Below are 72,089 nucleotides of genomic sequence, written 5' to 3'. Positions count from 1 at the left end.
CTTCTGCTTTTTAAAAATGTTTATTTATTTTGAGAGAGAGAGAGCTCGTGAGCTGGGGAGGGGCAAAGAGAGACAGGAAGAGAGAGAATCCCAGGCAGGCTCCCCGGAGCCCAAGGTGGGGCACGAACTCAAGAACCATGAGATCATGACATAAGGCAAAATCAAGAATCAGATGCTTAACCGACTAAGCCACCCAGGTGCCCCTCTTCTAACAGCAGAAAGAAAGTAGGTTGATGGCAGTGGGTTAAGTGGTCATAGAATATATCTCATGTAAAATGACTGCAGATAATTGAAGCTTCATTCTCTTGTTAACTTGGTTATTGGTTTGAAAACTGGTTGTGAAAATGTTATCAAATATCCTAATTGGAGGACTGTCCTATCAGATGCCGAATTCAAAAGTATCTCCAAAAAGTTCTCAACAAAGTGGAGAGCAAAAAATAATCCCTGGAACCAATGAATAAGTTACCATGTGTGGAAATGGGGATTTTGTAGATGTAATTATGCTAAGGACATTGAGATAGAGAGATTATCCTGGATTATCCTGGAAGGCCTGATGTAGTCACAAAGGTCCTTAAAAATGGAAGAAGGCCTCAGAAAAGAGTCAGACGGAAATGTGATTGCGGAAGAAAGTTTGAATAGATGTGGTATGACAAGGACTCAACTTGCTGTTGCTCCTCTAAAGATGAAGAAGAGGGGCCAGGAGGCAAAGAAGGTGGGAAGCTTCTAAAAGCTGGAAAAGTCAAGGAAATGGATTATTCCCTAGAGCTTCCAGAAGGAAGGCAGCCTTGCTGGCACCTTGATTTTATCTCATAAGATCCATTTTTGACTTATGACATATTTTTAAGCCACTAAGTTTGTGGTTATTAGTTACAGCAGCAACGGAAAACCAATGTGTATTAGAGTGTATTAGAATGATCGTATAGATCATTAGTGTGTATTAGAGTGTATTAGAATCAGAGTGTATTAGAATGATCGTATTGGGTTTATATCCAGGCAGCAGGTAAAATCATCTGTAGTTGAAAGTGAATTACAGACTATCAATTTGTTCCAAGGGAAAAAAGAACTCTAAAACTTAGTAGCTTTACATTTTTTTTTTTAATTTTCAGAGAATTAGGAGACTCACACAAGCCAAGTTTTGAAACTAACTTAAATTTAGAAAGTTATGAATTTCTAACAGCATGCAAATATTTTGAAATTTCAACTCAGTGTTTCCTACAAATGTGACTTACTGCTCTGAAGACAGTCATGTTACCAAATCACATATAATTCTACAGACTTACATTTTCTAGCTTTTAAATAAATTAAAGCTGATCAATGAAGTTTCTTTGACAATAAACCACACTCACTTTCTCTCACTGTATATGAAGAATCAGCCTAAAAAGTTCATTCTGCACCTGTTCCATTAAGTTTTATTGACTTTAGAAGCATTTTTTTTCCTTTTAGAGACAGAGAGAATACACGCCCAATGCATGTGGGGTTCTATCCCACAACCCTGGGATCATGACCTGAGACAAAGTCAAGAGTTGGATGCTCAACTGACTGAAACACCCAGGCACCCTAGAAGCATCCTTTAAGATACTTCATGCAAAGGAAAATTACAGCAAGTATCCAGTTGTCTGGTTCATTTGTTCATTTGCACATACATGTTTTTACTTACTGGACTTACATCATTATGGGAGGGTAGATCTTTTCTTTGAAAGTGTTGCCCCCTTGTCATGGAGAAGAGATGTAAACAATTACTAGGAAGCTTGATCCTAAGCACAAAACCGTGGTTCCAATAATTATTAAATTAATAATAATTATTATTACTATTATTCAATAATAATTTCAAATTAGTAGAGAGTACTCATGTTCTGAATGTTATTTTACCCTCTTCTTCTGCTTTTAAGAAATACTTGGCCTTCTTTCAGATTCCCACCATCATAATTCTGATTTTATAACCCACCTGTGTGTTAGGAGTAAGGGACAATATATGTGTACTATTGTGGTACAAAACCAGGAAGTTATAAATTTTTGTCGTAGTCAAGGCTTTCCAGGTGTTCTCAAAGTCAAGCTGAATGCAGACTTTATGTTTTCATGTATTTCTTTATCCTTCTTGTGCTTTCAAGTTGTTCATATACTTACAGGGTAGTTGACATAGGACAGACAATAATGGTAAGTAAGTGATTAAACTGGAGGATTAATCATGGCATGATTAGGGTATTTTAAGCAGTCAGAGTTGGTCCATTTCAGGCTCAGGTGGTTCCTGCTCTGTGGTCAGTCTTACCTGCACGTATTTCAGAGTGAGCAAACGTATCTGGGTTCACTGGCTGTTCTGAGGCATTAACTTCTGTCAACCACTCAGTCTATCATCATCATGACTGAGAATTGAAAAGCAAAGAGATTGACTCTTCATTTCATAAATTTAGTTTCTGTGCAAGAGTATAAGGGATTGTGCCTACTTGCATTATACCAGCCACTTCATGAATAAAACAATACAAGATCGAGCACTTCAATTCTTCCAGTCACAAATTCGGTTCATTAAGATGGTGGTTGTACTGCAAATATTTTATGTTGCATCTCTGCAGGGGGAGTTGTCAATCTAGGCTGTAGAAAGGAAAAGTACTGATTCCAGTTATTGTTTCAAACGGTTGTCATCTCTACTAAGTTGGTAATTAGGAAAATTCTAAAACTTTTATTATAATAATATGCATTGATAAATTCCCAGAAATATATTATATGCGTACTTAGTTTTCTATTTCAGCATTGCCCTCAGAGAAAATGGAAGTCTTAAGTGACACATTCGATCATAAAACTTTATTAAAGGTTGGCCAATCAGCCAGCAAATATTTATTTCAAGGCTTCATATTTATCTATGAGCCTTGACAAAAAAAACAAACAAACCATGATCCATGCCATAGTTTTTTTTTTTTCAACTTAAATGAGCTGATAAGATTTCTAGTCAGAGAAGAATCAATTGCTATATTGCCAGAAACTACAATAGGTATAAATTAATGGGAGATATCTTGGTGGGCTGAGAGAAGGTTGTCTCAGCTGAGTCTTGATGGATTTGGATAAAATGTAAAGAAGGGGAAAGCATTTCAGAAGAGAGGGAAGAACAGGAGCAAAAGTAAAATGCAAATGGACCTAGCATAAATAATGACATGAGCATAATGGCGACTTTTGAATAATACGAGATTGTGTTAGGAAGGTATGAGAGAAAAATCTTGACTTTGGTATTACAGATAATCAGGGCTCACTGGATGAGAAGGGCTTATCAATGATTATTTAAAATAGATTATTAAGGAGGAGAAGTGCCAAGGGAGCCTGGGAGGCTCACTCAGTTAAGTGTCTGACTCTTGCTTTCAGCTTGGGTCATGATCTCACTCACATTTGTGAATTCGAGCCCCATGTGGCGCTCCACACTGACAGTGAGGAAATGCTTGGGATTCTCTCTCTCTCTCTCTCTCTCTCCGTCTCTCTGTCCCTCCCTTTCCCTCCCCTGCTCTTTCTCTCTCTCTCAATATAAATAAACATTTTTTTTTAAAAAAGGAGAAGTGCATGATCTTCTGATAGCACATCATGGTACTACCATGTGGCCACTAACATTTTCCATTCCAACATGTGAAGATGACTCTTGCTGTGCAATTTTTGCAAATACTCAAAAAAAAAAAAAAAAGAACCGGAGAGCCCATGAACATACATTTCTTCCATGATTCTGTACCTTAGAGAGACTTGCAAAGAGTGAGAAAGCCAGGGTTCTTTTCTTAATTAAACAATTCTATATCTAAAGCCACAACTTGCACAAACTAACTTTACTGAGGGAGGAGGGAGCTTTGGAGACCCCTTTTACAAATGGAGAGAGGAGCCATGTATTTATTCTCCACCATCCCATGCCGTATAACCCACTTTTGGCATGCGGTATCTCATTTCATCCACATAAACATTTTTAAGTAGGTAGCACTAACTCACACGGAAACACACTATGTATGTCAGATAGAACTTAATGCAGGCAGTAGTTTAGCTAAATGAGAAAAAGGGGAAGGCGGATGCAATTCAGGAAGCAGCTACTATCCGTAAGGCTGGGGAAACGAAGAAGTTAAGAGTAGCAGGATGTAGAAGCCAAAACGATGGCTGCTGAGGTGCTGGAACTTGGACTTCCTGTCTGAGGTCGACACCTCTGAAGGAGGTATCATGAGCCTGGTTCTGTCAGTGCCAATAGGAGCTGAAAACTGGGGCCAAGTGTCACCGCTGGGGGAAGAGTACTTGAGACCCGCAAAGAGAAGAAGGAAGGTCTCTCCCCTCCCCTTCCCCTTCTTTTGGATGACCTAACAAGAAGCCAGCTGGCGATGAAGAGATGTAGCTGGCAAAGCCCCAGCTCCAGCCATTCACAGCAGAGCACAGAGGGCGAACTGGGAGCTGAGTGACATAGCATATTAACCAGCGTAGCATTTTACTCAGAATCTGCACGAGGCTCAGAAAAATTCAGCTGCACTCCTAGCGTCCCAGTCAATACATGGCGCAGCCGTAATTTCAACTCCACCAGTGCCCACGCCTCCCAGGCTCCCTTCCCTGGTAACAAACAGCTTGCCTGCTGTGTGTGGCAGTGTCTCACGAGAATGCTTCCAGAGGTGGCCCCAGGCTCCCGTCAGAGCATCTAGCAGCATCTGGCCGTGCGAGACACCAGCACTGGCCACATACCTTCCTAAGGACACCTTACAACACCTTGCTAGGTAATTAGGTACCACTGGGGGCTGCAAAGCCATTTGAGGTTGTACTTGGATGGAGAATAGTTTAGCACTGACTCTGAGCCTGAACTAGAGACAGAGATTTGCTCACCTCCTCTGGGATCCATCTCCCACATCTGGAGTGGGACCTGTTCATAAAACACTTCACATTCCATACAAAGTGGTCCTAAATACCACATATAAATATGATTTTTGAGAATGATGTCTTACTCACTTGTAAGGAGGTGCTCTGGCCAAATTGCATCTGTAACGCTAGAAGAATAGGCTGGTGTATTTTTATTCTGTCTGTGTGAGTCCCTAAGCGCAGTTAAATGAGCACGCATTTTGCCAATGGTCTTAAAATATAAGAGCAGACAAGTTTTACCTGAGTTGCTTTTTTTTTTTCTTTTTTTGTAAGAAACACAACTTCAGACAACTTGAAACACCCTCACTGGAGAAATGTTAATGAGAGGCCTTGGCATCTAAGAATCATTCTTAAAAATCTCCCACCCTCAAGGATTCTTTTCTTTCTAAGTGCTGTTCTCAAATACAAAATGGAAAATTCATAGTATCTGAAAGGTTAGATTACTTACTTTATCACTCTTATTATGGTAACTCTAAGACAAACAGCAAGTGGTTTAACAATTGCCCATTTATAAATGTGAATGTTTAAAAGAAACACAGAGTTAGGATTTCAAGTCATAGGGAAAATTTTCACAAGCAATAACATTAGTCAAAATGTGTTTGGCTTCACAGTAGGTGGAAATGTGTGTGGTAGAACATTTGAGACAAGAACATGTATTCAAGCCACATACGTTGGACATTTTCAGTCAAAAGCAAAAACACCTATAAATCAGGTTGGATATTTACTGTTTTAATGTCACTAGAAAGTAACTTCTCAGAAGTTACTGGTTGCTGCTGCACAGAATTTTTCTTCACTTTTTTTTTTGTTATTGTTACAGTCAATACCTTGATTTGTTCCAAGGAATAATATTTACTCCAGGAAAATGCTTCTTCTTGTCATTTTTCCTAAACCTCTAAGTACCAAAAGCTCTTTTAGAAGATGTTTTCTTTTGGGATTCTCACTGAGCCACCTACTCATTGGAGGAAAACTACTTCAACACCAAAACCAAATCAAGCCAATTAAGCAACACTGTGGCTGAATGATTGGTCTCACGGTCTGGAAGATCTCGCGGGGCCACGGACTCCCACAGAGGCCTGAATAAAGATACCTTTCTTTTCAATACATCGTTGATCTGACTGATCTGGTCCAAGTGCCCATACTTAAAATTCCATAAACTACTGAGATCCCTACGCAGTTTCTCTTTAATTACCCAGGGAGTACAGTATGGATTTGTTAATTAGTTTTTGCAATGCCCTGCAAGATGCCAACAGGAAACAGACGCTGGATACAAAGTGCTGAAAGTAAGAGTGTTTGCATAAGACGTTTACAAAATCGTTTCATTTCAAGTTGTTGTCTTTATTATTCCTTTTTTTTTTTTCTGCTTTAGCTATGGACAAGTTTCTTCTGCCCGTACAGGCATTTAAAAACGATCACTACTACTTGTATAATGTTAACCCCGCTAGTTTATATTTATCTTGTGTGGTTTGTAGTTGGACCTCATGTAGTAGTTTTATGGAAACAAGTTTAAAATTAATCTTCTTATTCCCGGTACGCAGTCCAAACTGCATTTGGGCAACTGAATGATGCGATGAATGGAATGAAGAGCTTTTTATCTGGATCGTGAAAACTTGAGAAATCATTTTTTTTTTAATGAAAAAAAGGTGAAGAAAATACATTATTGAAATTATAGAGCTGGATGTCTCTCACAGAAAAATCTGTCTCAAAACAATTTGTGACCCCAACATATTATATACCAATAAATACGTTTGAGCCAATTTGCATTTTTGTAGGGCTGGAATAAAAATTGGAACCAGAGAGTATTTAACTAGATACATGCAAAGTAAATGCTTGTATACCTCTATGCTTTCACATGCATACAAATAAACACACGCACGCACACACACACACACACACATACACACCTTAAATAATGTCCAATTAGTTATTTATAAAACAAGCACACCTCAGTTATTGGAGGAATTGACATAGTACTGGCCTCTTTCAGTATTTCAGTGTGTATATGGCGTGCTGAGAAAAAGCTAAACACGTGCACACACACCTCTGGGTTCATGGTTACCTTTTGATCAGAGGATTTGCAAAATATCCAAAGCCTTGAAAGTAACCATGAAGTTTGAGAAACATTTGTACGTTCTGACAAGCTTCCAAGTTTCCTGGTGGGAATACTTTGTGTTCTTTTCCATCCTGCCGGAGGAGAGCAGTGGTTTATGGACAAGCTCCTAGGCAATTAGAATTCCATAATTCAAATTAATAACCTCATAAAACACTGCAGATTATGTGCTTGGTTTTTTAACCTATAACTAAAGTACGATTTTGATAGTGATTTTGAAATTACTTGGAATGCATCCCAGCCTTGCTAAAAATACTTTTTTTTTTAAAAGTTGAAGACATTTGAAGTTAAAAAGATTTCATCTAATAAAGAGGTTTTTTGTTTGTTTTTTTTATTTTACAATTAGATTTTCAGATTAGAAGGACATGGAAAATATTTGATTTCACTGGTTTTGCTTTACTGGGAAGTAGATGTTAAGGTCAAATTTTTCTCACGCTGACCTTTTCCAAGTAGGAAACGGGAAACAGCAGAAGGAAGCAGGAACACGGCTTCATTTTATCATGTTCTCGTTATGCTTCATCACATTGTCTAGTGAAATGAATGAATAAATTAGGTTTTTGGTTTCATGTGCTAGATTATGTGTTTTATACATTTCACTACTTTTAATTTAGTAGGGCAGTCCTTTCCATTAGAACATGGGTCTCATTAAAAGAAATGTTATTATGGAACCATGTGCATTAGGTTTAATTTTCACTCAATTTAAAAAGAATACTTGGGAGAGTATTGCATCGAAGCACAAGAAAATGATTAGTTGGGGTTCCTTTTAAAGAGAGGAGCCAAATGTGTGAGAAGTAGTGCCTCTGGGGCAAATAAAACAATCAAGTAGTCGGAAATGGGGTTGCAGGGCTTCGCATAAATGACCGTACTGCTCTGTTTTCAGACCTCCTGCCTTTCTTAATGACCATTTCTCTTTTTTTCTTGAAGCAACAGTCAAAGAAGGGCTAGGGGTAGAAGGAGGAAGAGGAGGGCTTTGGCCCAACTAGGACAAGACTGCTAGAGGGATGCCTTTAAGGATTTCTTAAATTTTCTCACGGAGAGAAATGTCCAATTTATTACTGAGATGCGGAATCCCATTCCGGTTTGAGCCTTTACCTACCCCAAAGATATTTAAACTTCAGTGAGCATCAGAATCATCTGGAGGGCTAGTCAAACCACAGATTGCTGGTCCCACCCCCAGAGTCTCTGTCAGAGTAGGTCTGGGAGCAGGGATTGAGAATTTGCTTTTTTTTTTTTTTAAACCGTTCCTGGGGCGAATCTGATGCTGCTGGACCCAGGACCACACTTTGAGAACTGCTGATCCTGAACGTGCTTAGGAAGGACCAAATGACTCCATATAGATTCGAGGCGTAGGCACATACAAAGATGACTACATTAGGTTTTCCTCCAAAATGAGTTGGGTATGTAACCATACCTGAGGCCTACGGTTCCAAATGTTTAGCTGCTGCTTCTCAGTTATAGGAAGAAGTTGCTATTTACAATTAAGTCTGCTCCATTTGCCCTAATGCCTCACTCTGAGGAGTTCTTCAGCTTTGCAAATGTGTTTTTCTTTTCTCAGGTGGCATGACGGGGGCGAGGTCTACTGAAAGAAGCAATAAGACAGTCATATATAGATGTTAGTTGTCTGGAAATCTTACTCATATGGTTGGTATTATCAGGATTTTTTTTTCTCTCTGGCAAGTTCCAGAAACTAACACTGGGTACCTTCTTTGAAAAAAGGGACTTTGCTGTTAGGTCATGGAAGTGCTCCCAGGTCTGGATAAGAGGGTGGGAAACCAAGCTTGAAGACAAGCACGCAAACAGCCTGGGTTCTTGATAACAGCAACGACTGGGTGAATGAATTCTAATGTTATCAGTGTTTTCTTATTTGGTTAAATCCCAGTTTCAGAGAGAGAATGTTCCGTTAGCTCAGCTCAACTGAGGTGCCCACCTCTTCACAACAGGGAGATCAGAATACTTTCATTCACAATTCCATTGACCTGTGTGCCCCAGAGGAAGAAGAGTTCTTCAGAGAATGGGGCATTTTTCTAAACAGGAAGACTATGCCCCTGAAGGTCCATACATGTCTACCCTACCATTCGTGAGCTTTCTGCTGAGTGGACCAGTGTTGTCTAAAGGCCAACTTTAAGGGCTGTCGTAGAACCACAAAGTCGAAAGACAATAGAAAATCATCTCAACAGAGATTTTCTTTTAAGAAAGTTAATAACTAAAGCAGTGGCTCTCAACTAGACTCTCCAAAGTAGACATGGGAACCCGTAGGAAATTTTCAGTATTTTTGAAGCTGAACCAAAATTATGTGTTTGCTCTCAGAACTGAAATGTCAAGTTTCTTTATGTGGTTGCAAATATACATCTATTCCCTGTAAAAATACTTCTTTCTCATCATGTTAAGAAACTCTGATATGTAGTTCTAACTGTTCTGATTTAAAATCTAGTAAACAAGTGATTAGGTTTTAAAGTGTGTGGTCTGGTTACTTTTTGAAAACGTGGGATATGAGCCTGTATGTTGGAGGTAGGGCAAGGATAATAGATTGAGAGGTGGGTGGTGACTAATCGTCGTTGTCACTGGTTAAGCCATCTGTTATGGGCTGAATTGGGTCCCCCCCCCCCAATTCATTTGTTGAAGTCCTAACCACCAGTATCTCCCAATGTGACTTTATGTGGAAATAGGGTATTTGAAGAGGTAAAAAGCCAGCCACTGGTGACTGCCCCTGCTTTTGCTAAGTCTGAATTCCACAGGCTGTCACCTCTGTAGGCACCTTGTCCTGGTGGTTACTAACTTAATGTTCATTACTGGCTGCATGTTTTAGTTCTCTCTTCTTTCTCAGGCTCTTCAGGGTTTGATGGCCCCCTTGAAGCTCATTTCTACTTTACTGATCTCAGCCTGCCCCGTTAACCTCAAATTTCTCAAGCTCACCTCCATTTGGATGACCTCTGGGATGAACTAACTGCCTCTCTTGGCACTGGCAGTCTCGAAAATCAAGCCCAGGAGGTGATTACATTATTCTCATATGATATATGAGGAAATAGTTTTATAGACAGGTTAAGTAACTTGGTCATATTCATTCATTTAGTAATCACTGAACTGATTTCCTCCCAAAACAGTAGCCAATGTTTATGCTGTAAGCAAAACTGGGCTACATCCACAATGTTGTTCTTTTATTCATTAACTTTTGACTTCCAACATTCATTTAAAACTAATATTGATTTTTCTAAACATCAACATCTCATTTCAAAACCACTGTTCACAGGGGAGCCCGACTGAGAGAGCATTGGTCACTCCTGTGGCTGGCTTAGTGGAAATACATGGAAAACACACACTTCACAGACGGTTAAAGAATGCCAAATCTTTTCTTGAGAAAAGATTTTCTTCAAAGTAGACCTAAAATAAAAGATTCTCTGCAAAGTGGACCTAAAATAAGAGGGAAATACATCCTGGGTGCTTTGGTTGACTCACTGAAGATAATATCTCTCTCATTTTATCTTAATGATTCTTTCAAATTTTGCATTCTCCTCAATAATACACTTGTGCTTACTTTAGTATAAATTATTTATGTGTTTAAATGCCAATGCTTACACTTAGAGAAATTGTTTTCTATATTTCTTGGCTGATGGATAAGATACTATTGCAGTGAGTTTATGCATTTTAGATACAAAATGAACTGAGTTGAGGAAGGTTCCATGACCCAGAAATATCCCTTGGTATTACAGTAAAAACTATGTGTATGGGTATATGTGTGGGCCTAGATCACAACCCTATTTTTTTTTACTGATGTATATATTATATTATAATGATCACTATTGCCTGTAAATGCCTGTAATGTTGCCAAAAAGACGGTTCAAGATAGTATATGCACAGGGAACTGTTGTTGGAGATTTTACAGGTGGTTGTACATTGAGTCATATGATGGGCCTGAAAACTCTGTGCTCCACTGGGCATTTGCTCTTACTATTCCTGGCATTTACTCATCAAATGACTCTTTACAGTGAAGGATGGTGAATGATGATGTTATTCTTGTCTTTAACAAAGACCTTATAAACACCATTCCTTTCAGGTGAACTGAAATGCTCAAAAACCTCATCATCCCCACAGCAGTTCTCTTATTTCAGCTCTCAATATTCTTTAAAACATTTTTTAATGTTTATTTATTATTGAGAACAGAGAGAGAGAGAGAGAGAGACAGACAGACAGACAGACAGAGCAGGAGCATGGGAGGGGCAAAGAGAGGGGGAGACATAGGATCCGAAGCAGGCTCCAGGCTCTGAGCTGTCAGCACAGAACCCAATGTGGGGCTCGAACTCACAAGCCATGAGATCATGACCTGAGCTGAAGTCAGACACTCAACCAGCTGAGCCACCCAGGTGCCCCTCAATATTCTTTTTAATTGCAGTAATTGTGATCCTGTCATACATGGTGACAACCTTGAAAGTTTCTTCTTGCAACTATTGATTGATATTATTTTGCTTAAAAAAAAAAGTGTCTTCTGGGTAAAACAGTTCTGTGAAATATCCTTTACCACTGAGGATAAAAAAAAGCATTAATTAATCATATCCAAGGTTGACCTTTTGCTGGATGTCTTCATTCCCCATCTCTGTGAGAAAAATAACGACAGAAGCCAGAATTAGATCACCACGGTGCCCTCACTGCACATCTGTGTTTGCGGTTTTCTGGGTTAAGCTAGGGTTTGTGGATGCAGTAAGTTTTCAAAGTCACTTCCTATTGTTTTTTAGAAAAAAGGTATTCAAATCACTGGACTTTTTTTTTTCCTTAAGTAAAAGTTTCCATTTTTACCAGCCCATTGAGCACACAGAGGAAATCAGAGGCATATTGTTTGAGGTGAGTATTCTTGGTAAATGATGCAGTGGCTGCTGGGTCAGTCACAATGAGTGATGTCCTTGATGCAGGTTACCAGTCCCCAAGTTTGATATGGGCACCTTTTTTCAGCTTGGCTGCCTCTTTTTGATCCAAAATAGATTTAGTCATGCCTACAGCATGGGCTCTATCAAATATTCTCGTTACATGAGCTTCATCTTTTAAAGTATTTTTGAAAATGACCTTGAAGTTAACTTTGAAAGATTTTTTATTTGCCTATTTGTATTTTTATTGAATTGCTTCCAGCAAGGTCTTCTATTTTTTTTTTATTTGGAAAAAATTCCTCACGATTATTCTTTAAATTGTACTAAATAGGTTTTAAATGATGCTACAATAGTGATTGTATGAAATAGGTTTTAAATGATGCTACAAAAGTGAACATAACAGACCATTTTGTCTCAAAGTCTTTTAGCAGAAAGTTTCCCAGGTTTTAGGTTTGTCATTCCTCCACAGTAAAAACTCATGTTTTCAGTAAACATCAAAAATATTTCTTTTATTTTGCCAATGCTCACCACTTACAGGGGATGGCAGAGCATCTCCTTAAGGAATATGGTGAAGGCCTCCTCAGAACACAGGAATGGAATGTGGTCCAATCAACCCTTAGATTGTGGTCCAATCAACAGGCGTGTGTAGCTCCAAGGTGCCTCTGTAACTTGGACTGTGTCCAATCAGACTATATGTCACCATATATGGGAGACAAAGAAGTAGAAAGAAATTGCATAAAAGGCTGCACCCCACTGCACTTGGGGCTCAGTTTTTTCGGGTACAAACCCAATGAGCCCATGCCCGCATGACAAATAAAGTTGCTTCCTGGACAGAAAAGTCTTGGTGTCCCGTCTCTCTGTGCGAGAATCCTGCTTCAAGAGGAGTGTTACGATTTTACTCAACGTCATGCTTCTTGTGAATCTCTGGAAAAACATCACTTCTTGGTAAATTTTCCATACCTTCGGATTTTTCTAATGTTTTAAAATCTTGTATAAATAAATTCACAGGTTTCAAAGCTTCTGATTAGAACTCTCTGTTTAAGCCAGGAATCTATACACTCATCCCAAAATGTAAAAATTACTACCTTTAAAAGATAAACCGAGAGAATGGCACTATAATAATAGAAATTAACATTTGTGGTTATTTTGTGATATCGTGACGCTCACTGTGGTGGAAATTACAGCTAAATTTGTGTTCGTGTAAATCTAGCCAGATCATAGATTGAAATATTTAACTTAGTATTTTTTTTTTACTTCCCACTTGCTTGTTTGTGACTTTCCTAGTGAGAGGCATTCTATGTTGCTTCCAGGAGAAGCAAGGGTTTTTGTTTGTTTGCTTGTTTGCTTTTAATAGTGTCATTTCGAATACCTTTTAGTGTTTCCTTTTTTGACATCCAGAGCAAGATTTTGAGAATCAAGAGGGGAGACCTGAAGGTAGCAAGTGTTCAATCCAAGTCAGTGGAATTAGGCAAAGGGAAAGAGCCAAGGAATCACTGTACCTCAGAAGGTCATATGGCCTGGGGCTGATTGGGCGGAAGGGCAGAAGGAGAAGTCAAACGTGGGAAAAGGGCAGCCCACGCAGAACCATGTGGAAAGATTTAGGGTCAGCATCAGGAAATTCACCAATATTCAATTCCAAGAAGTTGATATGGTTGGCTAATTCCTGTAGATGAACCGTGGCCCTTGGAGGAAGTCACTGGTTTCAGCCCGGTGGGGTGTGCACTTGTCATTCGGAGTAGCTAGCATATCAGTAATGAATCTTCCAGCACAGCACAGCTTACCTACTCTGAAACTTTGCCAAGTCCTGATGAATCTGCCCTTGTAGATACATCTCCAACACCCCTGTTTTTCAGCAAAATGTATAAGCGTCCTGAAAATAAGAGTGAGGTCTTTAATAACTAAGGAAACAGAGGTGAATATAAAAGGCAAGTATAGGGGTGCCTGGGTGGCTCAGTCAGTTCAGCATCCGACTTCGGTCCGGGTGATGATCTCATGGTTCGTGGATTCAAGCCCCCCTTCGGGCTCTGTGCTGACAGCTCAGAGCCTGGAACCTGCTTCAGAGTCTGTGTCTCCCTCTCTCTGTCCCTCCCCCACTCGCACTCTGCCTCTCTCTCTCTCTCTCTCTCTCTCAAAAACAAACGTTAAAAAGTTAAAAAAAAAAAGGGAAGTACACAGGAGGAGCTTTAACCTCATGAAATCCATTCTTATAAAGCATTTGACTGAATGTGGTCATGGCAAGAAGGGCTAATGATGGTCTGAGCGTGTATCCTGGAAAGCAAGAGAGCAAAACAGTGGTTTGTAGGTTATAATGCTAATCTATCAAATAAAAGGAAAACCTAAATGGGCTGCCAATGAGAATTCTTTTCAAATTTCATGTTGCATTTTATTTGGATAGACAAGAATTAGCCTTGAGGGCCAGTGACATTAGCAAAGTCTGGTCTTGTCACAGCAGCATTCTAGTTTGTGATGTAAATGGCATGCTGAGTTTCTAATTATCACAAAAATACTAGATTTCCTATTTAGTCCTCGCACACTAAAACGTTCTGTTCTTTGGGCTTTCATAAAAAAGCAAAAGATTAGCTGACATACAATATGCATTCTGCTGATTCTGGTGTATGTATTCAGCTAAACTCTCAAAGACATTAACAAAACAGCAACAAAACCAAAAGAGCCTTTGCCCCAATTTTGCAGTAAAATTAAACATTTTAGGTATATATGCCATACTTTGTGTGTGGCTTGTGTACCCAAGAGTGCAGCACCTGGGGACATGCCCGTCCCAATTTAAGGACCATTTAGTTTTATGTCATCAGCACAACTTATGGAGAATTCCTAAAGGTTAAAGCCATCTTTATAGGTTTCCTGAGAAGAAATACAGGTTTCAGGGAGTTTGGGTTTGTTTGTGTGTTTGTTTTTTAAAAACAAGTCAACTTCTAAAATCATTAAAGTAAATCTCATTTGAAAATGAATCTTATCGGGGTAGTTAATGACTGGGGATGGAAAAATAAATGGACCATATGATTTTTCCAGTTAATTAGTTAAAAGGCAATTTTCTTGTTTCCTAACCCTGGGCATCCTAGCTTTTCTGATGTATTTAGTTCCATAGATATATTAATTCTGCCCATATTTTACTGTTCTATTAAAATGCAGCTCTACCAAAGAGACCCCCTGGTTGCCACTGCCTAGAAGTAACTGTTTCCCTTCTCTATTTCTTTATAGAATGATATTTGGTAGTTTTCACATTACTTTCTAATTCACACTTTACTTATTTATGTGTTTTACCAGAGTCAAAAGGTCTTCTGAGGACAGGGACAATAGATTACCCAATTTTGTATCCTTTAGACGCAGAGGACAGCAAATGTTTTCTGTAAAGGGCCTGCTAGTAAACATTTTAAGGTTTGGGGGCCACATGCGGTCTCTGTCTCAAACTTCATTTCTTTATAAGTTTTCAAAAATGTAAAAAAAACATTCTTAGCTTGTGAGTTGTACAAAAACAAATTGTGGATCAGATCTGGCCCTCGGACTGCAGTTTTTCAACCCCTGCTTCAGAGTATTTAGCGGCATAACAGAATAGTTATATATACTGCTACATACATAGCATTATAATAGAAAAGAAGCAAATGTTTGCAAAGGGAATGAGTGCTGATAATATATAATAATTATTAACTAAGATACTAGGTTATTCCACAACATTCCTATTGTACTCGGCTTGCGTAAAAAGAACAAAACATTTGTAACTCCATTAAGTTTACCAGGTCATATTTCTCCCCAAAACTGCTAAGTCATAAAACAATAGAATTGACATTTTTTTTACTATCCGATTTTAGTTAATTATTATTCTCTCTGGGTGTGTGGGATGACAGGTACTCAAAAGTCCATACTCTGCGTGCATAAGATCCATATTCAACAAACAATTCTTAGAATATGAAATAGATGGGGTGCCTGGATGGCTCAGTCAGTAAAGTGTCCGACCTCGGCTCAGGTCATGATCTCATGGCTTCTGAGTTCGAGCTCCACATTGGGCTCTGTGCTGACAGCTCAGAGCCTGGAGCCTGCTTCAGATGCTGTGTCCCTCTCTTGCTCTGCCACTCCCCCGCTCATGCTCTCTCTCTCTCTCTCTCTCTCTCAAGAATAAATAAAACATTTAAAAAAATTTAAAAGAATGTGAAATAGAGTATTGTAAAGGAACACAGCTTAAATTCTGTGAGTTCTTAAATTATGAATCCATCACTAAATATTTAGTGAGCCATTCCTCCCGCAGGAGGGAAGCAATGTGAGGGCTTCTGTTTAAGATGAGAAAGCCACAAGAGTAAGTCACTCCTACCCTAACAACGAGAGAGAGACAGATCGTCTTAGAAATCATAACTTTTCTTGAACCAGAGGCCTGAGGTCATAACACAGTGAATGAAACTGAATTCCAAGGAGGGACAAGCTCTTCTGAGACAGAGATGGCATCCATGAACTGTTATACCTTTGGAAGAACAGAGAGGGAAGAGGTGGCTGCCATAGAGGTGGTTGAGAAGAGATCAGCTAAAATATTAATGGTTTTTTAAAGGGCAAGCGAGGGATAGTGTATTCTACCCAGGGGACTGTTTTTGCAAAGCCTGTGAGCTAAGAATGGTTTTTTATAGTTTTAAAGGACTGTAAAATAAAAACAAAAGAAGGAGACAGAGATCAGATGTAGTCTAAAAAGCCAAATTATTCACTATGGTACAGAAAAAGTTCACTGACCCTTGGGCAAGAGCAGGGAAAAGGACTCTTCTGTTTAATAATTGTGCGAAACCTTCTAAAAATGAGGGTAGAGCAGGAATAGAGCAAAACTCCGTGACAATACCAGACCCACGCTAAGTACATAACTTGAGGCAACCGCTGAAGGAATTTGAACTTGCAGTGTGCTGGGAGTAATGGTAGCAACAAACAATCCACACTTTGCTTGCCTAGCTCACCTAGCTCCACTACGAACTAGATTGACTCAAGACCTTCACATTAATAGCCTGCCAGAAAAAGAGGCATGGCCATTTCCAGATTTAAAAATTGTTTACCTCAGTAACTTTTTTCTTCCGTATATAATTTGTTTCCATTTTTAAAAACTATAAGATACAAAAAATAGCAAGGAAAAAGAACTCATTTTTAAGCGATAAGGCAGTCCACAGAGTGAGACTCGAAGATGTCCCATGTGTTAGAATGATCAGAAAGTAACAATGAAAAGTAAAGTCAACGTGTGAAAATATCCAGTTCTAAAGATGGAAAACACACGTGAACAGGAAGCTGGAACTGGCAAGGAAACAGACTCCTCCCTCATGATTCCAGAAAGGATGCAGCCCTCTGTCAACACTTTGATGTTAGCCTGCTAAGACTTTTTTTGAACTTCTGAACTCTAGATTGGAGTGTGGTAATTTTACGTTGTGTTAAGCACTAGCCTCTAGTGGTGATTTGTTATAGCAGCAGTAGGAAACTAATATGAATACAGATACAAAGTCTTTAAAAATATTAGCAAATCAAATTCAGTAATATAAGAGAAAGATACTACATCATGACCAAGTATAGTTTATAGCAAGAAGGCCATGAAGAAGGTTCAACTTTTGAAAATCACTCAAATTCATCATACAGGGACTAAAATAGAAAAAAAAAAAAGGACCACATATGATCATCTCAGGAGATGTAGAGTGATAATTAATTTTACGTCTCAGTTTAGCTAAGCCCTGGTACCAAGATACTTGATCAAACATTACCCATTTGTGAAGGTATTTTTAGATGAGATTAACATTTACATCAGTAGTCTTTAAGCACAGCAGATTGCATTCCATAATACAAGTAGGTCTTGTCCAGTCAGTTAAAGGTGTTACAAGAAAAAAGACCAACACCCTCCAACACACACGTACAACAAGGAAGAGGGAATTCTGCCATCATGCTGCCTTTAGAGATGAGCTGCCATATCAAATCTTCCCTTGGTCTCCAACTCTCCTGTCTATCCACAGATTTTGGACTTGTCTGCCTTTACAATAATGTGAGTCAATTCCTTGAAATAAATCATTCTTGTAGGTAGATTATACATAGATGATTTAGATAGATAATAGCAAGGTCTCCATCCAATAAATGGGTACATATAACCATATGTCCTTCCAGTTGGTTCTGTTTCTCTGGAGAATCCTAATACATACAATAAATGCATACAACAGAATCAATCATCCATTCCTACAAATCAGGAATAGAGGGGAACTTCCTTAACCAGTAAAGGCCTTCTTAAAAACAAAAGCAAAAACAACGACAACAACAACAACAACAACAACAAAAACCCAGAACCACTAGCATTACTTAACAGTGAAAGATTTTTGTCTTCACTGTAAAACTGAGAACAAGTTAAAGATATCTACTCTCAACACCTCTGTCCCACTTCACACTGGAGGTCTTAACCAGTGCAATTAGGTGAGAAAAAAACAAATGCCATCATTGTATTGGGAAGGAATAAATAAAGTTGTCTTTTTTTCACAGGTGATATAACTGTCTAGAGAGAAAATCTTCCCAACTCTATATACAATTGTTAGAATTAATAGGAATGTTTAGCAATGTTGCAGGGGTACAAGTGCAATATACACAATTCAAGTGTATTTCTACATGGTAGAAATGAACAATTGGAAATTGGTATTCAATTTATATTTAAAATGACATTAATTTGCCATTATATGTAAAATAGCACCAAAATATGAAATATATATGGACAAATATACAAAAATTGTGTGTGTGAAAAACTATAAAACATTGATGAGAAAAATTAGAGATGACCTAAAAAAATTGGATGATATACCATGATGATTGGATTGTTAAGATGCCAATTTCTTCCTAACTGACTTATAGACTCAATGCAATCCCCATCAATCTATCAGCCTTTTCAGTAGAAATTGACAACCTTTTTCTAAATTTATATGCAAGAAAGGTCTAGCAAAAGAACCATTTTGATTGACTTTTTCAGTGATGACTTATTACTCACAGTAATCAGGACAGTGTGGCATTTGTAGAAGATATTTAGATGGGTGAAATAAACAGCCCAGAAGGAAAGCGACACACACACACATATAGTGAATTTTTATAAAGCTATCAAGGTAATTAAATATAGAAAGGGTAACTTTTCCATTAAGTTCTGCTATAAAAATGAGGCATCCAGGGATGTCTGGGTGGCTCAGTCAGTTAAGTGTCCGACTTTGGTCCGGGTCATGATCTTGTGTTTGTGAGTTCGAGCCCCACATCGGGCTCTGTGCTGACAGCTGGGAGCCTGGAACCAGCTTCAGATTTGGTGTCTCCCTCTCCCTCTCCCTCTCTGCCCCTGCCCCACTCATGCTCTTTTGCTCTCTCAAAAATAAAAAATATATATATTAAAAACAATTTAAAAAAAAATGAGACATCCAAATGCAAAAGGTGAACCTTAACCTATTAGTCACTGAACAAAACTCAACTCAGATTAGATCATAGAACTAATTATAAAAACTGAAATAAAGTTCAAGGCAAAAATTTCTTTTTTTAAAAAAGTTTTTAATGTTTATTTATTTTTGAGAGAGAGAGAGAGAGAGCAGGGGAGGGGCAGAGAAAGAGGGGAACACAGAACCCGAAGCAGGCTCCAGGCTCTGAGCTATTAGCACAGAGCCCAATACGGGACTCGAACTCACAAAGTGCAAAATCATGACCTGAGCTGAAGTCGGACAATTAACCAAGTGAGCCACCCGGGTGCCCCCAAGGCAAAGGTTTCTTAAATGGAATACACACATTATAAACATGAATGAAAAAAATGAGAAATTTTATATGAAATTGATAAGTTCTGCCCTTAACAAGCAGAAACAGTCCACAGATTATGAGAAAGTATTTGCTAGCACAGATCTGATAGAGAATTTCTATTAGAATGTGTAAAATAATTCTTACAACTCAACAATAAGAAACTCAATAAAATATAATAGGTAAAAGATTTGAACAGGTATCTCACCATAAAGGAGATATTAATGGCAAATAAGTAAGTAAAAACATGTTTGACATCTTTAGTCATTAGGAAAATGCAAATTGAAAACTTCAGTAAACACCACTGCACATCTACTTGAGTAGGGCAAAAAAAAAAGGCAAGCCCACATGCTGGTGTGAATGTGGAGCTGTTAGAACTCCTACATTTCTGGGGAGGATGCAAAATGGTAGACGCTTTGGAAAACATTTGGCAATTTTGTATGAATTTAAGCATACATTTACTATACAGCTCAGCAGTCCCACTTCTAAATGTTTACTGAAAAGAAATAAAAACATATGTCCACAAAATGTATACACAAATACACAAATGCCTATAGCAGCTTTGTTTATAATATCCCCAAACCAGCAACACCCGCATGCCCATTAACAGCTACTCAGTAATAAAAAGGAATAAGCTACTGAAATATGCAACAACATGAATGAATCCCAAAGCATTATGCGAGGTAAAAGAAACCAGACCAGAAAATGTTTCATAATTTACAATTCCATTTATATGACATTCTGGAGGAGGCAAAATTGTAGGAACAGAAATCAGATCAAAATGGCCACCATGGGCTGGGAATTGGAGGAGAGTTTTGACCTTAAAAGGCAGGAGGGAATTTTTTGTGATGATGGAAATGGTCTATAGCTCAATGATGGTGATGGTTATATAGTGATGGTTATGTGACTGCATATATTTACTAAAAACTCTTCAAAATGCAGATCGAAAAAGGATAAATTTCCCTGTATGTAAGCTGGATTTAAATAAACTAGACTTTTCTGAAGGGGAAAAAAGCAGGTTGGGGAGAGTTGAAGGATTAGTGTGAGGAGTAGAGGCAATTAGTTTGGATATTTAGAAAAGGACATTGTGGTGGGAGGTTTTGTATCACAAACGGGTGAAGTTAAATGTTATATTATTGGCAATAAGGAACCATTACACATTCTTTAAACAAGATGATATGGCTTCAGAGAAATGTAGCTCTGAATGGAATTTGGGGGGATGACTTGTTTGTCATCATTTTCCATATTAAAAGAAACTGTAACATACATAAAATGGTTAAGGCGTTCAAGGTCTTTGAATTTATGAATTCTACTTTTCTCTGTTTCCTAATACATTGATTTTCCTTCATTTTTATTAAATTATTGTATTTCCTTTTCTAAGTTGTATTTGGTTGTTCAACTCCTAACTTCTTTGGTTTAATTTATTTTGATTCTTTCTTGTGTATCTATAGTTATAAAATTTTCTCTAAGCACTACTTTAATTGTATCTCATTATTCTGGCATGTTTTCATTGTTTCTCATTTCTAGGTATTCCTCAATGTAAACTTTTAAGTTTTCCTTTTTGAATCAATAGTGATTTAACAAAATTGTGAAATAACAAGATTGTTGAATTTCTTCTTCTTTCATACCTGGTTTTTATTACTCTTAGTCTTTTTAACATGGTTTGATAAAACCCAACCTTAAAACTAGACATTAACTTTTTAGAATTCAGTGGAATTTATTTATCATCTACTAAATGGTCATTTTTGGTTTTGGTATCATGGAGTGTGAGGCCTAGAAAAGAAGTTTTATTCCTGTTTTCAGGGGACAGATTTTGATACATTTAAAACAAAATGTTTATTTATTTTGAGTGAGAGAGCATGCGAGTGGGGTAGAGGCACAGAGAGAGAGGGTGAGAGAGAATCCCAAGCAGGCTCCACATTGCTAGCCTAGAGCCTGATGCGGGACTCCATCTCACAAACCATGAGATCATGACCTGAGCCAAAATTAAGAGTCGGATGCTCAACTGACTAAGCCACGCAGGTGCCCCTTGATGCGTGTCTTCATACGAAAATCTTCATTTCATTAAAAAAAGTGTTTTTAGGTCATCTCTACCTCACAGGGGGCTTGACCTTATAACCTCAATATCAAGAATCGCATGCTTTATGCACTGAGCCAGCCAGGCACCCCTCAAATCTTCATTTTTCTTAATGCAGATGAGAGACAGTGCAATATACATTCTCCCAGACTCCTCACCACATTCACCCACCTCCCAGTTGTTACTTGGCAATTTGTGTTTCTCTACATTTTAAGATTTATAGCGTTGTATTTTCTTTTGCAATTATCGCCAGTATTTGGCCTTAATTCTTTCCTACAAAGGGCTTTATTATTTCTCAGGCCTCCATTTTCATTTATGTCCTAATTGTTTAGAATTTGTGAAGAAAATTTGTAATTAAACATTCATAAATACTGTCTTTCTCAAATCTTGATATGTCTCTTGCCCTTATACCTGAAGAAGAATTTAATTCAGCTGAAGCCTACTGGGTCACACTATTTTTCTTGCAAAGCTTGGTAGATTTTTTTTTCTTAACAATATTCCGTTCTTAAATATTGCCATGGAGAATACTGAAACCACCCCTAATTTTAAAATTCTCCCTTTCTTCCCTTCAGAACCTTTTTAAAAATTTTATTTAATGTCCAGAAGAGTTACTACTATCCTTGAAGTCTGATAACTTTATCTAGGCTGGTATATCAGTACCAGATATATTTTTTTTTTCTGGGAAACAGTGTTATTTTCTTTTTGTTATATCTTACCATATCTTTATATTTCGTTTAGTAATTTGGCTGTCCTCTTTCTATCTCTTTCTAATAACTTTGATTTGTATGCTTTTAATTTCTTTTGCTCAGTGTTCTGAAACTTATTCTTTATGTCTTTGACTTTTATTTTTTAGTATCTATTTATCATGAACACTTCTAATGGTGCAAAGCTAAGAAACCACTAGGGTATTCTTAAGACATGTACACATATGTGTTCATTGCTGCTTTTTAGCATACCCTGTTTTCATTGGACTGGGTTGATGCTGCACGTGCTTGTGTGTGCTTCCTCCTCACAGCTGGTGTTGTGAGGTCATGTGGAGAGTCACTGGGCTTTCGTAAGGTTTTAAGTATGGCGGCCATACCTGTAAATTCTGGAAGGCTAGTAGTTGCATGAGATGGGTCTAATGATCTCTATTATCCTAAGTGACGCAGGCAATGGACTTTCCTCTATGGAAGTGTCATGAAATGAAAGAAAGAATAAAAGTTTGGGGAATGCTCAGGAAATTAAATCAAAGTACAAGAAGGACAAGTAGAAAGTGTTCGGAGGATTACTTATTTGAACTGTTTGTGGCAACACATTATAGGCAGTGGGTACTTAGTAGGCTGAGATGCTTTTAGGTGAAAAGCTAAGACCTGATGCTTAAGACTCAAGATATCACAAAAAGCATTGTAATTAAAAGTGTTGACATTAAACATATTATTAAAACATTTTGTGAATAGATATCACATCAATAATAAGTCAAAAATGTTACAAGATTATGAATTCTTTTTGGAGAATCAATCATTCACTACTTTCTTGGATCTTCAAACCCATGATAATATAACCTTTTTTTTTTTTGAGTGTAGTTGACATGTTATGGTAGGCACAGAAAACATACTTCATTTAATAAAAACCTGCAAAGACTAAATGTATAATTTTGGTAAGACATAAAGTGGTAAAGGGATATTGAAGACACTTTTCTAACATTTATTTATTTATTATAATGATAGCAAGTTTGTTTGGTGGCTAAAATTGTCGATGAACTCATTTCATGAGCAACTCAAATGTTATATATAAATGTTGTCATTGGGAGTCCCTGTTCCTTAACTCTCTTCAATGCTTCCTCTCTACTCTCTCCCTACTAGTCCTTTCCCTATTTATTCCTTATCCTTCCAAATTTCAAACACAGATAATGCATCCCGTTTGCCATTCTAGAAAGTAAGATTGAGATTTCCATGGCCTGAGACTAATAGGGATGCTTGGCTGAGCATCAGATCAAGGATTTCAAATCCAGGGTTTCTGGAAAACCTCCAAATGATTTTCTTGGAAACATCTTTTTTCCTTGAAAATTTTGTATAATCTCTGGTGAATGGAGTGCAAGAACACTATTTTATAATATGGTCACCCCAAATTTGCAGCATCCCCTGAAAACCCCAAATCAAAGTTTTCCTTCTCCCTGCCCCCCATGCTGTACCGAGCAGCCAGGAAAGACAGGCAGGGTAAATAGGAAGTCAGAACCCCTGAGGAGAACAGCAGGTAGGGCAGGCTCATAAAATAGAGGCCGCCCCGCCATATGTGGTCATCTGGCAGCCCCATGAATCAGTCACACAAAGACAAGCATCTTTGATCTACTTGAAAGGCTGGAGATGTGAAATACAAACTTGAGTGACCTTTGAACTTTTCAGCTCCAGCAGTTCGCCCTTGTTCCTTGAATATTTTTTTCTCTCTAAAATTCCATCATACCACTTCAGATGAACCCATGTGATTTTGTGATTTTCCTCTCTCTGTTCTCGGCCATTCGGCAGCATCAGAGGGTATGTTTTCATTTTTGTGAAGATGGGTCTACACACTCCGATTTCAAAAAGGGCACCTGCAAGCTGAGCAGAAGGCTTTTTAACTGGTCTCCTAATTGCTCTCCCTGCTCCTGCCCTTCCACGGATCCCCAACACAGCAGCCAGAGCAACCCCCCAAAATCTCACTCTGAGTATGTCTCTCCTCCACTAAATCTCTCTAATGGCTTTGAAACAAACACCATGGACTCCAAGACTTACACAGACCGCCCACCCCCTTCACCACCTCGCTGACATCACTTTCTGTTTCTCTCCCCTTCAATCGTCTTGATCTGTCTTACCATGCTGTATTATCCCCCCTGGAACTCATATACATGCACACACATACAAATACAAATACATAAATTATAGCTCTATGCTATAGATATTTATACATACATGAAGAAATATATGCTCATTTGCTATCTTGCAAACTGCGATGTTTTCAATGTTCTACGTTAGCAAGATTTTTTTCTGAGTGGTTCGTTGATGAACCATCTACGAGAACAGTGCTGGGCACCTAATATGGTGCTCAATAAAATGCCATGAATGAACCAAAAAAAATGACTACTGTTAGAATATGTGTACTTTACAATTAGCAAATTGTTTTAAATTGGAAGAAGATGCAGGGGGAAAACAGCAGGGAGGGGTTCGAAGACAGAGATGCTCTCTCTGGCATCAATGGACAAAGTCATTCACATGCCTGGCTGTGGGGAAGAGAAAACTAGAGTGTCTGTATACTCTCTGGAGTCTGCTCTTGTGCTATTAGTTGCTACTTTCCTTGAGATGGTTTCCTGACATACCTATTTGTGATTGGGGGTGGTTTCCTCATTCTCATTTGGTTGACCACATTTGAGCTGGAGATTTAAATCCCTTCTCTAGAGGATCTGGATCCTGTCTCCTCACTGGAGACCAGTCAGTGAAATGAACCAACATGTCTGTGAACTCTTCATGTGCTTTGTCCTCATTTTCTTTCTCTTCCTCAGTTAGTACCACCATCAAGACAGCAGTATGTGAACCAGATTTTTTTTCTCAACTTCTCCACGTTGAGACTTTGTTAAAAAAAAAACAAAAAAAAAAAACAGTGCTCAATTTATCTGTATTTTTGTATCACTTTTTTTCCCCCATTTAAGTTTATACTAGACCATTTTTTGAATCTCTTCCAAGCTGAAGCATTCATCCAGAATTCATAATTTTAAAACTTATATTTGGTCAATATGACATATAAAAAATAAACTTTATGATAGACTCTCGATTCTGATTATAACAGACTTAAATGCTCTGTTTACAGCTGCACAAATAATTTAAAAAGTTCCATCCTTCAAAACCTCGGTATTAATTTTAAGGCCAATTGAAGCCAAAATGCCTCTTTTAAAACCTTGGGTTTTTAAAAGAACTGTTTAAAAATCTGGAAAACAGAAGAAAACAAACACAAGCCAGAGGTTACACATTCTTCTTTCTAATTAAATCAGAAAAGACATTCACTATGATTCTTACTACTAAATCTTTATCTCCATGTACGGGAAATTGGAGCAATTACCAGAAATGAAGTATATGAAATCTTCATAATTAAGACAGTACTTTTGGACAGATTTCAGCACATGATTGTCAATTAGTCAGTACACCTCTAAGCAAGTTCACGATTTGCTGAAGAGAGAGGACGCAACCCTGATGGAACATAGAATTTGTGTGAGGCTGGAGACGGAGGTGGAGGTCAAGGAAAATTGAAAGAAAGAGGTTTCAACGTATTAACATATTCTGTGGTCTGCAAAATATGTGATATGTTGTCATATAACATGTGCGGTTTTACAGTATTTCTGGCTCTAAAATAAAGCAAACATGTTTGGTTTACATGGCCAGCATGCTCTATGTTATATGCAGCCTAAGGAAGGAATTCTTATGACAAACAAGCAAACTCAGTGCTTATGTAGCTATCATGAGAACAAAGAAGAAACATTAACTTGTTTCTTAAATTATAATACATGAATTTTATCTTTCCGATTAAAATGAAAAGTTTTTATCCTCTAAAATTCTACTGAGTTTACTTATTTTGTGGTTATGATATTTCACTTATTTTGAACTTCCAAGAATGCAAGAAAAGCACTTGGTATTTATATTTATTAAAAGAGCTCATTAGTTTGTTAGGAAACACTAAGAGATATTTATTCTGGGTAACATACTGACGCAAAATTCGTGCACGAGAAAAACATCAAAGAAGTACGGGAAAATTTTAAGAGAAGGAAAATGGCAGATGGAGATGCAGTCATCAATGCAAAATAGATTTAACACCTACTATGTGTGAGACGCCATTTTGATTTGGTCAAGGTTACATTCAGTCTTACACCTGAACACCATGGAGAAGTCAGATGGTAAAGAACAGGATGGAAACTGCTTTGAGCTGTGGATTTGGGATTGTAGGCTGTGTCTGATCACAGGCCAGCACTTTGGTTATTGTAAATACAAAATCCAGGCATTGGTTATTATAAATTATTACAGGTATAAGCCTTCTGGGCTGCTTGCAAATAATCAAAACCATGAATATTATATATGTAGCTGTAAAAGGCTACTAAATGAAGTTGGACAAATCTGAGGTAAAGATCTTTTCATTCCTGACTAAATGATCTAGTATGGATGGCAGTGAATGTAGTGTGAGGGAAACTAATGGGTTTTAGGTAAATAAATAAGGTAGTCAACTTAGATCTTGTCCCAGGGTGACACCTTCATTATAATTGCTGAGCAGATATTGACACATCATTATCTCAAGTGCATAGCTTACATTAGGGTTCACTCTTGGTATTGTATATTCTATAGCTTTGGATCAATGTATCACAAAACAGGTACTCATCATTATGGTTTCAGACCAAGTATTTTCACTGCCCTAAAAATACTCTGTGCTCCTGGGTGTTGTATGCAAGCGATGAATCATGGGGATCTACCCCCCAAATCAAGAGCACAGTGTATACATTATATTAGCCAACTTGACAGTAAATTATATTAAAAAATAAATAAATAAATTGGGACTCCTGGGTGGCTCAGTTGATTAAACATCCAACTCTTGATTGTGGTTCAGGTCATGATCTCACGGTTCGTGGGTTCAAGCCTGGCATCAGGCTCTGTGCTGACAGCTCAGAGCCTGGAGTCTGCTTCGGATTCCATGTCTCCCTCTCTCTAGGCCCCTCCCGCATTCTCTCTCTCTGTCTCAAAAATAAATAAACATTAAAAAAATAAATAATTTAATTTAATTTAATTTAATTTAATTAAAAAAAATACTCTGTGCTCCATCTATTCATCCCTTCTGTCCCCTAAGCCTCTGGCAACCACTGATCTTTTTACTATCTCCATAGTTTCACCTTCTCCATAATGTCATATAATTGGAATTATACAGTATGCAGCCTTTTCAGATTGGTTTCTTCACTTAGTAATATGCATTTAAGTTTCCTCTATGTCTTTTTGTGACTTGATAGCTCATTTCTTTTCAGCCCTGGGTAACAATGTATTGTCTGTACGTACTACAGTTTATTTATCCATTCATCTACTGAAAGACATTTTGTTTGCTTACCGGTTTTGGTGTTTATGAACAAAGCTGCTATAGATATCTATGTATGGGTTTTTGGATATCCATACATTTTCACTTCGTTTGGAAAAATACCAAGGAGCCAAAGTACTGGATGGTGTGGTAAGAGTGTGTATAGGTTTGTAAGAAATTGCCAGACTGTCTCTCAAAATCACTACCATTTTATATTCTTGCCAGCAACAAACAAGAGTTCCTGTTGCTCCATTGTTGATGATGTTTTATGTGTCATCTTATTAGCAGCCATTATGGAAGAGTCTCGGGCAGGAAATAGTATTATTCATGGAAATCATTAATTTCTATTTAGCAAAATAATTTGCACTACTCAAAAAATATATATATTCATAAATTAATAGTATAGTGGGCAATAAACAAATAAGTGGTTAACTAACAGTGAAGAGCAGGATAAACATGCTTGAGACAAGGTCAAGGATAAACAAGTGGTTAACTAACAGTGAAGAGCAGGATAAACATGTTTGATAAACAAAGAGGATGCCGAAGCAGATGAAACATACATGTTTGGGCTTTATCAAAGCATTCAGAGTAGAGGATTATACATAGACTTCCATTAGTGTTTGGTTAATTTTTAGTTTGATGATTCCATAACGTCACCCCCTAAGATTTTCTGTATAGGTAAAGTTGCTAAGGTATTGCAAAATCTTCCTCATCTGTTGTACTACATCAAAGACCTGGTATTAGCCCATTATTTATATTATTGTATTTTCCCCCCTGTGGCTTAACTTGTTCAGGTTGTAATTTAGTAACAAAGTGACTCTCTGAACCCATTTTCAGACTTTGGCAGTTAAAAAAAGAAGATGCTATTTTATAGAGATCACTGACCCTCAAAACTTAGACAACAGCCTAAACTGACAACACAAGGTAGTCTTTTAAGGGTATAGAATATTATAACAAAGTCCATTCAAGTTCTTTGAGTTTTGAACTGCCTTGGACTAAGGTAAGGGTGGACCTAGCTATTTTCTAGTGAATTGTAGCATATTATTAAGGAATAATAAATATCATCTGCATATAATCTAGGTATTCAATTTATTGAACTGAGTGATTGAGTTTTTTAGCCTCGCAGAAATACTTAGTGTTTGATTGTGCTTCCTTTCACATCTACTGTAGGTCTTTATATTTGTCTCTAGGGGAGCTAACAAGTGGTAGTAAACTTCTAGATCTTAAAGGAAATATAGTTAATGCATCAGTTAAGGTCCAATCAGTCTTTGTAAGAATTTAAAACAAAGAGAATTTAATCTAGGTAACCCATGGAAGAGCTGGGGAGCTGCACAAGGGACTTTGAGAAAACCCAGAGATTAAACAAGGAGGAAGCGGATGATGCCCTCCTGTAGGAGGTGTAAAGCCAAGAGCTAAGTTAACTAGGAGCTGCCTGGTGTTCAAAAATTCCAGGAAGACTATGGAATCATGGCAGGTTTGGGGACGTGAGAGAGAGAATATGGAGGAAACAGCTACATCCAGAGGCTGATAGAGACATAGAGGCAAAGGACAGGAGGGAAAGATAAATGGCTCCTTCCGTGCTCCCGCTCTCCAGTTTGCCCCCATGTCACCCACTGGCTGCACCCAGATGGAAGAATCCAGCATTAATGGGCTCCATGATAAACAACCTACAGGAATCAACATCTCTCTGAAACAGAAAGGCAAGGGTGAAAAAAGGACAAAGACCAGCATAACTAACCACTGGTTGGAAAGGCTAGAGATTTCATACTTTTTCCATACATACTGAGGCTAGGAAACATTAATTGGCCTGAGTTCGTTCTTCCCTTCAATTCTATATTCATCATTTGAATAAATAAAGCAAATGATTCTAGTGCCGATAAAACTATCCTTATGGGAACATTTACTTTGGGGTTTATATTTTGACATTTTTTTAAACTTAAAATTCATGAAGTTTATTTCTGTCGGCTTTCTATATTTAGTTAATTGTGGGATTTTGCAGGCTTTTTAGCATTTTGATAATATTAAAAAAAAGGAAACTTTAAAATGATAAAATGTTGTCTAAATATGTACTCCATAATAATTTGATTAACAAAGTAATACAAGGTGATTTTCAGTAATTTATTCTGTAAATGTAAAAATGTCACTAAATTGGAAACATAATATATGATTCAAGCTACTGATATGCCAATATCCTTTAAAAGATAGCTTGACTGCAGGCCTCCTGCTTTATATTGCTTTTCCATAGATGTGGGCACAGACCTAAAGTTTCCTGCCTCCATCTGTTCAGTGGGCATTATCATTCGATACACAGAAATAAGGTTTAAAAATTTTAACTAGTTAGTCTTTCCAGACTTTAAATGTTTGATCTTTAAATTTAGTTTTTATTCCAACAAACTGCTCTTTCGTGATCATAACACATTTTGGTACCATTGCATATCAGTATAACAAATGGTCCCCCTCTGAATTTTTCCAGAATATCATTAATATAATGCAAGGTTCCTGACTGGGTTTGGAGAATTGTTCTTGGGTATCCTCGATTTACTCATCTAGTCCACACAGGCATATCACTTTATATTTTGACTACAAAAGGTGGCTTCGGAAACTCAAATAAGCTCGAGATCTATTTTATGACTTACAAGGAGTCTTCCAAATTGAAATATATATTAATACATATTACAGGCTCTCTTAATCAATATATGGGTATGATGATAGGTCTACCCACAATACCTTGGAAACAAAACAACTGAGGTGTTTTTAATCCTAATCAATACCTTATCTTAGTGATAACAGAGTAAGATAAGATTGTATTATACAAGCTGAAATTTAATGAGATGTATCAAAACTTATAAAAAGTTAAGCAATGTTAATAAAAAAGAATGTAGTCAAAACCATTTCTAGAAAAGAGACAAATCCTAAAACCAAATTTAATGTGTTCAGGGTCGTATAATGATCTATAACAGCCAATGGAACCTCCACATCCTGGTTGGCACGTAGTCCACATTATAAACCACCTTATAAACTATCACCAGTGAGATAAAGTAACATTCTTTCCTTGCTTTAATCATCTGCTGTATTAGTCCGCTCTGGCTGCCACAGCAAAATACCATAGCCTGGGTGGCTTAGATAACTGACATTTATTTCACACAGCTGGGAAGTCCAAGGTCAAGGTGCCAGCAAGGTAGGTTAATGAAACCTAATGAGGCCTCCACTCTTGGCATGTAAGTGGTTGTTATCTTGCTGCATGTTCACAGGACTTCTTTACACGGATGAAGAGAAAGAGAGAAAATTCTCTGTGTCTTCATAGAAGTGCACTAATCCCATCGTGAAGACTTCATTTTATTCCCAATAATCTTACTCTCCTTGCGGGAAGGGCACCGACATTCATCACACCTTCTCAGGGACCTTTTGATTATTATTTAGTTTGGACCCCTGCCTTCACTCCAGATGAGCAGAAGTTACAGAGACAGGGTTTGAGCTGAGAATGGAGTGTACCAGGCGTTCGGGTCAGTGAGGGACAACATAGGCAGGCCCACATGCTCAGTATATAGAAGTTAAACAGGATATTGTGGAGAATCCAAAATAACAAGCTAAGCAGGCCATCCAGCTGTCATCCATCTGAATGGGATAAGCTGAGAAAGAGCATCCAGGCAGGAGGGAAGTTGGAAGGGCAGAACTGCCAAGAGTGAAAGTATCCAAAAGGAAGGATGGTAGGAGGAACCCAAAAACGTTTCAAAGCCTCAGGAACAAAACCATCATCATTTTTGATGGCAATGAAGACGACGCTGTCAGAGGGCCTATCCTACTTCGGCATATATTTGGCTTGCCATTTGGACTTTACTCCATGGAAAGAATGTTTTAGCTAATACTGTAATCTGCATGGCCATTCTACATTTAAAAAAATATGAAAAAAATTGACCTTGCATTTCATACTTAAAATCTTGTTTCCTTGGAAAATGGGGTTTTTTCTCCCTGAATACAAACAACTCTGGGTTAACTATTAAAAAACAAAAGGTTTTGATAGCAAAATTAATGAACAGGGCAATCAATAAGGAGGTCACACTACAGAATATTCTGCTTGTCCTGACTGCTCCTTCTCCAAGATGTCAGCTTGTATCAGTCAGTGTGTTAATTTATAAAACACATCCTCCAAATCTGTGTCACCGTAAGTATTATGAAGATTTGTTTCTTTCTTGCAATCACAGCCCAAATCTAACTAAAGTCTTAGTTGGGAGACATGGCTCTTTTCTACTCTGTCATTCAGGGATCTAGATTCAGTCCATACAGTAGGCATCTTCTAGAGACTCGGGTCTTTGCTTATTTTTTATATCTAACAAGAGAATGAGAAGAATTATGCAGAAAGTACATTAATGTCAGGTCTGGACATGGTCTGCATGAGTTCCTGCAGCATTCCACTAAAACTCAGTTGTACGAATTTCTCACATGGTGAGAAGGTGGCTGAGAAGTGGAGTCTAGATGTGTGTCCAGGTGGCAAAGGCATCAGGGGATGGAGAGCACATATTTTGTCCCTGTTATATCTGTTTATCTCATCAGCTCTCTCTAGAACCTCTTCTCCATCAGTGGAAAAGCAGCTTGACAACAACAAAATCCCCCAAAACATAAGTTTTAACAAATATTCCATAATTTCGAAAACATGGATTGACTACAATCTGGACAGTATAGTCTTTGTGTGTAACAAAGTCAATTTTGCGTGGTTTTGAGCTTCTTTGAGAACGTACCATATATTCTAGAAACAATAAGCCTGTGTTTAATAAGAGTGGAGAGAATTGTTGCCAGCCAATTTAAAACAGTTCTTGAATACCCTTAGCGTCGGTAGATGTCTTATTATTTGAGAGCTTTGGTCATAGTTCTTCATGGTTGTTTACTTGTTTATCATACAGACATCAAGTTTTCCTGTAAATCAGGATTTCAAAAGATGGAAGCATTTATGCACTTGATTTAAGGAAAAACTTGTCAATAGCCTTTTGTGGGGAAGCGTTAGGGCTAGTAGCCTTGAATAATACATTAGGGAAGAATTTTTCAAACAAATTCTTTAGGTTAAAAGTTGGTCATAACCACAGCTGGTATACAATGCCTATGACTTTGTATCAGAAGGAAATAAGAGCCTCTACACTCAGTTAATCCTAGAACTGTATCCTCTAATATGGTACCCATTAGCCACATGTAGCTATTTAAATGCAAATTAATTAAAATGAAATAAAATTAAAATTTTAGTTCCTTGGTCCCTCTAACCACATTTCAAGTGCTCAATCAGGGAAGATACAGAGCATTTCCATCATCATTGCTACTGGACAGCCGTGGTCTAGAAACAGCAGGACCCATAGCCACAAGAAGGAGAGGACAGAGACAAAGAACTCAGACCAGGGTGAATGTTCACATCAGGCGAGCGATGCCGGCCTGTTACCTATTTCCTTTTCTCCCCCATTCATGAACAAATTTGAATCTGTTCCAGTACATTAAAAAAAAAATCAGGCTTATTTATTGGGTGTTTGCTTTGATGACTAGAGGAGGGTGGCTAGCTCATTGGGGACTTTCATTTATTCCTTGCACTAGCATAAAGACGGTTAAAGCTATTCAGGAGAACGCCATTCTGCTTGGCGTGAACGAGCTTAATAAATGAAGTGCTTAGCAGTCTGACCTATAATACTTAAAATAGCAAAATATGTTGGTATACTCTTGACATGAAAGCCAATCAAAAAGGCCACTAAACCTTTCTCTTTTCTCTCCTCATCATTTCCATCTACTTTCTCATATCCTTTTTTTTTTTTTTTTTTTGGTTCCTGGAACATTCCGTTTTGGTTTTTTTTTTTCTTTTCTTTCTTTTTTTTTTTTTTTACAAGCTAACAAGTTTGATGTGGCCCTGTGTCTTATTCCCTTCCAGGCTTGCAGCTGTTTTGGCAACAGAAGAAAAAATCCCCATAACAAATCAAATAAAAGCCCTTTCTGTGAAGAGGAATTGAAAACAGCAGGCCTCAAAGAGGACTGCACATGAGCTGCCTTGTTCTGGCTTTCAACACAGCTCCAATCAGAAACACATTACCATAATCTGAAACAGCCCACTGCTAACACAAGACAGATGGTGGGTAATAACCCATGCATCATTAATAAATAAATTCCAGAATTAAAGGCTTTACAAAGTATGACAACATTATCTGGGCACAATTACTGCCCCTCTCCCACCCCCGACATCATTTCAGTCTGTTCTGGGCCGTGCTGGGCTCCCCCCACCTCCCCCACCCCCAACTCCACAGATCAGAAGGAAGTTTAAACACGGCGCAAGTTTTAACCAGATGAAAGCTATCTCAGTGTACAGGACAGGTCTGAAACTCCATCAGGGAAAAATAAAATAGCTGCCAAAATGTAATGGCTCCCACGTTCTGCCGTTGGATGGGCCCACGGCAATTTATTGCACTGCCCTCCTCAGCTGGCCTCACCCTTTCTGGTCCGCCTCTGTGCCTGCATCGCACTACACAGTTCAAGCAAGAATCTTGGCATCAGATTTGCCACAAAGCTGAAAGATATATGTGTGACTTCTCAGCTTTCCTTTTGCAAACGATACCATCTGTCTCTTCTCCCCCAAATCCCCCCACCAAGCCGGGAGGAAAACACCATCTTTGATTAGACTGAAAAAAGTAAAAGAGAGGGGGGGTGGAGGGAGAGAAGGAGAGAGAGAGAGAAAGAGAGAGGGAATGTTCACTCCATAAAAGCTGGAAACTAGGGGGAAGAAAAAAACCATCAGATGCCCAAAGACACCAATTATTTTGCTTTATTTTGTTTGTTCAGTGGGATAATGTTATTCCAACAGGATGTGAGAAGTTATAGGAATGTAGCAGAGGACTGTGCAGGCCTCTGGGTGATCATCTCTGGGTTCCCCAGGGTTCTGCAGCCTTTCTGCAAAGCCTAGGCTGCTTCTTTCTGTGCACGCGATCCTCAGCCAAAAACCAAGCACGGCGCTGGCCATAAATTCCAGACAAATATAGGTTGTGGGAGACCAAATATCCAGTTTGATTCCCCATATATGAAATTACATATTCCTCCTCAACGATAGGTAACATAAGCATTTTTGTCAAACATACCGGGATTATGTCTTTAATGAAAGAGGTAAACTATTTGGCATTGCCTCATTTGATGGTTAGAGAGCTAGGGACAGAAAATATACTACAATCAACATGGGCTAATCCCAGATTACTAGAAGGTCAAGTGGAAATCTCGCCATGGCATCATTCAGTGACCCACGTGGTCAGTCAGGTGGACTTGATTTACAGACTATGAGCACAGAATGCTTCTCCTGGCCATTTTTGGGGGGGAGAGGGAGAAAAAAAATCTCCTTGGAACAGCTGCCCCCTTTCTTTTGGCACCCAGAGAGCTTTCCTTCCACTTAGACGCACGCATGTAATGGCTGCAAAGGCTGCAAGACTTTCCTGATTAACATCTAAATCCTCTGCCTCTATCTCCTCCTCTTTTCCAAACTTAAATCAATATTTTTATGTGTACATATGTATCTACTTTCTCTTAATTGCCTGTGTGTTTATCTTATTTCCTCCATTAAATTGTGAGATTCCTAAGGGTAGAAACCATGTCTAATCTATGCTCTAAATTCCCGTTAGCACCCGGTACAGAATGCCCCACTCAAGTGAAATGAAATCACAATTCAGAGAGAAACGCCAGGGCCCCTGGCGGTGCAGACTCGGACAGAGTCCATGAGTTCCAGGTGACTGTGTTCCCAGGCAGCTTTTCTTTGAGCTCTCTCCAGCTTTCTCTGGGAACAGCTGCTGAGGGATGGTCAGAAGGAGCTAAGTTAAGCTTTAATTGGTTCCTGAGGTATGCAATTTCCTTCCTGGTCTGAACATGATGGAGGGAATTTTAAATGGACTCTGATATTAAATCAGTAGACAGAGAATGGAGGGGGGAAAAAAAAGTCGTATCGATCAAGAGACTTTCTAAAACTGGCATATTCTGTAAAAGTAAGCATTACTTCCAAAAAATCTGGTCTGTTGCCAACTCTGCAATTTCTGATATCACACTTGATAGTCTCTCTCTTCTATCTTGTGGTAATTCCTGAGCAGGATGATTTACTAAACTATCATTCCTTCTCCTTCTGCCTTCCCCTTCCCCTGTCCCTCCCCCTCCCCCTCCTTCCCTCCTCCTCCTCCTCCTCCTCCTCCTTCTTCTTCATCATCATCTGGGTGAAATAGGTAACCAATAAACTTTTATTTGCTCATTTTGGAGTCCAATCTACAGTTTGAAGTTGAGTAACCGGATTTAACCCCTGTTTTGTGGAATTTGAAGTCTAACATGCACACAAACATTGTAACTGTGAAAAAAAAAAAACTAATATAAACCACGCATTCTTTGTATTGTTTGGGTTGTTGTTTACACGTAGCAAAGAGCAAAATACATCATGAAAATTATAGAGGAAGAATTACTTCTTTGGTTTTTTTTTGGTGATAGTCAAAGTCTTTTTCTAGGAAATTAAGGGGTTATTTGTTCATTAATTAATGAATATTCATGTATGCCAGGCATTGCTTGGGATACAGCAATGAACAGATCTTGAAGTGAACAGAGCAGAAGAAATCCATCAGAACAGTGGGTGAGCTGGACAAAGAAAGTAGTTTTAATTAGATGATCCGATAAGAAAGCTGAGGATAGATAGGCACTCTGGGGAGACCAGGTAGAGGAATCAAGAACACAAAAAAGTCTTCTATAAACCTGAACTAGTCCGATGAAGAGATTACATAATTAGCACAGTATATTCCTAGTGACAGAAAGGGAGGGGGCTTCTAACATCCCTGAGAAAATTTCGGCCACATATGAGTGGCTGTATTTTTCTGTTTTTCTGCCTCTGGAGCATATGGTTCCATTTAATGCATATTTGTGAGATTAACAGTACCTCATTTTTGTTATCTGTAAAACGGATGAAAATTCTATATACCAGAGGTTATTTTGAAGATCAAATAAAATAGTCTATGTAAAGATGTACTTTCCATGTACTTAAAATAGCACTTGATAAATTTTAGCTGTTATTTTTAGTAAAATTAGTCAGGCCCTCAGCTAGACACTGCTGGTGCAAAATAGTTCATTTCTCTTGCCATCTAGATGCTTAAACTCTAGGACTAAGGTCAATGCACGGAAATGATCTTTGTGGTAAGTGATGGTAGGTGATTCACTGTATTCACTCATTCAGAGTTATTTGTTGATGCCTACTCTGGGCCAGAAAAAGGAGAGAAGGCCCCTGCTTTCATTGTCTTTACAGTTTAGTGGAAAAGGGAGATCAGTAAAAATTTGCAGAAATTAAAACTAAGTTATAATTGTATATGTGTCCCATGAAGAATAGACGTTTCAAGAAGAGTATTCAGTTGTTTCTAAGTGTGGAAAGTGGTCAAATGAGATAACTTGTTACTGTCCCTTGAATCAGTGACTTTTTAATAATTACAGATTCTTGAAAGAGGCAATTCCAAAAAGAGTTGTGGAAGTCAGGTTGAATGGGCTGAAGAAGAAGAAGAGATGAAGTAAAGACCCTGATTTTGTTTGCGATATACTTTTAAGATGTAAGAGACAGCCATGCTCAGAGTGTTTTTGGAAACCAAACATAGGAGGATTTAACCTAGGCTGTGGTGAGTTCAGGATCAGTCTCCTGGAATAGCTAACATCCAACCCAAATCTTGAATACGTTTAAGTCATCACTTATTATAATAATGCCACCTAACTAATAACCACACAACCAATGATATAAAACAGTAAACATTTATTTTTGCTTTCAAGTCCATGGATCATCTCAGTCCTCCTTCTGATCTGGGCCTGGCTCAGATAATCTCAGCTGGCCTTGTTCATTCATGACTGGTCAACTGTGAGTTGGCTCTGGGATGGCTGGTCTAACTAACATGGCTTCACCCAGAATGACTCAGCTCTTCTCTGGCTGATCCTTCCTTCTCAAACAGACCAGTCTGAATTTGTTCTCACAGGAGTGACAGAGTTCCAAGAGAGTGAGTGGACACAGAAAAGGCCTGCAGAGACCCGGGCTTGGAGCTGGCATGCTCTGACTTCCACTGACATCCTATTGGCTGGAGTAGGTCATGAGGTCAGCCTGGGGTCAAGGAGTGGGGAAGAAGATTTTACTGCCTGATGACACTTGCTTTCAAGCAATATTTCAGAGGGTTTTGGTGCACAGGAGTTTATCTCATTGGTAATTAATGTGTTTTGGTTGTAATGATCCCTTAGAAATCTTTCTTCAAAAGAAAATTGAAATTTAAAAATACTTCATATTGAGGTTTTTTTTTTTTTTTTTGCTTGTCAGACTATACTTGTCAGAGGGCATTTGACATCTTGCTGGCCAGATAGATGGATTTCTGGAGATTAATAGCCTCTACACCATTCCTTTCCACCCTTTAAAGTATAGCTATAAAATGGTATAAGTTGAAGAATGAACATTTTTACCCCTGTTTTAGTTGGTTACCCATATGCTCTCCTCTTTTTCTAGTTTTGTCACCCACCCTGGAGAGAAGAAGTTGCTAATTTTATGTGCCAGATAGTATCTGGGCCACAAATCTAGCTGGTGGGTGCAGTGAAGTGTCTCAAAGAACCTAAATCTAAGTTCCATCTTGTCTGACGTGATTTCTGGTTTCCATGTCCTATAGTAAACAGATCCTGTGGGTCCAGTGCCTAAGTTCCTTCCCTGTCCCAGCTCTATTCTACTAAAACAGAATCAGAGTTTACACCAGACCTTGCTCTGAAACGTGACCCGTTCCTCAGGATTTAGATCTGAGGGGTAGAAAGTAGGGTGGTCTGAAAGGATGAAAATGAAGCCATAATTGGGCCTTAAGTTCAAAGTCTCTGCTATAAACCAACATTTGCCAAATAGTCTTACATAAGAGTCTTTGATTCCTGGCCCTGATATTAATAAAGCGGTGCTTTCCTTCTCCTTCTGGTAATGTTTTCGTGTGTGACTCTCTCAGGAACCTCACCATAATTTCTAACAGTCTCCAGGACCTTGAGCTTCATAGAAGTGATATAAATAAGGTTGCCAACTGAAGGCAGTAGAAATGGGAGGGAGAGAGAAACAAAGATGAAGATAGTGCTCGTATTAGAAAACTTTTTCATTCATGTGATAACTTGCTGATTTCCAAGTGTGGAAATTTGGCCAAAATTTTTCATCATTTCATTTTGCACGGTTTCATGCTTTCTTACATTTTCTTGGAAGCTTCCTGAGCTTGAAAACATGGGAGCTGAATAAAGAAAAAATATGTTTTCATGAATTTCCCCTCATGACAGCCAAAAACTTGTAGGCCTGCATTGACCCTATTTGAAGATGTCTCCAGGGACTGACAGATGGCATTGCTCTCCATCCCCTGACATGTCTGTGATGTGGCTTGGGAAGTCAGAATGTTCTAGGCAAAACTCTACAAATTTCTGGTATCAGTGGTTTCAGAATGAAAGCAACATGTGCCTATTGTAATCACTAGATGAGTCATTTCTTAACTTAATCTTCATTTGTGATTTTTATTCATTATAGGAAAACAGAAAAAAATATGAAAGCATTTGAAGAACTGTAGGCTGCCAATGTCAGTTGTTTTTAAAATAAATGACTTAAACTGAGATACCAAACTATGAAGAATAAACAAAAATAGGAAAGTGATAAGACTTTCATAACAAATGCATACTGGCATTATATCATGTTTAGGGTACCTACTGGGAAAGGATTAATGTTAGAGAATAAAGAGGTGATTTTAAAATAGAGTTGAGCAGAGTGCCTGGGTGACTCAGTTAAGCATCCAATTTTGGCTCAGGTCATGATCTGGCAGTTCATGGGTTCGAGCCCCATGTCAGGCTCTGTGCTGACAGCTCTGAGACTGGAGCCTGCTTTGGATTCTGTGTCTCCTTCTCTCTCTGCCCCTCCCCCACTTGCACTCTGTCTCTCTCTCTCTCAAAAATAAATAAATATTTAAAAATTTAAATAAAATAAAAATAAAATAAATTAAAATAAAATAAAATAAAATACAGTTGAGGGTGAGGGCCATCAAGCTATTACAAATCCCTGTTTTGGGGTACCTGGGTGGCTCAGTTGGCTGGGCGTCTGACTTTGGCTCAGGTCGTGATCTCTTGGTTCATGGGTTCGAGTCCCACCTCATACTGTCTGCTGTCAGCACGGAGCCCGCTTTGGATCCTCTGTCTCCCTATCTCTCTGCCCCTCTCCCCCTCATGCTTTATCTCTCTCTCACTCTCAAAATAAACATATAAACATTAAAAAAATAGAATCCCTATTTTCTATCATTGGAACATTATATTCACTTCACAAATATAACTAACTAGCCCACAAAATTAGTGTCTAGAATAAGCATTTTAGAAGATGCATTGGTATTATAAAGATGCTCAGAATAACATCCAGCATAGTGTGAAGGCTTAAAAATTATTCACTGTAGGAGAATAGAAAAAAATATGACAAGAAAAATTTGAAGATTGTAGACTACCAATATTGGATGGTGGCCTGTTAAAAATTGTTAGCAGTAAGAGGGAATTGGTGAGATCAACTGTTTGGTCTCCACATTTTTCAGTTGCCATGTTGTCATGCAAAAGTTGGAAGAGAGTTTCATCCTCCAGATTAGCTAACTGTATACAAACATTGATCCTGAACACTTTGGGGTCAGCACAGAGTAATACCTCGGAGTTAGGTTAAGCTAAGAGACAGTGTGGAGGAGGAGGGGGAGTGGGTGAGAATGAGGAGGAAGAGGAAGGGAAAAAGACATGCTTTGGGAAACCACACTGTGGAATTTAGCATTGAAAATTTATTGTCTTATTTACTTACATGAGGTATAGACAGAGGAGGTTGAATAAAGGAAAAAATATTATGGACACAAAATAGAATACTATTCAATATACTCTCCACGTGGAGAAATGAGCTTTTGTATTCCTTTAGGAATGGATAGTTAGTGAGCTTCAAGGAAATCCAACAATTATACCTGATTCCTATTCTACATGATCTTTCTATGATGGATTTAGCAGTAATTGGATCAGAGTGGATTATAATTTCCATTCTTGCTGCTATTGGAAACTAAACAGGGTAAAGAAGGCTAAAACTATTCTTTCAAGACTCCCTTTCAGGAGTCTCCCTTTCAAGACTCCCTTTCAAGAAAAAAAAAAAGGATAAAGAGAGAGAAAGGAAGGAAGGAAGGAAGGAAGGAAGGAAGGAAGGAAGGAAGGAAGGAAAGAAGGATAGAAAGAGAAAAGGAAGGAAAAAACACTTGGCTAAGTGAACCCTTCAGCCAAATGTTTTGATTGACAAGCAGCTAGGCAAGGGAAAAAAATATTTATTGAAGAAAATATTCATAGGTGGAAGTTTTGAGCTTCCCAAGGTTTTGTGTTAAGGAAACTCATCACTTGCTACTTTCATCTTTAATGATCTAAAAGTATGCTCATGATTTCAACTATCACGTTTTATAGATGACTTCCTAACCTTCACTTTGCTTTTTGACTTAAAGAGATTAATGGCATCAAAGGATGGTTGACTGGGTGGAACCATCTTCTATGATTTCTATCAGGCACACAACTTCCCAAAATCATCAAATTCAAATAAAAACATCACGCTTGCTATGTAAACACACCCAGCTACTCAGTTGCCCAGAATAACATAATGATGCTTCTAAGTTTAGAGCCACCACAAACTCCAAATTTCTGCTGAGTTACTTATTGCCATCTAATTGTTCCTCTGACACCACAGTCAATGTGTCCAAAAATTGTTCATCACTTTCCCACCTCTAGTCCTTTAAATAAACTTCTCTTCCTGACTTGTGTTGTAATTGGCTTCTTCATTCTCCTACACACACAGGACATCTACCTCCTGCTCTTTGACTTTTCCATTCCCGTAACTCCTGTTATCAACAAACCCATTGCCAAGTCTTAGAAAATTTACATTTGTAATCTGTAGCATTTTTTCTCTTCTGTCCTCATCTACTCCCACTACCCTAGGTCACAGTCAGAGGAATGTCACCCTGCTCTATTGAAATATTCCAATTACAGGCTTTCCTACCACCACATCTCCCCACTATAATCTATACCACATGTCACTGTCAGACTGATTTGTCCTATTCTAAAAACTTAATGACTTCCCTTGGGGGAAGGGAATGGCATCAGTCTGGGGGCCAGGCAGCTCCCCTCGATTTTGTCTCTGCCACTTTTTAGCTGTGTTCTCTCAGCCAAATAACTTAATTCTCAAAGCTATAGCATTTCCACCCCTAAAAGGAAGGAAGGAAGGAAGGAAGAAAGGAAGGAAGGAAGGAAGGAATAACTATTATTGTAAACCAGCTATGTATCCGTCATCCTGTATAAATATATTACTTATATTATCTCAAATTCTCTCAACTCCCCTGCAAGGTAAAACATTGTTATTACCATTTTAAGAATGGAAAGTCTGTGTGTGTGGGGGGGGGCAGGCAATTATATAGATGCATAGAGAGAAGGAAAGAGGATAATGAAGCAGATACAAAAGAGAATCAGGGACAAGGGTCTGCCTGGTTCCGTAGAGTGATTGCAAGGCAAAGAGAAGCTGCCAGAGACCCCCAATACCTGTTTTAGACATTCTGTGAGAATCTTCACCTTTTCAGAAAAACCACTTTTCCTTGGGCTGGTTTAAGTGGAATCCTGATGCTTGCAGCGGAACAAGTTCCGTTTTTTATAAATTAGCTTCTCACAAAATTGCTCCAAGAATTATTCATCTACACCTGCCTCCTCCAGTCCCACCCCCAACTTATTCTTTACATGTATCTAGAGTGATCTTTCAAAAACCGAAAATCTGAAGGGTCTCCGCTCTGCTCGAGATCATGCATCAGGATTACTGTTCCATGGGGCCAAGCTCCTCAGCATGGCCAAGACCTTATCTCATCAGGTACTTGCCTGTCTCTCCGACCTCTTCTTACATCATTTTCCAATCACAGACCTGCACTCTCCCTGCAGGTATCGCCTGAGCTTCTCTAACAGGCTCCACTGGCTTCTGCCACAGGGCTTTTGTGCTTTTTCTCCACAACTAAGATCTGCCCCCGGGCTCTCCCAAGGTTGGTGCTTTTCAACTGCAAATTTCAAAATATGGACTTCATGACTCAAATATATGTTTTAGATTTTGGTAGACCTGGCCAATTGCTTTTAATATCGTCTTTCACCACCAGAACATGATAGTGTCATATACCAACACGAATATTAAATGTCTGAACACTGCTGATCTGCTTCCCAAGTATTTTTATGCTTCTTTATTTTCCACTGGATAACCACAGTCACCCACCCATATTCACCTTCCTTTTAGTTTCTTATACAACCCATGTTTTCACTTCCAGTCCTTCACAGAGACCATCCCCTTTCTTCTAGGACACATCTGTATCACTAATTCCCACCTTTTCACACCCAGATCTTTTTTTAAAAACAAAAATTTTTTAAACGTTTATTTATTATTAAGACACAGAGCATGAGCATGGGAGGGGCAGAGAGAGGAGGAGACACAGAATCCTGAAGCAGGCTCCAGGCTCCGAGCTGTCAGCACAGAGCCCAACATGGGGCTCGAACTCACAAACCGCGAGATCACGACCTGAGCTGAAGTCAGACACTTAACCCACTGAGCCACCCCCGTGCCCCTCACAGCCAGATCTTTATTTGACTAATTCATACCCATCCTTTAATCATTCAGCTCAGGTGTCTCTATTCTGCAAACCCTTCTTTGACACTAGGACCTAGGTTAGAGGGCCTTCTGAGGTGCTCCCAGAGCACCCTGATGACATTACCATCATACACATAACATTGAATTTCAGGGTCTACATTTGATCTCTGAAGCCCACAATGGCCCATATATGTACCACGAGGGCAATGACTGTGACTATTTTCTTCAATGCTATTTCCCTAGCACTTAACCCAATGCCAAGTAGATGTGGTGCATTTGGTCACTTTCTTCCATGGCTATTATCAGTTCTTCTCCAAAGTTCTCACCTTCACTGCTACTGAAATCTGGAGACTGGCAAGAGAATACCAATAGCAGTTATTATTTATCGACTGCTGTCCATGTGCTAGGCCTCGGTCAGTCTCTCGTATGTCCTCAACAGTCCTCATGGCAATCCCATGAACTAGCTTCTCTTATAATTCCCACTTTAGAGATGAGAAACTGATGCACAAAGAGGCCAAGGAATTTTCCTAAGGTCTCACAACTAGTAGAGGAGCTGAGAGATGATTCCAAGCAATATCAATCCACAGCCTATGTTCTTTAACCGTTATTCTTATGCTGTCTTGGGGTGGGTCAAATCCCCAATTTGTGGAAAATAGGTCCCAGGGATGGCTCTCTCCTCCATTAGCTATTCGAAATTCCCTCACCCTCCACTATCATTGTGGCACGTCTTGGTGGCTTATCTGGCAGTGCGACCCAAATATGTCCCAGTGATGGCTGGGTCATCCCAAGTGATGACCCAGTGAGAGCCGCCCGGATCACACTCAGAGCTTACTGATTTTAAAGCATCAATGTTGCCTGTTTCTGCAGGTGCTTCCTGCTATTGAAGATGCTTCTATCCAAATTGCCCAAACTACTCAGCTGCCAGAGCTTCCCCACTCGAGGCTTTATTATCAAATTGATGAAATAACGTCAAAGTGTCTCAGATATCCTCACAAAGGAAAGTTTAAAGTCCCTATGGAAGGGCACATAGGCAGTTGGAGGCCTTAGGTGAAGAGGAAGTGACCACAAACAGAATCCGTAAGTGGTGAACACAAGCTGTCATTTAGAATATATTCAGAACTCTCTTGGCCTAACACATAGCAATGGAACACTAAAAAAAATGGAATGATTAAGTCAATCGATGGATTTTTATAATTCTTCCTACTCGTCAAGGTGCCGGTGGCTTTATAGAACTTCAATTTTTAAACTTAAGGTACCATCACAGTAATTAAATTATCTTAGTTGTTGGGTATTTTTGTTTCCCTTTTGGTTTTTGATTTTTCCACTTCCACTTTGCTGTCTTTACAGTATTGATATATTTATGATAATCAACTGCCTTAAGATGTTTTACCAAGGGTGAGAGAGGAGAGAGGGAGAGAGAGAAAGTCAATTTTATAGACCAGCACTATTTAATAAAAATGTGAGTCACGTACTAGTAACTTTAATCTAGTAGCCATATTTTAAAAAGTAAAAAGAAATTGCCTTTGAGATGGCTTTAATAATATATTTTCTTTCTCTAAATATATCCAAAATTGCAACATGTAATTAAGGCAGAATGCATTAATGAGAAATATTACATTGTTTTCTTAGTAAGTCCTCAAGACCTATTGTGTACCTTACACTTACAGCACATCTCATTTCTGTTAGAAACTCAGTTCTTCAGGGGTGCCTGGGTGGCTCACTTGGTTCAGCGTCCAACCCTTGGTTTCAGCTCAGGTCAGGATTTCATGGTTCCTGAGTTCAAGCCCCACAGCAGGCTCTGCATTCATGAGCCCCACATCAGGCTCCAAGCTGACAGTGCAGAGCCTGCTTGGAATTCTCTCTCTCCCTCTCTCTGCCCCTCCCCTGCTCACTCTTGCTCTCTCAAAATAAATAAACTTTAATAATAATAATAATAAAAGAAATTCAGTTCTTCAGTTGTATTAGTCACATTTCAAATGCTCAATAACCAGCCACATGCTAGAGAGTGGTTACCTTATTAGACAGTATACAGTCGCAAAGTATTTGCGGAAGTCTTTGCAGCTCCATTAAAATGCAGAAGTATATGGTGAAGAGTTCCTGCCTCTGAAAAATATATTACAATTCTCTGCCTTCTGTGTCTTTTTCTCTCTGGATTGTATTTAAAAAAAAAAAAAAAAAGAAGAAGAAGAAGGGGGTGAAAAAGGAAGAAGATACTCAGCATAATGATCTTAATTCAAGTGTGGTTTCCCATCTAGTGGAGGCCAGCAACCACAGTAAATGGGAACATTCTGGGTTTCCCTGATGCTCAGAGCAAGAACTGTCCATATTTGGCACAAAAGCTGGATTCCCACAGTGAGGAGAGATGGAAAACAAGAACACTGTTCTTGTACCAGTAAGTGGGACTGGAGCAACGATCTGTGAAATGGTGTCCTGGAAAACTCCATCCCAGGCGCCCCCACTGTAATTGTTTTTAAAATGGCGGGGAAGCAAAGGGCGTTTTGCAAATCTTTTCCTAACCACCCACTGGAAAATGTGAAGGCAGAAGTCACCCGCTGCAAACAGAGCATCAGTGACCGACTGAGCATCCAACCTGCACCTTAGCTTCTGAGCAAAGAGGGCTCTTTGTTCCAGGCAGTTGGAAAGGAGGAGAGGTGGTCTTTGTTGCCATCTGTAATCTGCAAATCCTTGATTTATAAGTTTGTGATGAATCAATAACTTCAGAGTCATAGTAAGGCTGCCATGCATCCCACATCGACCAGACAGCCGAGTACCTGAACTTTCCACCTGGCACCTGATTTTGCTGTTATCAGTGGAGGTCAAGGGTTGTTTGGAACCTGAGACCCTCCTCCGGTAGTGAAAGATGTCCCTTGCCTGTGTTGACATATTCAGAAATGGTAATAAGAAAAGATGCCATGAAGGCAAGTAGACTGCCCAGATTCCTTGCTTTCAAAAAAGACGCTGTGAGATTTGAAAAATAATATTTGCTTTTCACTTCTATTTAATGGGAATAAATCATGAAGACTTCAGCTAGGAAAACCCAGTAAATAAACCAGTAAATAAATCATGGAGACTTCAGCTAGGAAAACCTTAGATGACATTGGGGTTGTTTCAGACTCTTTGCAAACAGGCCACCACCTTCTGCAGCTAGTTGCGGTGATGGAAAGCAAATATTCTTTGTAAAGCAGACCGTTTCATTATGTGTCCAATTCTCAGTCTTTCATTCTCAGTCCCTTCTAATACTAAACATAAATCGGTTTTCCCCAAATCTCCCTCCACTTTTTTAAATTAAAAATTTTAGAGATTCAAAAGAACTTAACACATCATCTTCCACATGACAGTTCTTCAAATATTTGGACTCAAACCCTCCCCAAATAGACTTTTGCCCAAACATAATGTTCATATTTTCCTCAGTTATTATTAGACATGGCTTCCAGATCACTCATTGGTCATTTGAGTTTATATAATCTTTAGAGTTCTGGACTATCTTTTAAAATACAGAATTCACAATCAAAGATGGTACCACAGGGGTGTCTGGGTGGCTCAGTTGGTTGAGCGGCCAACTTCGTCTCAGGTCATGATCTCGCGGTCTGTGAGTTCGAGCCCCGCGTCAGGCTTTATGCTGACAGCTCAGAGCCTGGAGCCTGTTTCAGATTCTGTGTCTCCCTCTCTCTCTGCCCCTCCCCTGTTCATGCTCTGTCTCTCTCTGTCTCAAAAATAAATAAACGTTAAAAAAAAATTTAAAAAGAAAAAAGATGGTACCACAGATTATTTTATGACTGAAAATTCTGTAGAGATATTATTTCCCTTCACTTGTATTTATTATAATGCACCCTAAGATCTCATGTGATTATGTGCTATGACAAATCTTCCCTCTTTTCTTCCTTGATTACTTATGATTTGATTTTTGTTTTCTTTAGAAATAGTCTCCCTTTTCCACTATGAAATAGTTATTAACATACAAAAAATATGGAGTAATTAAAAAAAAAACTAGTCATTATATCCCATGTAGAGACTCAGCTTTTTAAATTGTTGATTTTTTACCTATGTTTTTTAATAAAAAATATAATGGTACAGAAACAGGCCTTTTTCTTTTTATTTTAGGGGGGATGGGCAAAGAGAGAGGGAGAGAGAATCCTAAGAAATCTCCATGCTCAATGTGGAGACTGATGTGGGGCACAATCCCACAACCCTGGGATCATGATCTGAGCTGAAATCGAGAGTCAGGCACTCACCCTACAGAGTCACCCAGGCACCCCAGAAACAGGCCTTTTAAATAGCATTCCTGGTATACCTTCCGTATTCTTTCCCTAAAGTAATCACTACTCTGAAGTTAAGTGTATCATCCCCATGCATGTTTTTCTACTTTTCTCCATATCTCTAGCTATATTAATATTCACATGCATATCTAAGTCAACTTTAACTATAACCATAGTTATATAGATACTAATCTGGAGTGGAGCTTCTGTTTTGCTGAGCTGGAAGAGGGTAGGGAGGCCATAGATCTTGGTTGCAATACCAGAATCTCACAATTCTTAGTGAGTTTTAGATGGTCCTGAAAAAATGTTTCTTTGTATTCTATGTGTGCATAGAGCCATTTTAGAAACTTTCAAGGATTAGGTTGCTTTTTTCACCAGTTTCTTTGGTAAGCAAGTCCACAGTGCTCCTCATGGTATCTTACTGACAGCGGGACTCCTAAAAATAGCTGGTAACATTTTAACATAATCATATTAAGTTTTCCTTTATATGTTTTGTGCCTTGTTTCAAATAGTTTTTGTCCACCCTAAGGTTATAAATTTATTCTCTTATATTTTATGCTACTATTTTAAGTGTTTTAATTTTCACATTTAGTAGTTTAACCATCTGTGAATTGTGGGAATTAGGAATATATGTATTTTTCCTGTATATGAGCAAGCAATTTTCCTAGCATCATTTATTGAATAATGCATCCCCACCACCCCAACAATTTCTAATTCTTTCCATAATACTGTGTATGTTTCTGGACTTTGTATTTTAATCCATTGGCCTGTCTTAATAATATACTGCATAAATTACAATAGATCTTAGTATCTGAAAGGGAAGACCACAGCGCATATTGTTTATCTTGAACATTTATGTCTTGAAAATTACTTATTTACATATTACATATTTCCTGTTCCTTTGTTTGTATATATAAATTTTGGGACCAGTTTATGAAATGCTACTCAAAAAAAAAATCAGCCGTGATGAATTCTTGTTTGCAGTTGAACTGAATTGTTTAAAATGAGGTGAATTAAAATATTTAAAGCATTGAATCCATAAAAATGGTGTGCCCAACTACTTACTATTTATCTTATTTATTCTTTTATTAAATTTTGTCTTACTTTTTATTTATTATTTTTATTGTTCTGTAAAGGTCTTCCACATCTTTGTCAATTTCATTCCTAGGTACTTGCATTTTTGATGATTTTATAAATGTTTCCTTTATTTATCTGTATAATTTTTTGTTATGAATTTATATAAATAGTATTGCCTTTTGCTCATTTCATTTATACCCTGAAGTTTTCTGAATGTTCTTTCTAGCTTTAATAATCTTCTATCATTTTTTGAATGTATTTGAATATTTGATCACATGTAATAAAAATTGTTTGTTTTTAAAATTTTGTCCATGTGTACTTTTTCTTTTTCTTAAGTTGGTTAGGATTTACATTTAATATTAAGTAGAAGTAGGAATATTAGTTATCTGTGTCTTGATCCTGATTTTTTTCTAATGTTTATTTTTGAGAGAAAGAGAGAGAGACTGAGTGTGAGCAGGGGAGGGGCAGAGAGACACACACACACACACACATACACACAGAATCTGAAGCAGGCTCCAGGCTCTGAGCTGTCAGCACAGAGCCCAATGTGGGGTTCAAACTCACAAATGGTGAGATCATGACCTGAGCCAAAGTCGGATGCTTAACCAACTGAGTCACTCAAGCACCCCATGATCCTAATTTGAAATGAAATGACTATGACATTTTATTTTACCATTGAGTAAAATATATACCTTAGAAATTTGGTTACTAACTTTCATACCAATATCAAATTAAGGAAGCCCTTTTCTACTCCAACTTGGAAAAATTGTCATGAATAGGTATTGCATTTTATCAAATTATTCTGATTATTATGATAAGATCACTCATATTTTCCATTTGATCTTTAATGTAATAAAATATATTAATATATAATTACATATTGTTATGCCCAGAATTCGTGATCCCCAAAGACCACCAGGGAGCCGAGTCCGATGCAAAAGCAAAGAGCCTTTATTCGAGCTAGCTCGAGCTCAATCCCCTACCTGCACCGACGCAGCGGTGAGATACCAGGGAAAGAGAGCGAGTTTCAAAAGGACAAAGGTTTTATTTGGGCCTGGGGGCAGTTGGTGAGGTAATGGCTATGGCCTCAGCCGATTGGCTGGGGAGGGGTCCTGGGGAAGGGTCCGGCAGGTGAGGGAGGGTTTACTCAAGGGGAGGAGGTGTGGTCAAGGTGAAGGACACAGAACAAGATGGAGTCGAGGGGAGGAGGTGTGGTCAAGGTGAAGGACACAGAACAAGATGGAGTCCAGGGGAGGAGGTGTGGTCAAGGTGAAGGACACAGAACAAGATGGAGTCGGCTGGCGTAGGCCCGCCCTTTCAATATTATACCATCCTTTCTAGGGTAAAGCATTATTTTTATAATTTTCAGTTTTCTTATAAATTGTTTGATACTATTTGTTAGTAATTTATTTAGCATTTATTATCAGTGTTTAGAAATCAAATTGTCCAATAATTAGTTCTTTTTAATACTTTTCTTATTTCTTATTTATTTTGATGTTAAGTTTTGCCATGCTGTGAACCCTTTATCTCTTCCTAGTTTCTAGAATTTTTTTTTTTTTTTGGTAACATAAGGATTATATATAGCTCTTAAATAGAATTTGGTGAGAATCACATATAAAAATATAAGATGATTCTGAAAGGTAAACAGAAGATGGCAGACCAGTTCTGGGACACAGGACCAAGTATTGACATGGTGATGATTTCTCTAGGTTTTCTTTTATCCTACTTTAAGCCAGACTTGTAGTTGACGAACTTGAAAATCCAGAAAAGCCAGTAAGTGCCGACAAAGAAAAACCCCAATGAACGCTTGCTCTTTTTACTCAAAGTACCACAAAAGGAGCAGCTAAGCAAGACAGAAAACTTTTAGACAATTGTTCCTCTATAGCCAAGTATCAGATAAAATGTGATCTTCCCCTACCCAAGTCAACAAAACCTTATGAGGAACCTAGACTTAGGCATTCACACGCTGTATTGAGAGGCACCACAAGCCCCACCTCTGGGCTTGCTGGGTAGTATCACAGAAGGTCATGCAGGGAGCCAAGACTTTTATCCCTGTCAGGTGGTAACAAAGTCCCCCAACCCCTGAAGTGTCACTAGAAACTACCAGGGGAGCCTGGATTTCCACCCCGACCCAGGAGTAAGGAGGCACTCTTGCCACTCTTGCTGGTATAGTTTTTTGAGTCAGAACCTTCAGCACTGCCCAGCCGTAACATGGGCAATCCCAATGGTGTCTGTCTATGGAGGCCATGTGGGAAGCAGTAGTAGAACACTCTTTACCCCTTCCAGCCAGGGTCATATCAGTAGAGAACTAAGGGAGCCAGAACACCCAGCTCCACCCATCAGTAACAAAGAGACCCCCTCACACCCAGGTGTCAATGGAGATCATGGGGACAACATGGAATTGGACTCCCAGCTGGTAGTATTGAGGCCATCTACCCCCTTCCCTTGCCAGAGACCACACATATATATTCAACTGATTTTTTACAAAGGAAAGGTACAAAAGCAAAATTCAGCAAAAGAAGGATAGCCTGTCTGCAAATGATGCTGGAATAACTGGATATTCTTAAGGAAATAAATAAAGTAAAATAAAAAAGTAAATAAAAGAACCTAAACATCACTAATTCAAAAATGGGTCACCATTCAAAATGGATCTTGAACTTATAAGTAAAATACAAAAACGATTAGCGTTAAATAGATGCAAATCTTTAGAGTACAGAGCTAGGCACACAGTCCTTAGACTTGAAATCAAGAGCATGATCCACAGAAGCAAACATGACATACTGAACTTCATTGAAATGAAAACTTTTGCTCTGCCAAAGGAAAAAGAAAAGTACAAATACTGACTGGGAGAAAATATTTATATACCAATATGTCTCATGAAGCCTTATGTCTAAAATACTTAAAAGAACTTAAAATTCAACCATAAAAAAACCCATAACTCATATACTAAATGAGCAAAAGACATGAAAAGACATTTCACTGAAGAAAATATAGAGATAACAGATAAGCATACGAAAAGATGTTTAACTTCATTAGTTATTAAAGACATTGCAAATTAAAACCACAGAGAGATATCATTACACTTTATAGAATGGCTAACTTTTTTTTTTAAGTAACAAAACCAAATTCTGATGAGGATGGAGAGAAACTAGACTACTCATTTATTGCTGGTGAGAATGTAAATAGTATAGCCACCTTGAAAACAACTGGACATTTTCTTAAAAAAAAAATATGCAACTAACATAACCCAGCATTTGCACTCTTAGGCATATTTATCCCAGAGAAATGAAGACACGTTCAGATGAAAACATGTACCTGAAGGTTAATAGAAGCTTTATTCATAATAGCCAAAAGCTGAAAACAACCCAGATGTCTTTCGACAGATAAATTGTTGAATAAACCATGTTCATGTATACAATGGTGTGCTAATTAGTAATAAAATGAAAGTAACTGTTGTTATACACAACTGGGATGAATCTCAAGGGTATTGTGCTAAGTGCAAAAAAGCTACTCTCCAAAGGTTACATACTATATGATTTCATTTGTACCCATTCTTAACAGTGCAATGGAGAACAGATTAGTGGTTGCCAAGGGTTAAGAGTTAGGGGCAGAGGGGAGAAGTAGATGGGACTATAGTTGGGTTAGATGAAGGATCCATGTGGTAACGGAAATATTCTGTATCTTGACTGTGTCGATGCCAATGGCATCATGACATTATTCTACTATGGTTTTGCCAAATGTGACCACTGGGAGAGACTGGATAAGTGTATGTGGGATTTCTGTATTATTTCTTAAAACTGCATCAGAATCTCTATTTTGAAATTTAGAAGTTTAATTGAATTTACAAAATCTAAAAAAATATATTTATGGTAATTTTACCTGCATTTCACAGCAAAGGCTAAAAGACTACATGCCCTTAAACCACTGTCGAGCAGTGACTCCATCCCTTATTCTGCCAAACATAGTTAAAGCCCCTCTGTTTCAAAGTGGTTGTTCACAAACCTCAGCTCATTTATTGATTATCTTACAACATATATCGAGTGACTGCTCTGTTTCAAGCTCTGGTAGAAATATAGTGGTGAGCAAAAAATGACACCGTTCCATCCTTCATAGAGTATCTTTCATAGAGAGCTTCATAGAGAAGTGAATGAAAATGTCAGTAAAGAAATAAACTCATTAAATTCTTATAAAATTTATTATAAATGAAGGATATCTTATAATAGAAAATAATAACGGGACATAATGATGAAGAAAGGCCTTCTGGGGCACCCGAGTGGTTCAGTCGATTAAGCGTCCTACTCTTGGTTTCGGCTCAGGTCATGATCTCATGGTTTCATGGGTTTGAGTCCTGCATCGGGTTCTGCACTGGCAGCACGGAGCCTGCTTGGGATTCTCTCTCTCTCTCTCTCTGTCTACCTCTTCCCTGCTTGCACTGTCTCTGTCTCTCTCAAATTAATAAATAAAACTTTAAAAAAGGAAGAAAGAAAGAGAAAGAAAGAGGCTTTTGAAGTGTTAATTCAAACTGAGGTCCAAAGAATGTGATCAACTATCCAAATTTATTTGCTTTCAACACATTTCTTGAATCTGTTGACTTCTTTTTGTCTCTTTAGCAACCATCTGTTTAAAATATTATTAGCCCTCACAGGGATCATTGGCTTTTTCCTGGACTGCCCAATCTACTCCCCCACCTTCTATCCTAGTCTTCATATGATTATCATAAAAATCGGATCATTTGGTTCTTGGGCTTAAAACTCTTTTGTGATTCCTAGAATAAAGGCCAAAGCCTTCAATGAGCCTCATTCATCTGCATGATCTTCCTCTGTGTATCAGGCCACTGAGTTCGTTCTGGCCACTATCTTGTTCTCTCTTTCCAGCACACTGGCATTCAGGTGCTTGAAAGTACTACTCTCTCCAACATCAGGCCTACACAGAGTTCTGGCCCTGCTTTTTGGGCCATTACCTTTGCCTTGTTAGATCTCACCTCAAAATCCTAACTCCCCGTCCTAGAATGGACACTATTTAACAAACTCATGGCACCCCTTATCTTTTCTTCACAGCATGCATCAAAGATATTTGTGCAATTAGTTAATAAATATCTGTTTTCTCCATGAGGCTGAGGACAGAGGGTGTCTGTCTTTCTCAATATTATATTTCTAAGGAGAGCATATTGCTTGGCATATGTAGATTCTTAATAAGTATTTACTGATTGATTGAATAAATGGATGGATGAACTTATTTTTATTAAGCATACTAAGATCTTTCAAAATATTATGATTGTATTAAAAGGGTTATGGTAATGTGTTGACCCTGGAAATATTCATAAAATGATTTCTGTATATCATCGTGGCCTTAAAATAACTGCATTTATCTCTCTTTTGAATGTTAATTTTTCTCTTTTTTTTTCATGATTTTTAAATTATGCCAATGCACGTAAACACTGCAAAAACATTTCCTTAGAACAAACCAAAAAAATTACAAAAGAATACAAGATTAGCTCTCACTATCAATTCAGAACTTGGGCCGATAGGAACATGAACAGAGTTTTCCTGTTGTTTTACTAAAGAAAAAGTGGTATCTGGTCAATGTACTGATACGGTGATTACAAAAAACAACAACAACAGGCTTTCCATTTCATAATGCACGTATACAATTTTAGATACGTTAATTATTTACTTGATCACTGCATTCATTTATATATAAGTGTAAAAATTCAAATGTATATAAAATAATTATAACCATATATGAAATATTATTGATGATTATGACTGAAACCTTATAAATAAACTGTAAGTAGTATATAAGATTATCAAGTTAATGAAGAATGCAAATACTATTGCAGGAGAAAATTTTACTTTAAGAAAATGAAATGTGTTCAAATACTATAGATAAAATAAATTCCACAAACAATGCATGTGCTAATTAAAGCTGCCTTCCTTATTTCTTAAGTTAAGTTTTAGTAAAACTTTGCTGGACTAGTTCGATTTATGGCAGATGAATAAAAACAACAAAGCAACATTCAAAATATAAAAAGTTTTGCTGATAGTAATTTACTAAAATTAACATATTAAAGACTCATTCATATTTCAAAAGTCTCCAATTTGTTACGCGATTGTCAGGGGTTGGCAAACAATAGCCTGAAGGCCAAATCTAGCTTGCTGTTTTTTTTTTAATTGAAGTATAGTTGACATATAATATTATATTAATTTCGGGTGTATACAAATAGTGATTTGACACTTACATGCATTACAAAATGCTCACCACGATAAGTGTAGGTACCATCTGTCACCACACAAAACTATTACAATATTATTCACTACGTGATATTCCCTATGCTGTACTTTTCATCACTGTGACTCATTTATTTTATAACGGGAAGTTTGTACTCCTTAGTCCCCTTCACCTATTTCATCTATCCCCTCTGGCAACAACTAGTTTGTTCTCTATGTTAATGAGTCCATTTGTTGTTGTTTGTTTGTTCATTTATTTTATTTTTTTAGATTCTCCATATAAGTGAAATCATAAGGTATTTGTCTTTCTCTGTCTGACTTATTTCACTTAGCATAATACCCTCCATGTTCATCCATGTTGTTGCAAATGGCAAGATTTCATTCTTTTTTAAGCGGAGTAATATTCCATTGTGTGTATATATAGGCCACATCTTCTCTATCCATTAATCTATTGATGGACACTTTGGTTGCTTCCAGATCTTGGCTATTGTAAATAACGCTGTAATAAACAGGGGTGCATATATCTTTTTGAATTAGGTTTTTTTTTTTTTGGCTGTGGCTAAATACCCAGAAGTGGAATTACTGAACCATATGGCACTTCTACTTTTAGTGTCTTGAGGACCCTCCATACTGTTTTCCACAGTGGCTGCATCAACTGACATTCCCACCAGCAGTGCACAAAGGTTCCCGCTTCTCCACATCCTTGGCAACACTTGTTCTCTCTTGTCTTTTTGATACTAGCTATTCTGGCTGGTATAAGGAATGACCCACCAATTAAGAATAGATTTTACCTTTTTAAGTGGTTGAATAGCTCAAAAGAAGAGTATTTCCTAACTTGTGAAATTTACCTGAAACTCAAATTTCAGTGTCCATAAATGAGGTTTTGTTGAAAGAATGCTGTGTCCATTCATTTACGTACAGCTTATGACTGCCTTTAATGCTACCCTGCAGAGCTGAATTATTGTAACAAAGATGATACGTCCTAAATATTTTGTATCTGACTCTACTGAAAAAGTTTGCCAATTCCTATTGTTATTATGGCATTATAACTAGCCTATTAGGAATTTGGGTCCTTACTGGGATCTCTGTGTTCCTTAATTCTGCATTTTGTGTGTTGACTTGTCCTGACAGAATTTATTCATCTTCTACTGAATTAAGAGTTAAACTTGCCTAAGTCCTTTATTGTTCTTCATTAGTTAACTAAATGATCTCCTTGTTCTTGCCTTCCCTACCACACACACCAACCCCAGCTTGCCTGTCTGCCTGGATCTCAAGGCTTAGATTAAATAGTCTTAGAACTTCCTTTCATAGATTGTCCAATTAGTTTACCCAAATATGCAAGTGAAAATTATATTGTGAAGCAGGTAACCATAAAGCAGATCAGAGGCTCCTTGAGGACATTGTTATAAGTGATTTTTGTTTTTCTGAATAAGAATCCAACATCCAGGGGCACCTGTGTGGATCAGTTGGTTAAGTATCCAACTTTACCTCAGGCCATGATCTGATGTGAGGTTGAGCCCTGCATCGGTCTCTCTGCTGTCAGCACAGAGTCTGCTTTGGATCTTCTGTCTCCCTCTCTCTCTGCCCCTCCACAGCTCAAGCTCTCTCTCTCTCCCTCTCTCTCTCTGAAAAACCAATGAACATTAAAAAAAAAAAGAATCCACAAAGCCATAAAATACCTAGGAATAAAACTAACCAAAGAGGTAAAAGATCTGTACGCTAAAAACTATAGAAAGCTTATGAAAGAAATTGAAGAAGATACAAAGAAATGGAAAAACATTCCATGCTCATGGATTGGAAGAATAAATATTGTTAAAATGTCAATACTACCCAAAGCAATCTACACATTCGATGCAATCCCAATCAAAATAGCACCAGCATTCTTCACAGAGCTAAAACAAACAATCCTACAATTTGTATGGAACCACAAAAGACCCCGAATAGCCAAAGTAATTTTGAAGAAGACGACCAAAGCTGGATGCATCACAATCCCAGACTTTAGCCTGTATTACAAAGTTGTAATCATCAAGATGGTATGGTGTTGGCATAAAAACAGACACGTAGACCAATGGAATAGAATAAAGAACCCAGAAATGGACCCACAAGTATATGACCCACTAATCTTCAACAAAGCAGGAAAGAGTATCCAATGGAAAAAAGACAGTCTCTTCAGCAAATGGTGCTGGGAGAACTGGACAGTGACATGCAGAAGAATGAACCTGGACCACTTTCTTACACCATACACAAAAATAAACTTAAAATGGATTAATGACCTAAATGTGAGACAGGAAATGATCAAAATCCTACAGGAGAAAACAGACAGCAACCTCTTTGACCTCGGCCTCAGCATTTCTTACTTGACCTGTCGCTGAAGGCAAGGGAAATAAAAGCAAAAATGAATTATTGGAACCTCATCAAGATTAAAAACCTTCTGTACAGCAGAGGAAACAATCAACAAAATGAAAAGGTAACAACGGAATGGGAGAAAATATTTGCAAATTACATATAGGATAAAGGGTTAGTATCCAAAATCTATAAAGAACTTACCAAACTCAACACCCGAAAAACAAATAATCCAGTGAAGAAATGGGCAGAAAACATGAATAGCCACTTTTCCAAAGAAGACATCCAGATAGCAAACAAACACGTGAAAAGATACTCAACATCGCTCATCATTAGGGAAATATAAATTTCCCCACATTGAAATACCACCACACACTGGTCAGAGCAGCTAAAATTAACAACTCAGGAAACAGATGTTGGCGAGGCTGTGGAGAAAGGGAAGCCCTCTTGCGCTCTGATGGGAATGCAAACTGGTGCAGCCACTCTGAAGAACAGTGTGGAAGTTCCTCAAAAAGTGAAAAATAGAATTACCGTACGACCCAGCAATTGGACTACTAGAACTGTATCCAAAGGGTACAGGAGTACTGATTCTAAGGGGAACATGCACCTCAGTGTTTATAGCAACACTATCAACAGTAGCCAAATTTTTATGAAAAGAGCCCAAATGCCCATCAACTGAGGAATGGAGAAAGAATACACACACACACACACACACACACACACAGGACTGCTACTCGGCGATAAAAAAGAATGAAATCTTGCCATTTGCAACAATGTGGATGGAACTAGAAGGTATTATGCTAAGTAAAATAAATCAGTCAGAGGAAGACAGATCTCATATAATTTTACTCATATGTGAAATTTGAGAAACTTAACAGATGACCATAGGGAAAGGGAAGGAAAAATAAGATAAAAACACAGAGGGAGGCAAACCATAAAAGACTCTTCAACATAGAGAACAAACTAAGGGTTGATGAGGGTAGGGGTGTGGGGAACATGGGTGATGGGCATTGAGGAGGGCACTTGTTGGAATGAGCACTGGGTGTTGTATATAAGTGATGCATCACGGGAATCTATTCCTGAAGCCAAGACTACAGTGTATGTTAGCTAACTTAAGAATAAAAAAAAAAAATCCAACATCCAGTGAATGACCCAATGTAAAAATATATGCAAATTTGCATGGACAGCTAAAAGATCAAAAGGTACTTCAAAATATAGGCTTTTAGAACTAGAAGTTACTCTGGAAATAATCCATTTACATTTTCTCATTTTCAGATGACAAAATTGAGGTCCATATGCATTATTTCCCAAGATCAGATACAGCTAGCTGGCATTACAGATTTCACCAAAACTGATATCGCCTGTTTCTAGCCATACTGAGAAATTTTTTAGCAATGTAGTAATGGGTGTATTCACTTATTATGCAAAAATATTTAATGTATTATGTAAGGTACATACAAGATACAAATGTAATTATATTTCATCAAAAGTTAGATGTATCTAAAATTCATGCTAATTTAAGAAACATTAAGTAAAGTTCATCTTTTTCGTCACTTACTTTCTTAAACCCTGGAATTCTGTTTTGTATTTGTGGAGGTGGAGGTGGAGGTGGGGAAAGTTAGCCAGGAGTGAGGACGCTGATTTAAATAGCTGAATAAAATCATATTCCCTCTACCAAAATTTAAACTTCAGTCATTTTTGTGTTTTCTCCCGTCTAAATTTCCCTATTCGTAGCAAAGACTTTCAGAGGTATAATACTTATTTTTCTTCTTCAAAAACAAAGTTTGAATGACTAAGGAGTTTTGCAATGCAATTTTATGGATGAGTGTCCTCTACAATCAGTTCTTCTTGTTTGTTTTGTAACCGTTCTCTGATTACACAAGCTTCCAGCCTAAAATATCAAAGAGTATAATATTGGGGCACCTGGGTGGTTCATCAATTAAACATCTGACTTCGGCTCAGGTCATGATCTCCTGGTTCGTGGGTTTGAGCCCCACATCAGGCTCTGTGCTGACAGCTCAGAGCCTGGAGCCTGCTTTGGATTCTGTGTCTCCCTCTCTGCCCCTCCTCTGCTCATGTCCTGACTCTCTCTCTCTCTCTCTCAAAAATAAATAAACATCAAAAAATTTTTACATAAATAAAAAAAGAGTATAACATTGCATTTTTAACTGGAAAAGAAACACAAAGGGAAATCTCATGAACATATGTGGAGGAGGAAAAAGTTATGGACATAGTCATCATCTTTTGGCTAGATTTGTTATTGTGGAAGCTATAGTTAATTGCACATATAACACCATTATATATAGTTTTAAATATTCCATGGTAGACATTGTCATCTTCCTCTTCTTTGGCCCTTGGCAATTCCCCACAGAACATAAGGAATGACCAGTCAAAATGATGATGATCGGAATCATCAATTAGTGTTAGAGGAAGACAGTGTAAGAAACATGAGGTGCCGTGAGCGTTGATACTGGATCAGAGAAAAAAGTGCTATTGACAATGAATTATTATTCCCCAAGTGCATCCTCAATTTTCCACCAAGATGCACATTTTATTTCATGGCTGACCTAGGTTCTGGGAACTTCTATTCCTCTCAGAGTGATGACACAGGTGTGGCCTGGGATTTCTCAGACTGAGCTAAACTCTGTGTTGGTAAAATGTGAAGACAGAGGAGGGAATCTTTGAAGGAAGTTACCAGATGTTGGGTCAAGCCAAGGTAGATTGTGTAGAAATAGGTCAGAGATTTTAAGTTTCAAGTGAAATCTGATGCAGTTCAATTAAAAAATGCATGCTCTGTAGGGTGAAAATAATTAATTTAAATGAGAGTTCAGGAAGGAGATCAAATTGATTTTACTCTCTCCTGCTGAACAACTATGAATACTAATACCACTGCCATAGATACTCTCAGCATTATTTTAAAAATTTTTAGAGAAACTCCATCTATTATTATCCATTTACCTTTAATCTGCATTTTTGGCCAGTAAATCAATAATTACTATTAAAATGCACATACAGAATAAAAGAAGAAAAACTAGTTTTAGAGAAAATGAAGATGTTTCTATGGTTTCTCCAAAGCAAACTTCATACCCTTTAGCTTATTTCCATTCTCAGGGTCTCAAAATCATTGTTTTACTCTCACAGTCCCCTAAACTTAGCTAATAAATATTTTTGTCCTACACATTGAAATTGTGAACTAAAATATATTTCCTTCTAGAAATAAACCCAACATAATTAAGCTTTTTCTGTGTTGAAATGTAGTCCTGGCCCAGCAGGAAACCAAGAAGACTTTAAAACAGCCTTGATAAGACAACTGATTTGCAAAATTTTTGATTCAATTCAGTACTTCGTACAGATTTTGAAAGCCATAAAATGTCATTGCATTCTAGACCAAATAATCCCTGGAGAATATCTGCATAGTCGCAACCCTAGTTATTTGGAAAGTTTCCAGGAAGCTTATATCTAGACTTACACATAGACGAGAATAAAATTATAAATGTGCTTATATAGGAAAGCTTCATTACTTTAAAGAAATTTGTGATTTTTCTTTAGTTTTTAATATCTTTGTACTAAATTTCAGAGTCAAAAGGTTGGAAGGGGGCCTGGGTGGCTCAGTCGGTTAAGCGTCTGATTCTTGATTTCGGCTCAGGTCATCATCTCCCTGTTTGTGAGTTCGAGCCCCATGTGGGGCTCTGCACTGACAGAATGGAATCTGCTTAGGATCCTGTCTCTCTCTCTCTCTCTCTCTCTCTCTCTCTCTCTCAGAAATAAATAAATAAACGTTTTTAAAAAAAGAGTTTAAAAAACAGGTTGGAGACATTTTGCATCTATTTATGACAAGTTGATCTTATCTCTATTTCTAAGTCCTGGTATGTATGTTTGTTTGTGTGCCTGTGTGTGTGCCTGTGTGTGTGTGTGTGCCTGTGTGTGTGTGTGTGTGTGTGTGTGAGAGAGAGAGAGAGAGAGAGAGAGAGAGAGATGTTCCAGCACAGTTTGCCCCCAAATTAACATATGTGCTTGAGTTAATTAGTGCCATCTTGTCTGATTCATTTGGCATAATGTGTACAATAGTCAAAGTATGAGCTGGCCCATGTGGCTGATCACCATTCATAATTATTAATTTTAAGACTGAGTACTTACTCTCTGTCTTCCATTGCAATATAAGTTTCATGAGAGAAGGAACCATTTTTAAGGTGCTCAACCCTGTTCTCAGTATCTAGAATAATTTTGGCGCATAGGAGGGTTACAATACGTATTTAATGGCTAAGCTACAATGTGTGAAATTATGTTCCTGGAAAGACAAATATTGTTAAACTATTCATCACAATGCCCTTACTGTTTCTTTTGACCCTTTGGTCGTTCCTTCCCCCTAGCCTAACCCCATTCAGGCCACAGCTGTCTTGCTCTGTCCTCGTGGCAATGGCTACATAGATATGGGTGAGCCTCTGGGAAAGGATGGTCCTCGCTCTGCTCCCCCAGCTGACTGGGAGGAGAGTACCGATCAGTGAAAAATCCAGAAGAGAAATGTGTACCCTGTTTCTCATATAGAACCTCAGGAAGCGCCTGGTGCAGTACGGTTACATGGCGGGTCTAAGCAGAAAGTTCTGCAGCTCATGGAGAGCCCCGGGCTTGAGCATGATGCAGGAGTGATGATGATATGAGCATAAAACAGAGAAGAAGGAAGAAGCCTTATTATTGGAAACAAAGAACACTCAGCAGTTTCCTGTTTGGATGAATAACCATGGACCAAAGAGAATCAACTTCTCAGGAGATGCCAGCATGGATAGATGAGAATGAGGACAGATATCTTGCAACCAATATCCAGACCAAGGTATGTTATCATTCATTATGGCAATTTCCTAAAATTTTAACTTCAAAGCCAAGACAAATGATTTCTTTCATCTTTAAGAAGGGAGGCTTGGAATATGAAATAAGTTGTACCGTGGAGGAAATTTAAAATGCTAGAAGTCTTTGGTACACTATACCTATGTACTAAGATTAATACCACCGTATGTCTCCAGTCTAGGGGTCAACAAACTGTGGCCCACGGGCCAATTCTGGCCTGTTGTCAGCCTTTGCACAGCTCATGAACAGCTCATGAACATTTTTTAATTGTTGAAAACAATCTCAGAAAAGGAAAACAAGAATAACATTTTGTGACACATGAAAATTAAATGAAATTCAAACTTCAGTGTTGAAAAAGAAAGTTTGATTGGAACACAACTGTGTTCATTTATGTACCTATGTCTATGGCTGCTTTTGTGCTACAATAGCAAAGTTGAGTAGCTGAGATGAACACTGTGTGTCTGTCCCACATAGCCTAGTATTTTGCTATTTGGTCATTTACAGAAAAACTTTGCTAGCCTTTGGTCTAATCTAAGAGGATTTAAAAATTAGTAAACTTTTCATTTCTTTCTTCCCTTGAAAATATACGTTGCTGTGTGTCAGGATTCATTTTAGTTTTTGTTTGACAGATATTAAAAAGTGGAGAGGGGCACCTGGGTGTCTCAGTCAGTTGTGTCCAACTTCAGCTCAGGTCATGATCTCACGGTTCCTGGGCTTGTGGGTTCGAGCCCCACATCTGGCTCTGTGCTGACAGCTCAGAGCCTGAAGCCTGCTTCAGATTCTGTCTTCCTCTCTCTCTGCCCCCCACCTCAAAAATAAATAAACATTTTTTAAGTGGAAAAGAGAAAACAGAGGGCAGGAGATATTTCATAATTTTTTAAGATACATTTTTTTGAGCAAAATATTTATGGTTGGGAAAACACATTTCCAAATCGCTGATTCAGAATTTCGCTCTGACAGGAAAGGTAGTGCTGATGGAAGAGAAATAAATACCCGGGCTCAAATATTCAGTAAAGAAATTGGTGACACAGAATGCCATCAGGTGACCAAAGGGTTCAGTGGGTGGGGAGACTAGTCAATGAATCACCATCAAAATGTAGACTGTAGGGTTATAGTTTATGTCATCTTTCAACACCAGTAAAATAATCCCGCAGCCTGTGGAGAGCTGTCTTTCAGGCTTGTTTGCTGTTCTTAAAATGCCCATGTCCGATAAAACCACATAATATGCATGTAGCTTCATTAGTTCACCCCAACCTTCCCATCCCAGCAATAGTAAAGGACAATGTGCTTTGAGGTGGGTAAGTAACCTCACTATGGAAGGTCTAATGAAATTTGTCACTTTAAAAAATCATTTTCAGTGCCCCAGTGTGAGATAAAGGACAAAAGTACTTTCTCATACTGGAGAAGGAAAATGTTCTGTGTTAACTCATTAGTTCTTTAATGTTCTTAGGTCTTCTTTATTTTTCTTTCTTTCCATTTCCGAATATCTAATCTTGAGTTTAAAAAATATTAAAAATTAAGTCATCGAAAAGCATGTGCATTACGTGATGAGGAATTTAGAATCTGTTCATCAGTGTTTGACTCAAGTTAGTATCTACTGAGCAGTATTGATGTAGATACCTCGTTAAAACAAATGAATCAGGATTTAAAATTTTTTATTTATTTATTTGTGTTTTCTTAGCTATTAAAAGAAGAAAAGCGTGGCAATTTCCCTTTCTGCTGTAATCCATTCACTTCAAGGACAAATTTCAGATCCACATTCTCTCCTAGGAGGAGAATGTATTGGAATCTGTCCTTTTTGATTTCAAAACATGAGACTCTATTAGTATAAAAATGGTACTAGATTTCCCTCTGCCGATTCAGAACTTATTAGTATTATTTTAACATTTCTGGCACAAAGCTGTGTTGAAATAAATGCCTGGCTGATGTGCCACAACAGCAGACCAAAATATAGATTAAGCTTTCATGTCTGGTAAATGCTCTGCTTGACCAGAAAGGCACTAAAACCAGTCAGCCAATCCCCAAATGCAAAGCCAACTCTGGCCCTATACTTACTTCTTTCCTCCTTATTCATTTTCTATTTTTCTCTTCCTTATTCCTTAATTTTAATTGTATAAAGGCTCCCTGCCTTCAGTCCCATTTCGCAGTTCTCTGAAGGCTTGGGACCAGAGACTGCCTGCTTTATAAAGTGTTCACATTTGTTTGTATCAACTAGATTGTGTCTTTAATCATTTTTAACAGCTGATTATGTCACTGTCTTATTTGAAACACATCAAAAGCTCTCAGAGCCTATAGGATACTAGTGATTGATGGTCTCTCTAACTTCCTGTCTTTGTGTTCTCGAATTCTTCCTCCTACTCTACAGATTATCAACTCAGTTCTTCCTAGAGCATGCTCTTTTAACCTCTGGATCTTTGTTTCTTCTTCCTGCAATGCCCATTTCACCCCCTTGCCTGCTGTGATTTCTATACAGCTTTCGAATCACTGTTCAAGGTTCTTGTGGAATATAGTGTTCCTGACTCCTTCAGGTAACATTAGACACTTTTTCCTCTGTGTTCCCATAGCACCTTACCTGGATCTCTATTTGTCTATTTCATACAATATATCTTAATTGGTTTACCAGTGCTGCTCTTTTTGCACAACTTTGAGCTCCTTGAGGATACAGATTGTGTCTTGTTCAACTTATTTTCCTCTCATCACAAAGGAGATGCTCAAGGTGTCTATTGACCAAAAGAGGATATGTTTGAAATTTTGTTCCTCCAAAGTTACGTCTTCCTCTGAGAATGTTAGATAACAGTCTATTCATTTTATATTCTTTAATTATTTTCACCATTCATACATTTTTCGAAAAACTTTCAAAGCCATTAGTTGCGTATTGACTCTGTACATCAACTGCTGAGCTTTTCCGGGCTGTCTGTGTAAAGACCAAAGGAAAGCCCTGAAGCAGAGAAATGCCCAGTCAAACGCCTGAGGTGAGATAAAAAATACATGCTGCACAGAAATCAAATAGTCAGAAACCTTGTGCAGCAGAGCAACAAAGGCATCTTTTGTGGCTTCTATTTCTAGCTTGTTAAGGTTTTATCAAGAAGGAATGTCAACTTTTATCACGTTTTCCCAGTCTTTTAAATTCATTAATATGATAATTTGCATTAATTGATTTGCTAATGTGAAACAAAACTTCCAATGCTGGGATACATCCAAGTTGGTCATGATATATATATTATGATTAATATATTTATACGTTAGTGCTGGATTCACTGCGCTAATCTTCCGCTCAGAATTTATATCATGTAAGTGACTTAATTCAGGAGTATAATGATTTTCCTTTCTCATCAGATTATGGTATCCATGTTAGACCAGCCTCATAAAATGAGTTGTGAATTGTTCCAGTTTTTCTTTTTATTTTCTGAAAGAGATGGTATAAGAACTGGATTATTCAGTTCTTTAAATATATAGTTGAACTTGCCAGTAAAACTCCTACACCTGGGGTTCTTAGTAAGAAAACTATCAGTACTGGATTTTTGTTAATGGATATAGGAGTAAGTAATCTGGTTTCTACTTCTTGGTCTAGTTATAGTAAGTTACGTTTTTATACGAACCTATTTCGTTGATGTTTTCAAATTTGTAGTTTGTTTCTTTTTTTGTTCAATATATGAAATTTATTGTCAAATTGGTTTCCATACAACACCCAGTGCTCATCCCAAAAGGTGCCCTCCATCTACCCATCACCCACCCTCCCCTCCCTCCCACCCCCCATCAACCCTCAGTTTGTTCTCAGTTTTCAAGAGTCTCTTATGCTTTGGCTCTCTCCCACTCTAACCTTGTAGTTTGTTTCTAATATTCTCTATTTTTTTTATCATTTTAATATTTATAGCTCTGTCCTCTTTCTGTCCTGTTACTTTTTTCTTCTCTTTTTTTTTCTTAATTTATCTCATCATGGATTTGTCTGTTGTATTAAACTTAAGACAACTAATATTTGGCTTTATTGTCCTTGTCCATTGTATCTTATTTTCTATTTCACTGATTTCTGCTTTTATTTGTTGTTTCCTCCATCCTTTTAATTTCTTTGGATTTATTCTATTATTATTCACTCAGACTTTTAAAATGAGACATTTAACACCTAATTTTTAGCCTTTCCACTTGTCTTATAAAAGCATGTAAGGCTATGCATTTATCTATGAATGATGCTTTAGTTGCATCCTCTATATATAAATATGTGGTGTTTTGATTTTCATTCATTTCTAAATGTTCTATTCTTTAGATTACGATTTCTTCTTTGGTCTATGGGTTATTTAGCTACATTTTGGTAATAGCTAAACAAATGGAGTTTTTCTATCTCTTGTATTTCTTCCTAACATAATCACACTGCAGTCTTGGTACATTTCCTTAAATTGCTAGAGATTTTTCTTTATTGACCCAATATGGGTTCAACTTTTATAAGTGATTTGGTTCTGTGTTTCAAAAGACTATGCATCCTGCAGATGTTAAATACATATCCTTTAGTTCAAACTTGTACATCATGTTCTTCCAATTCTCAATGATTTTATTAATCATTTTTTATATATCAGTTACTGAGAAAGTAATGTTAAAATCTCTCACGATTTTGGATTGGTATAGTCTCAGGTAATTCTTTTTTACTGTATGTAAGTATACATACAGTAAATATACATACATATGTTATTAGGGGCATAAAACTTTATTTATTTTAAAAAATTTTGTAATATTTATTTATTTTTGAGAGAGAGAGACAGAGCACAGCAGGGGAGGGCAGAGAGAGAGGGGGACACAGAATCTGAAGCAGACTGCAGGCTCTGAGCTGTCAGCACAGAGCCCGACGCAGGGTTTGAACTCACAAACCACAAGATCATGACCTGAGCCAAAGTCAGATGCTCAACCGACTGAGCCACCCGGGAGCCCCTATAAAACTTTCTTATCTTCCTAGGGCATTTAAAATTATATTTTTATGTGGTAATCCTCTTAACTTTTGATAGTTTTTTTGCTTTCAGATCTATTTTGTCTGATGTAAACATAACCACAATAGTATTTGTCTGATGTATCTTCTCCCACATAACGTAACCTTGTTACGTTCTTTTATGTTAGGTAAATCCATCTTGTTGTGGATGCCGTGGTGTGCCTCCTATCTTTCTCTTTTTCCTTTATGTACCATGAGAGCCATGGTTAGAAATTCAGAACCATCTTGGGGCGCCTGCGTGGCTCAGTTGGTTAAGGGTCCCACTCTTGATTTTGGCCCAGGTCATGATCTCACGGTGGTGAGACTGAGCCCCGCATCAGGCTCCATGCTGAGTGTGGAGCCTGCTTGGTATTCTCTCTCTTCTGTCTGCCCCTCCCCAACTTGCTCATGTGTTCTCTCTCTCTCTCTCTTTCTCAAAATAAATAAACATTAAAAAAATTATCAGAAGCATCTTGAACAATCAGACCATCTTGAGAATGGGATCTTTGTGGGGATTGCGCAGCAGTAGAAAGCAAAAGGAATCTGGTTTCCTGGCCACTGTGATGCCCCCTTTCTATTCTTCAACATCTGCCTTTGAGTATAAGTCAGTTCTTCCAGTTTTCTCCTATATATAGCTGAGCTTAATCTTCACTGGTACTCAGACATATGACCTGCAGAGAAACTAAAGGTGACTTTAACTCAACACTGCCTAAATTAATTTGATATTCAGTTACAAGCAATAGCTTTTATGTATATAGAACCTACCTTTGCACTTATTTTAATAACATATAGATTTTGAAATTTAATATTTCCATAAGAAAATTTTAAATAATATATATTAGTTCAAAGTAGATATCAGTTACTGTATCAGAAGAGTCAGGGCACCTAGGTGGCTCTGACTTTGGTTCAGCTCATAATCTCATGGTCTGTGAGTTCAAGCCTCACTCTGCCATCAGCGTGGAGCCCACTTCAGATCCTCTCTCTCTCTCTCTCTCTCTCTGCATTTCCTCTGCTTGCATTCTCTCTTTCTCAAAAATAAATAAACGTTAAAAAAGAAAAAGGATTTACCTTGAAGGTGCTGGTCTTTTAGCTGAGCTTTGAATAAAAGCTAGGATTAAGATGTGAAAAAAAGGGAGAAATATTATAGTTATGGAGAAAATAAGGGGGGAAAAACTCAAAGAGAAAGTGAGAGATCTGTATTAATAATGAGATTTTAATTTAGTGACTAAATTTTGGAGTATTTAAAGGGAAAGAATGGTAGTAAGTTTGGTGAAGTGGCTTAAATTCAAATTGTTAAGGTCCTTGAAAGCCAGACATGGAAATTTCCTTGTGTGGAATGTAGTATTGTTTTACCAGGGAAGACAAAATCACCTTGAAATTTGATGAACTGGCTTAAAGTTACGCTTTATTCAAATTGTGCGATTTAGAGAAGTTTTTCAGCTCCTCAGAGTCTCAATTTTCTCTTATGAAAAGGCATTTTAGAAACATCCTTGTAAAAATTGAACAGTGCACATGTGAGCCCTTCCATAAATTTTGAAGGGATACAGGAACAGAAACCGTTATGTTTATTAGTAAGACCTTTTGAGGCTTATTGTCTAGTGCAAGAGTCAGACAAGGAATTGGGTCATTTAAAACAGTGTGACAAGGGTGGCAACAGATGTTCACCCAAACTGTACACAGATACGTACAGGAAGTACTTCTTAAAGGGCGGGGGGGGGGGAGATTAGCTCAGACTGTTTCCAAATGTGGAAGGGACACGGCTGGCTGGTGCCTTAGGAAGTGTGGTCGGGGAGCGTGCGTAGGATGAGTGTAGTGAAAGACAAGTGAGATCCAGACCATAAATGGTAGAGATTTGAGTGAAGGGAGTGCCACTGGGCTGTGATGATAGTGGTGACACTCACCCATTGATTTGTTTGCTACAAATAGCTATTGAGTACTCGTTATACAACAAACAGTCTTCAGGATATTATCGATAGAAACAAAACAAGTGAGCAAAGGGGAAAAAGAGAGAGGCAAACCAAGAAAGGCTCCTAACGACAGAGAACAAAGTGATGGTTACCGGAGGGGAGGGGCGTGCGGAAGGATGAAACAGGTGATGGGGATTAAGGAGTGCACCTGTTGTGATGAGCCGCTATGTTGTTCACCTGAAACTATTACAATGTGTGTTAACTGGGATTTAAATACAACTTTTTAAAAAAGAGTGATACATAGATAAGACGTCTGCCCCCTTAGTGCTTATAATCTGTTGAGGGAGATAGAAAATAGACGAATATAAAATCATATCAGCAATGACAAGCGAAAGCAAGAAGAAAACGCTGATGAAGGGATGGAAAATGGGAGGATCACCTATTTTAGATGCGGAGATCAGAGATGATCCACTAAGAAGTAGAGATTTGAATAAAATAAGGAGGCGAGCCACACTTGAGGATGTGGAACCCACAAATAAGGAACAGGTGGAACATGACTCCAAAAAGCAGGATGAGCAGGACAGTTTCAAGGACCGGCAGGAAGACCAGAATATGCCAAGCACCTAAGGGCAATACGCCAGGAGGTAAATTTGAAGAGGTGACTTGGGCTGGTTCATGGAATGGTGTGTGTCACATTTAGATATCTGGATCTTTGTCTAATTGTAATGGTTATTCATGGAGAGAGTTGAGGAAAGGAGTGACGAGATGTTATTTGTATTTTGGCAAAGATCACTCTGTTTGCTCTGTAGAGAATGGATCAGAGAGAGCAGGAGTGGAGTAGGACTCAGGACCAGACACGAGGCACGGGATGTCGTCAGGTGAGATGCTGTGGTTAAAACAGGGTAGTAGCTACTACGATAGTGGTAAGAAGTGAACATATTCTCAGGGTCATGGTGAATATACTAGAAATAACATGTAACGATAAGATCATGTTAATGAGATGCAATGCTTTAGAAGCCTACAAGAATTGTAGTAACCTCAAGAATTACAAATTGATGCCCTGAAGTCTAGATTTGGCTTCCAGATGAGTTTTCTTTGAGTTCTGATGAGTTTTCTACATGTTGAATTAATCATTTGTCAACATGTACAAATCAGGAAATTTCACATGAAAAGATCTGCACTTTCTGCTTGTCGCTGAAAAATCAGCACATTTGGCAACTCTTAGCCCCCCTATGCTCCAACATTTTTCATCATGGCTACAACTGATGAATGTCATCAGAATGTCCCTATAGATGGGGTATACATTTTGTACAGGGTTTCATTTCTTAATATCAAATTCTTGTTCCCTGTAGACATTTGAATTTGTGATCCCTGTGATCCCTAGGTCATAGAGGACAGCAGGCAGTCAAATCCATTCACAGCTCTGTCATTTTCTTACTGCAGGGGTTTTCAACAGGACTCCAGGCATCTCTTGATGAGAAACTTCACTGGTGCTTTTACCTTTTTTATGTACTGGGATTCTATCTAAAATTTAACTTGAAATGAAAATGTTTCTTAAGAACTTTCTCAACTGATCATACTCCTCAGTAGGATAGACCCTAGCATTCATTTTGAAAATTTCAAGAATTCCAGTATGTTTGCCCCCCTTCTTTTCATTCACAGTTGCTGGCTCACAGTGCACATGGGGATTAGAACTTGGAGAGTTTACTCTGCCTGGCTGAGGGGACCCAGACCAACGTGTTGAGACATGGAAAGCCTAATTAGATTTTCAAATCAAGATTTAAAGTTCAAGGCATAAGCCGTGTGGTTAGGAGACCATAACTGATGGGAAAAGGCCAGGAGTCCAGGGAGAGAAGATGTAGCCTGTTTTATAATTTGGCAGGAAAATTCTTCTAGCCACAGACAGTTCCAGGGGTTGGAGGACTGCGAAGCCAGACTGTCCAGCCTGAACGACACTGGGAACCCTGAACGTTCCTGGCTGACAGTGTGCCTTCCGGGAACCACTTGGCCAAAACGCCGTTGCTAGGATTTTAATCTTGGAATACTGCAAAAGCTTTGCAAGCACTGCCCGGATGGGGTACAGAGAATGTGGTAGGTAGGTCCCTACACTCTAGCTTTTAAGAAAATGGGAGTGTTAATGCCACCTGTGACAGCATTACAGTACCAGAAGAGCACGTGGGAGGGCTGTGTTGTCTCCATGGAGGGGCGCTCTTAAAAAGTTCAGAGTTGTAACAACCCCAAAAAGCTCCTGAGCCAAACTGCCTTACAATACTTTCTATTAAAATCTTTAACACTATCATCTAAAAATACACGTGGATTTTTTTAAAAGCCATTTACATTAAAGAATAAACAGTAGTATTTTCCACGAGACTCTAATCAATGTTCCCTGCTGAATTAGAAGTCATATCTTGCTGGTGTGGGGCATTCTTTACTTAGAGACAGATCATTTTGCTTTTGATCACAAGGACGTTGCTGGCCCTTTGCATGCAACCAAATACAAAAAGAGAGAGGATATTTTTAATGAAGAAACATGAAGACTGCGAGGATTTCCTTTTGCTAACTACCCCTTTATCAGTCAGAGACAGACGGCCTCATGGAGAGATGAAATCAGCTTTTAAAACAGATACTGACAAAATTCACTGAGAGAGGACAATAAGATTGGAATGAGTGATTGCCCTATCTCTAGCTTCCTACAGGGAAGCCTCTATAGATTATTTATTATTTGAGCAATCGTGCCTCTATAGATTATTTATTATTTGAGCAATCGCATAGGATATTACTCCACATAAAATCATTTGGCAGGTAAAGAGAAACAGCCCAGCAAGCATCGAGAGGACATTTTCTTGCTAAAAATGAACAAAGACTATGCAAAAAGCATCCTGGGATGCACCCATATATTATAATTATCCTGTGGATGCCAAGGCATGAGGACAGATACAATACGTTAACTATGCTTAAACTACACACCCCAAACCCTGAAGTAATTGTTTCGGGGCTCGGACAAATTATTGAATCTATTGGGGACACTTCAGCTTGATGTTCTAGAATGGTGTGCTGTTTCACTGTACTGCTTTTTCTAAATGAAATCGTTTGCTTAGAAAAAGTTCCCTCTGAGGGCACCTGGCTGGCTC

The sequence above is a fragment of the Prionailurus bengalensis genome, chromosome D4 (genome assembly GCF_016509475.1).
Source record: "Prionailurus bengalensis isolate Pbe53 chromosome D4, Fcat_Pben_1.1_paternal_pri, whole genome shotgun sequence".
In the NCBI taxonomy this organism is placed as follows: domain Eukaryota; kingdom Metazoa; phylum Chordata; class Mammalia; order Carnivora; family Felidae; genus Prionailurus; species Prionailurus bengalensis.
The sequence above is the reverse complement of the archived record's forward strand: the minus strand, read 5'-3'. Positions refer to the sequence as shown.